Source organism: Thermobia domestica, chromosome 12 (genome assembly GCF_964235325.1).
Source record: "Thermobia domestica chromosome 12, izTheDome1.hap1.1, whole genome shotgun sequence".
Taxonomy (NCBI): Eukaryota; Metazoa; Arthropoda; class Insecta; order Zygentoma; family Lepismatidae; genus Thermobia; species Thermobia domestica.
The window spans coordinates 48,917,140-48,989,228 of record NC_137465.1 but is presented as its reverse complement, the minus strand read 5'-3'; the positions used below and the strand labels follow the sequence as shown (position 1 = coordinate 48,989,228).

The following is a 72,089-nucleotide window of genomic DNA, read 5'->3' as shown; positions in this document are numbered from 1 at the left end:
CAAGTTGACAATCGTCAAGGAGATTCATAGAGGTAATGACGACATCCGGTGTAGTTTGACTGATAGGTCTGGTGTGTGCAGGCAAAATATGAAGATGGAGCTGAATATCGTTACTTAAGTACTCCTGAAAGTCTGATTTTTCGCGATTAGTTCGACTATGGATATTAATGTCCGCCATGATTATAATATTTCGAAAATTCTTGGCTATGTATCGGAAATATTCTAATGGTATAGGTTGACGTGGTCTGACATAGATTGTACTAAAATTGATAATGATTGATGGAAAGTATATGCTGAATAGTAGGTAGTCCGGGAGATGAGCCAAGGCATGTGGAGTATATGCTCGAACTGGATACTTAGGAAAATATCCTAATGCTACTCCTCCTTGAGCCCGTAGAGCTTCATCTTGGAAGTCGCAGCGCTTTAGTTCATACCCAGGAATACGAGCAAACATACTCGGTTTTAAGGCAGTTTCGTTTAAAGCAAAAACATTAATTTGTTCTTCTAGTAATAAAGCTTCTAGTAATAGTTTATGTTGACAAAAAGATCGAATATTAACAAAAAGAAAAGAAATCCCCATTATGAAGAAGACTGTGCAGATGGTTTTAAACAGCGGTTTCCAGGGTTCCAATGTGAAAATGCACATAATTATTAGAGTAAGTTGCATGAAGATTAACGTTAAAAATTGATTTAGCAGCAGAAATGATGTGTTGAATAATAAGAGCTCGCTGGAAAGGAAAGATGTTTTGTAGCACCAGGCTAACTTAGCGTATGAGGTCTTCGACAGTTAGAGGAGGTAATATTGATTGTGTAGGTGGTGTGGTTTTGTCGGCTGTTTTTAATGGGACAGTTAGTTCCGGATGCTCAGGTGTGGGTGCTGGTTTACCCTAACACCGATAACTATATGTAGGATGAAGCCCACTGCCACACGTATTGCATTTTGGTGGTCCTTTTAAGTTGGGGCAGGTTTTAGTGTCATGAAGCCCAGAGCAGTAACCACATTTAGGTTGATTACGACAATTGGCCGTAGTGTGGTCATTGTATAACTGACACTTTTCGCAACGAATTGGTAGTGGACCCTGCGTTCTAGATGGTTCGACGCGATGAATTTTCTTATATATGGGTGCACCAAATCTCAGAAGATAGTCAATAGAATCTTGCCGTTGCGATAGAATTCGTACCATATATGTTGGTCCATTATTATTCCGAATACGAATACACTTATCAACTGAAATCCCCTCTTGTGCTAATTCATCTTGAATTTCTTCATCAGTTAAATCGGGGGAGACACCCTTAATGACAACTGACAGGTAAGGTGGCTTTCTAGGAGGTGGCTGCTGTTTCGGTCGCTTATCGGTGAGTTTGGTAAGCTTAGCGTTCTTGCCAAAAATTTCGTAAGAAGCTTTATTTCGGACTGTGATACCAAAATTCGGATCTTTAGACTTCAATATATAGCCATTTTTGGTTTTGACGATTTGAACTAGGGTGTCACGTACCCGAGGAACATACTTTACGATTTACAGGAAAATCATTTTAGGGTTTGCGTACTTAGCATCAAAATCGGTAAGAATGTAATGAAAGAGAGTGGCGTGAGATGAAATAGTAGGAGATACAGCAGACGATGCACCTGTATGTTGTCGCTGATCGACTTCGATGTCCATTGATGCTACTGGTGATCGAGACCTGATGCGTTTCGCGGATTGCGTAGATTCGTTAGATGGATGCCTATCTCGCGATACACTAATTGGTTCATGACCCCAAGAAAAGTGTCTGGTACGAGTGCGACTGGATTGACCGGTATGTGCAGGTTGTGATAATGAAGTACTGGGAATAGGAGATATAGCTGGTAAGCCCGAGTGTCTGCCAAGATTCGTTTGTCCATTGATATTGCCAGAGTCTGCCATCGTGATAATACAGCCTAGGGCCGTAGCCCAAATGAAGATGAAAATGAAAGAGATGATGAAATGAGGTTCAAAAGACAAGGTGCCCTCCGAAAGTGAAAACTTCCGTCAACCCTCTGAGTGCCATATGTGTGCTGTGCTCACAAATGCGTATTACAACACTTGGTCCTCGCTAGCACATTAACTAACACAGGAGAGGTTAGACTCCTTGATTCAGTATGGAATAGCAACCATATCATCTTCCGAGCATATTAGAAATAACAACTATCTGGCTGTGAGTATTTGCATTGCTTGTAGCCAGTAAGCAGTCATTTCAAAGCTTTTCGCAGTATATTTGGCATTTATGTCAAGCAACATATAACGTTCTATGTTTTCTGTAATAGGTCGGCATAATCATTTTTTAATCTTGTGAATATTCTGACAACAGTTACATCAGTAACAGTTGTGCCATCTGTTCTTCTTATGTGCTACGACATAAGAATAACATAAGGAAAAAAGATGAGAGGACTGCTTGCTATTCATGCATTGTGGCTTCGATGCAATATATTTTTCTTTTCGACTCTTATTTCTTCGTCTGTAGCTTTTCGCTTTGGCCGGAGCTAACATTGCTATAGTAATGGTGCTCTGTCCAGATATAACTCTGAATAAATGGACAGATTTCGACTAAATGGACAGTAAATGAGAAACATGTGTTGTAATTTTTTTTAGTAAGCTTAGGCACACTAAGTTGTCCATGTAAATCAGCTTCCTTTAGACTATACAGTTCACGCATCATGACACGTTCCGTTAATCTAAGTGTTGGTTTAAAATATTCCACAATGACACATAGTCATTTTGTTAACTCAACGGTTAATGCAGTTGGGTTGTAAGTAGCCACCCATCGTTCCCAAACAAACCAATTTGGTTTCAATTTGTAATCACACAGCGTGGGAACGTTTCAACCTTATCATTTTTCTCAGTGTAGGCTATATGAAATCATAATTTAAGGTTGTATCCGCACCAAATTATTGAACTCGGGATCCCGTGCACCAAAGACACATGCATTTGCACTCTTTTTATGGAACTGAGAATTTACTACAAGGTTTTGCAAAGTACCAGGAAAATCTACAATTAAACCAGTTGAAAATGCTCCAAGAGCATTGCCAGAAAGAACTTTAAAAGAATGGAGATATGGAGTGGGAAGGATAACTGTCATTGTTCCTACATGCAAATCTTTTCTCTCCACCTTCTTCTCTTAATCGCAAAAATTATGAGGTATGGCTACATAAATATCTAGCAATTCGAACTTTATTGGCTAATATCTGGAGAACGGTGGCCAGTTGGTCAGTAGACCGTTAATCACTGGCCAACGGTCACTATTTGGTACCAAAATGTTCACCATCCTCTTAGATATTGGTCGACAACAATATGGTATCTGTGTGACTTACGGTTTCTGAGATTTGGCGCCTTAAATCTACCGAAATCGGAACTATCATTTGGCCAATATCACGAAAACGCTAAGTTATAGAGAGACGATATTGGTTTTAATCAATCCCTAATAGAATGTTAAACATTTTCGTACCGATATCAACTGATGGTCACTTGCCATTGGCCAAACCTAAGGCCAGTTGAACAGTGGACACTGGTTACTCTTTGGTGCCATAATATTTATCATCCTCTTAGGTATTGATCAACATCAATATCATCTCTCTACAACTTATGGTTCCCGAGCCATGGCTCCTTAAATATCTAGAAATTTGCCATTTTTGGTGTTTTTGGTCAATATCACGGGAACGGTAAGTCATACAGATATGATATTGGTATTAATCAATACCTAAGAAGATAGTAAACAATTTAGTACAGATAATAATTGGCTGTCACTGACCATTGCCCAAAGCAGTGGCGAGTTGAAGAGTAGCCCCCGGTTACTATTTGGTACCAAAATATTTACCATCCTCTTAGTTATTGATCAACATCAATATCATCTCTCTACCACTTATGTGTCCCGAGATTTGGCTCCTTAAATATCTAGAAATTTGGTAAGCTATAGGGAGATCATATTGGTGTTAATCAATACCTAAGAGGATGGTAAACATTTTGGTGCTATATTAATGGGTGACCACTGATCAACTGGCCTTTGGTCAAATCAGTGGCCAGTTGGGTAGTGGTCACCGGTTACTATTTGGTACCAAAATATTTACCATTCTTGTAGATATTGATCAACATCAATATGATCTTTCTATGACGTACGGTTCCCGAGGTATGGCTCCTTAAATCTCTGGAAATAGGCCATTTTTTCTAATATCTCGAAAACGGTAAAAGTGGCGCGAAAAGTCTAACACTTTCTCTGATAGGTTTTGAATGACAGTGGCCTTGGGTCATCCTGTAAACTTGGGCGACCAGTTCTCCCTTCCAACATTTCACTGTGCAGATTTAGACGAAATGGATCAACTATCGATCAAATATTTACCATTCCACAAATACTCAAAAATAAGTGGGAACACAATACATCGGTACATCAACTATTTATTGATTTTAGAAAGGCTTACGATTTTGCTAGGTGTAATATTACACAACATTTTTACAGTATTTGGATTGCCGAAAAATCTAATTAGATTAAATACGATATGTTTAAACGAATCCCAAAGTAAAGCTCGGTTAGGAAAATTTTTGTCAACGAGCTTTCACGTCGTGAATGGCTTGAAACAAGGATATGCGTTGTTGCCATTATTATTCAACTTTATCCTGGAATACGCTATAAGGAAAATCAAAAATAGCAACCAGGGTGTAGAGTTGAATGGTGTTCACCAGGTTATAGCGTATGCTGATGTAAATTTAATCGGGGATGATAGGAGAACAACTGAAAGCAATGCAGAGCTCTATTAAAAGTTTGCAGGACCATGGGTTTAGAAGTAAATGCAGAGAAAACTAAATGCATGGAAATGCGTCGGGGTCGTAATGCGGCACATTATGGTTGCGTTAAAATATCAAATAATACTTTTGATAAAGTGGATACTTTCAAATATCTAGGGTCAATATTAACAAACCATTATATTCACGAAGAAATTAATAGGCAATTCGAGTCATTATTCAGTTCAAAATCTCTTGTCTTCGCAAATTTTGTCGAGGAATTTGAAGCTTAAAATATATAAAACGATAATCATGCCTGTTGTTCTGTATGGTTGCGAAACATGATCTTTACTGTGAAGGAAGACCGTAGACTGAAAGTATTTGAGAACAAGATCCTGAGACGAAGATTTGGACCCAAGAGGAACGGGAATGGGAAATGGCGGTATCTTCATAATGAGGAACTACATTTTTTATACGCTTTACCAAACATTGTTAGGGTCATCAAGCCTAGGAGGCTCAGATGGGTAGGTTATGTATCCAGAATGGAAGAAAGTAGGAACGCTTTCAAAATCTTAACTGGAAGACCAATCGTAAAACGTCTATTAGGAAGACCTAGGACAATACTAAGATGGATCTCGCAGAAATAGGAATACAAAGTAGGAACTGGATCCAGTTGGCTGTGGATAGAAGTCAGTGGAGAGCTTTTGTGAACGCGGCATTGAACCTCCGGATTTCATAGCCTATTGAGTTGGTTGGTAAATATTTCACTTTATCATAAGGTAATCATTCCTCTCCATACACAAATGACATGTCTTGATGTCTTGTTTGTACCGATCTTTCCTAGAAGATGGAAGAACCTGATCACAGCCTGATTTTCAATTTGTTTTTATAACGCTACTCCAGCCTATGTTTCTGGTTGAAACATTTATACATTAGCACTTGAGCGTGAGAACAGAAATTAGCACACGTTTGGCGCATTCAGTTCATTTCGTCTCAATTATGATCTATTTCAGCTTTAAGGTCTGCATCTCACGCTCCTTTTATAGCTTAAGTTTCATGTTCGGATATTGTAAATAATTCCCATAAATTTTATACAAAATAACATCAACTTAATGTTAACGTATCCATCAACTTAACGTCAAGCATATCGTACAAACTTTATGACTCTCTTGTTCACAACTTTGGTAATTGATTTGATTCCCAAATGTTCTGAACGCCCTATATTACTGAGTTAACATCCTATAATTGAGTATTTTTTGTATTACTAACACATCTACATCACGGTAAAGGTATGAACTTCCTAGATTCCCCTCGCTTGATAAATATTGTTAAACAAAGTTAAGAACATTCTCTTTTAAGTCATGATATTTACTTATTAATAATACAACCTACATCAAATTGAAGAAGTTGCTGGGTATGAGTTAGTTCCAAACATTTACGTAAATGAATAAGAACATTACAGTTTTTTAATTGTTAACTGCAATCAGTCCTTTTTCTCTATTAACGTATACAATGTATCTCTATGTTTGATGAAGCTTAACGTACCACTTCATCATCGAGGGTATACAAGAAGTCAAAATACAATTTAAAGTGGACTTCCTACCACAACAACATATTAAATATTTCACTGGAAATTAAACCCAGAGCTGTGTGTACCAAATATGTGTTAGCTACTAGTCCAATACGAGTGAATGGTAGTTTACCCACTTTTTAGTATAAGGACGATGGTGAGACAATGGACCTGTTTCACTCAAAACTAAGCAAATATACACTTAAGCTCATTACATATGAGAGATGACGTCCCTGGGCTAGCACACTATCTGGAGAAGGAAGGAAGCAGACTGAAACTTGTATGTTAGGCACCATCCTGGCATTTGCCTCGTGTAAATGAAGAAAACCCAGAAGATAATCTCTCTTAGAATGGCTGCCCTGAAATAGCAGTTACACCTTTCCGACCGTCCCACAGTGGGGCGAAAACGCAAAAACTGTCCAAAATATGATAACTATATTCAAATTGAATGAAATTTAGTATTAAGGAGTTATTGAGGTTGCTGATTACGATTCTCTAACTAAAGTTGAAAAAAACAAAATAGCGGATCCAAAATGGCGGAATAAATAGAATGTCAACATACTTCGTAATTTTCACAATGTATCTTTAACAACATTCACTTTTTTCACATATTTTGATGAACAATTACTTGTTACTTACGTTCTTATTTATTAGAAATGTATTATTACTTAATGTAGGTAGAAATGTATTATTACTTAATGTAGGTAGAAATGTATTATTACCTAATGTAGGTATAAATGTAGTATTACTTAATGTAGAAATTTAGGTTTTCTCAGGTTACTCGGGTTTCCTCTCACATTCTCATTCTATCAATTCTTCCATCATTATTCAGTTCCCTTAATTGACCATCTCCCTTAGCCTAAAGGGCATAGCCATGGAACGTTAAAAGAAACAGATTTCAATATAATGAAGTTCAATCTGAATATCTGACCCATGTATGCCTCTCCAGATTTCCTAGGATCTACATGTTACTTAAGCGCCACTGCGTCAGTGCGTTTGTAAAGCGAAACTAACATTTGGTGGATCTAGATACCTTGTTTATCAATTATATGTGTCATCTCTGTAGTGATACATTACATACAGACTCCGTATCGGAAAAGAAAAAGCATATTGCAGATAATCCTAACCACAACATTATCTTTAATATTTCTCGTTATTACGCAGCAGCGGTAGAGCAATCGACAAATTGGAATCTTAGTTTCGCGTGCTCACCAACAGTTTGTTCGAAGTTTTCGACAGTGATTTACAAGTCTACGTGGGAACAGATTTAATTAGCCGAGCAAGCGTGACCATTTTAGAACCTGCTCTACTTTCTAGATTTTCATTCTTTTTTGCTCATTTTTCTTCTTTCTCTTTTCTTCGTCTTCTATTCTTTCTTAGTACCACCGCTGTTACCCGACACCAGAATTTGTTAGAATCACGACAGTCTAAGAGCTGTTCATATTTCTTCTTCCGTCACACCAATGTTGCAAAGGAACAGAGGATTTTTGCATGCACAATTTTTTCTTCATACAAATTATTTAATACGTAACAAGACCAATATATTAAAGTTAATTATAATTCTTAAGCTACATTAACACATAAATGTAGCATAATTTCTCTCTAATCTGCGATCAAAAGATTATAGCTCTTGCCTCCGATGATTGATGCCAACGTTTGATTCCCGGTTAAAGCATTTGTAGTTTGACTTTTACGTTAAACTGTGTGTCATCATTTCCCACAGCCTACAGTATATATACTATTTTATACTATTTAACGAACTGCTTGGAGGTCTTTTCTTAAATGAAGCTTTTGGGGCTGTGGTGATTCAGTGGTAGAGCGCTCACCTTTGGTGCATGGGGTTCTCGATTCGATCCCAGCTCTCGCCAAGTGAGCTTTGTAGTCTACAAACACCGTGTGCGTGAGTTTTCTCGAGGTTCTTCCGTTTTCACTCATTTTCTTCATTCCATCATTTCATTCATTTCTCATCATCATCGTTTCCTTTAGCCTAATCGTCATAATAGTGGGACGTAAAACTTAAAGATTTCATTTTGTTCCATTTTTAAATGAAACGTTTAACTAAATAAGGGATTCATATAAAACGGATGCACATCATTAAAAGATTATCGCCAACATGTGTGAGATTTTAATTTTTAAAAACACATTTTGTGTTTTGAAAACAGGAGATCTGAATAATCTTCATTGGCACTTCTTCTTTTTTTAAAAAAAACTAACATTTAAGTAAAGATTTAAAACATATCCTATTCAACAAGTTGTTAAGTAACGAACCACAAAATTTAAAGCAATGCCTTCAAAACATTGTACCTAGGAACACTACGAGAGAGGCAAAGACAGAAGTGGACAGAGAGAGTAACAAAGATATTCTAAAACAGATAGGAGTGAAGAGGACGCTTTTTTTGCCAACATCCTTCGTAGTAAGGTCAATTGGATTGGACACATCTTGCGAAGAAATTGTCTTCTTCATACCGCCATAGAAGGAAAGATGGAGTTAAGCGATGAAAACGAAGATGAAAATCACAACTGATCAATGATTTGAAGAATATTAGAAAATATTGGAAGTTAATAAAACAATATATTCCGCAATTGCCCTATACAGAAAACTATGGCACAAATGGATCTTTATCACCAGTAGAAAACACACTGCAATACAGTCACGTATGCAATCACTGCTCTGCATCCATACGAACAACTTGAAGACAGAAACACAGTCAAGGTAGGTTTTGCAGAACAACAAAGTTGTACCCACATGTATGCTAGTGTCTCAAATATTATGTGGCAGACTGAAGATAGTTGTAGCGAGTAAAAAGCAGCCGATAAGTGTAGTTTTCTTGTGGAGAACACTTCATTCTTTTCCATGGAAATTTACACTTTTTTCGCATTATAGATCTGTGTCTGGGCAATGGTTTTGTGATAGGACGGGTACGTTACTGTTATAACTAAACATTAGGCACAGCAGTCTACTGAACTCCACAAGCAACGAAATCACATCCAAACAGCGCACTCGTGAAACTCTCAAGATCTGTGCTAAAGGAGATCCGTAATATGGTAGACTGTGAAAGTCAATTTCCATAGCTTGTTATGACGAAGTTATTACATGTAATTCGATCAGCAGTAAATCGTCAAAACATCATCAGTTGAGAATGCAAACTGTTTTAGTGGCTAAAGTGTGTGCGTTAACAGAACGGCATATCGTGGGGTGAGAAATGAAGAGTAGAAGGCTGTACGAGCGCTATCTAGCTCGTAGCCGCTGGAGACAATGAACGAAGCATAGATCTACCTAAATGACAATAGAAATTTTCTTGGAATCTCCTATTGAGATGTTAATAAAAACAACTTCCTCCGTCAATGAAAAGAAGGTTTCTCAAACGATTTTGTAGATTTTACTTTCTGTTGCTAAAGACTGAAGCTCTAGATTCATAAGTCGAAAATAATTGCAAAGTCAGTGGTCCTTATTACCAAGAACATGTCCATTCTGTTTACCCAGACGAAATCTAGCATTATATGCCCACTATGCACATCGAGTGGAACTGCACCAGGACAAAACTTCCAGTCTCAAGATTGAAACATCCTGAGATCCACGTATTGCAGTTGGACCTAGTATCCATACGATTTTGTTCGCAAATATTCGCATTTGAAAGTCCAGCTATTACTTCCAAAGATTAATTGTACGTGTGGACTTCTTTCTTCATGACTTCGGACTGGTAGGGTAAGTGCTATATAAAATAATGCATGGAGAAGTGAAATAATATACGCTGGTACATGTATAACAAAATTTGCTGCAGTGGAAACTGATATCGTGCGATGTCTCATAGCGGTAGCCATCAGATTGAGCACGATCGATCGATAGTATGGGGAGTCGGTGATTGAGTGGTAGATCGTCCACCTCTTGTAAGAAGATTTCCTGGTACAGACCGCAGCAAAAAACCTGCAACATGAGCATGTAAGTTTATTGTGAAACGACGAAGTCTTTCGCTCCAAAGTAAGTGTGCAGAGGAGGACGCCGAGGTTTCTCCTGGCGTGATTAATGCCACTTAGACGTTATGTTGATTCTCTGCACTGTTAAGCGTAGTTTCACAATAAGCGTACATCTACATGTTGCAGTTTTTTTTTTGCTGCGGACTGTACAATTTCAGATCGAATGAGATTGTGGTGGACATCATGTCTCAGAGGCTTCTTCTATTTCCTTCCACATTCCCGTTTTATCAGTTTTGTTAAAACATCATTTAACTTTAATTAACCATCTTTCCTCTTTAGCCTAAAGGACACGATCGCCAGAGGCCGAATAATAAACTTTATTACATTATCCATGTTTTTCGAATACATCAACTTCAGTTTGTTCTGATGAAAACGGACCGATCTCTATATTTAAATATGCTATAGACACTAAACGGAATTTATTTAAATAGCATAATATAATACTGTAAAAAAAATAAATGAAATTGAACATTTGCTGAGTAAAATAATTGTTCTCCTCGGACACTAACAGATAAGCCTCAATGAAAAAAAATTATAAATACCAGAAGCGAGAGGCAATTTATCACTCATTCATAATACAATTCTTTGTCTGTTTTGATAGAACAGCAAACAGGTGACTTTCCAGCTTTCAAAAATGAAAGACTAGAAAATAATATCATATACATAATTAAATAATTAAAAAACAATCAACAAATATCTGAAGCTGACCACCAGTCTCATTATAGCATAAAGTTGTATGAATTAAATAAAAATTGGTCCGAATGTTTTGCTACTTTTCACAAAATAAATGCATAATAGAATAACAACTAAGGAACAAGGAAAAAGTAGATGTGGATTCGTGGAACTATTCTCGCGATAAAATTATTATATATGCTAAGTTTGTATGAAGGAAAATGACATCTATATATTTCAGTGATCTTCCAACTGGAAAGTTACTACTCGGAGTATAATTAGAAACGGACTGACATTTAAAGAAAGATGTGTTATCCTATTGCAACATTGTGGAAACTCTATACCTATCCTTTCTACCGAATGACTTCTAACAGAGGACGCTTCAGTGGGGCATATAATATGACGACGCCTTTTTAATCATCATTTCGTTTCTTATTTTGTTAAGTGTATAATACCATGTTTCGGACACAATGCTTGATGAATATATTGTTTTACGCGCTACCCTAGCTAACTGGTATCAATCTGGTCACAAGGAAGCGGGTGAGGTTAGATTTACGTCGAAGTTGCACCACCCAAGTGTGACGTAATTTCACGTGGTATTGTCATGGGACAAAGGTGGAATAAAATGAGCCCTAGCGGGCTTCTAACCAGCCTTTGCTCGCTAGCGTTCGCTCAGCTATATTTCGTAACGTGAGTAAACCACTATTTCATTAACTAGATCCCAAGGAAAGCAACGAAATATATGAATACCCTTCCGCCTCCTGATGTCTCCGGCACTTCCATTTCCCTAACTCCCCATACCACTACAGCTCCTCGCTTCATGAGGGCCCCAAATCTTACTCTCCTTTAGGTGTATAACGTCATTGTTTATAAGGGCAATCAGAAATACTAGGTAAAAGGTGGTAAAAGCACAATTTGTGCATTATATATTACTTACAAGGGCAATGAGTATTATTTTCATCTTATTTAATGATAAAAGTGTTATGAAAATTTTTAAAAAATCTTCCTTAGGCGGGTTTGAACCCACGTCAAAGCGGTTTTCATTACTAGGCAGCTCGCTAGCATGCTCGACTACTAGGACAGGCAGCAACTGGCTTTTGATTTGTGTTATATATATGTTACGTGGAGAAAAACGGATAACTCCAACCAATCAGGACCATGTATTTAGTTCCTATGGCTAGGACCGAGCGTGATTAAAATATATGGGTGCTTGATGGTGATTTAATATTCTTACAGCAGAGATGGAGATTCAATTCAGAAAGAAAAGGCAGCATTACAAGGGGAGGTTGAAAGTCATGAGTGAAGCAACATGTCGAGTTGTAGATGGCAACCGCCTTCAGGTACATTAATAATATCTATCACTCCTTCCCCCTGATCCTTGTAGAATCAACCCCATAATGTCCCACCAGCTTCGCTATGCCCTAACAAGGAATAGATATAATTCTTGTTTCTAGTGTCCACCTAGCAGATGTTGATATGTGTTTTCACATGAACAATCGTTTAGATATGACATCATATTACATGTATAGATTCAATCTAATATGACATTATTTGGCAACTGTACACGAAAATATGAGTGTAGAATTTATTGGAGAATCGTTTACCATGTATAATCTTTATTACGACACACTAGTTCGCACGCATGCTATTACTCTGTATGTAATTATTTAGGTATGCAATGGGAAAACATGAGTGCAAAATACCTCAGGGAATCGCTTACAATAAGAAAACGAAGAAAAGGATTTTTTAAGTTGACGGCCTATTGTAAAACTGAATAGTTAAGAGTTCAGAAAACAATGATCTACCTGTTGCGAAAAGAGGTCAGTATTTGCAAATTTTTGAGCAATATGGGAAATTTTTGCCATAGCTATATGGCAACAAAGACCCAGGTTTGATTGCCTGTTAGAGTTTATGTGATTTGCTTCCCACTTTAAGGTTTAGGAGCAAGTCTCATACAGCCTGAGGGGTTTTTCTATACCCCACACTCCCTTAACACTCCCGTATTTCGATGGAGATCCCCAAAGAAATTCACTCCACAGCCCCCTAACACCACCTCCAAATTTGAGATTGCAATCATTAGCTTACTAAAAAAATGTTTATCAGGCTCCCTCGCATCTTCGAAAGACTTAAGATTCGTAGCAACTATAGATTACCGAAAAGATCTGTTTTCTTCATTACAACTTTCATTTTTTGAGGATTTGATATATTCCATGCTCATCAGCTAAATTTTTTTAGTTCATGTATCATGTATCAGCTAAAGAAGCAAATATGTACTTCTTTGTAATTCCGAAGCTCAGTGGAATGTTGAAGAAGAAATCTGTAACCCTTCTCGTGGTAGTTTCTCCCCTTTTCAACGATGAAGGAAAACGAGAAAAATACAATATTCCGGTGTAACACATTTTGATTCTGGTTATGAGACTGTGAATATACAAGGGCCTTTTTTAAGGAATGAGGTTTTGTCCTGACGCGACTATACGTCAGAGCGCGCTGGGACTAGTTGGAGTTTGTAGTGGGGTGTTTGCCCTTGATAGCGTTTCAAGTGGCAGTTCCCTGCACGCTTCCGGTAAGGCATGATCACGCATAGCGTGGCGTCTGCAAAGAAGTGTGTGCAAGAGTAAAATGCACCAAAACATTGAACAGCGTTACACAATCGAATATTGTGTTCGCCTTGAAATATCTGGTGAATCTACGCTGGAAATGATTCGGTAAGCGTACGGCAGTGAACGTTTAACACAAGCTCAAGATTATAGCTGGTACAAAATGTTCAAAGAAGGCCGGGAGAGCGTGGAGGACGAACTCCGCGCAGGTTGCCCGTCAACCTCAAGGATCTAAGTCAACCAACAACGTGTGTGAGATTTCCTGGCATGAACTCGGACCAGCGTTTAAGTGTTCGCTTTATCGCGGATACGATAGCAATCGACAAAATGGTCTTTCACAAAGTCATCACCGAGGATCTTAGGATGAGGAAGATTTGCGCGAATTTCGTCTCGAAATTTTGACGAACGAGCAAATGCAAAACCGTGAGGTCATTTAGAAAGATATTTTGGAATGTATTGAAGAAACCCCTCAGTTTTTGGACAATGTCGTTACCGAAGATGAAAGTTGTATCTTCGAGTACGATCCCGAAACAAAACGACAGAGCACAGAATGGCATACTCCGCAGTCGCCTCGAAAAAAACCCTCTCATATGTCCAATTCCAGAATCAAAGCATTGTTTATTGTGTTTTTTGACAAGAAATGTGTGATTCACTGCCTGAAGCACAGACAGTGGAATTCGTTCCTGAAGGACAGGCAGTCAATGGCGCCTTCTACATGAAAGTTAAAAAATTAAAGACGCAAGTCAACTGAGTGCGACCAGAAATTGCTGCAGATTGGAAACTCCATCCTGACACGACAATGCTTCGTGGTTACGGAGTACCAAACAAAAACTAGCATCGCAACGAATCCTCAGCCTCCCTACAGCCCCGACAGACCTTTTCCTCCTTCCCAGAGAAAAATAAGCCTTCTAAGGACAACACCACGGAACCCTGAATGTTGTCAAAGAGGCTTGCAAGCGTGCTCTGAAGGATGTTTCAGTTATGACTTCCAGGAAGTGTACGAAGCGTGGAAAACTCGCATGCAGAAGTGAGTTGACGCTCAAGGAGCATACTTTGAAGACTACTAAAGGTTTGTAGTGATATCTGTAAAGATTTATTTTCAGGATTTATTCTGATTACTTAAAATACAGATACTGTATTTTGGAGTGCGATCGTGTACGACTGTTTGCCGTAGTTTTCGGGATTATGAAGAGTGCAGAAAATATTTTAGAAAACTATTTTTCAAGAAGAAAGTAAGGGTATGTTAATATATCTGACACACATTAAATATTATGTGAAAATTATATGAATATTTAAAGAGATGATGTGGAATTTAATCTTCCATTAGATTGCTAATTGCCAATTAAGGCACAATATTTCGATTTTATCAAGTGAAGAATGGAAAAGATAGGCAAACATTGGAGAACGTCTGTAACAAAAATAATAATTTTTATGGTCTTTAGGCACTTATTAGTAAGAGCAGACTGTAATAGGTTGTGGGAGTAGTCGGCCATGGTCTTTGCAATGGTGCCATCCAAGCATTCACCTGGTGGAACTGAGATACCATAGTAAATCTCACTTTGGATGGTCGCCGTTGAGTTCGAACCCACGTTTCTCCGCAGTCCGCATTGCAAATCCGAACTTCCGTACTCGATCCATTGGGTGATATCAATAAAAATAAGTAACTACTCCTGAGAAGTCCTGCTCGAGAATCGGAGTAACTACACCTGGAGTAATCTCCTCCCTCAATTTCGTATCAATTAAACAAGCCACTACTCAGGTCTAGTCTGCTCCAGATTTATGAACGTTTACTCGCGCTTCCTCTGCACGTAGCACTGAGTCGTATCAATAAAAGAAGTAGTTACTCATTTCTCCCATCCGTCGCGCGGTCATTTCGTTGTTTTTAGCCTATGGCGTAGTATCCTAAATACCACGGAAGATGCAGTTGCAACGACAGTTTCAATCAAAGTGCACTTGTGGATATTATAAAAGAGTTTCCAGTGGAACTCTCGAAGTCACAGTTACCAGAAAGTAAACGAAGGAAAGCCGAAGCTTTGAAGGCAAGTACAGTGAAATGCAACGAAATATCAAATACATCTTCAAATGAGAAACAAATCCAAAAGAGAATCCGAGCGAGCATTAAAAAACAATGAAAAAGAAAACGGGAAACAAGAAAGTAATACTGAAACCACGGGAACGAACCTCTTGGAACTGATGGATCTTGATTGGAATCCAGCAATATCAAGATTAGCACGACAAGTGCATATCACGTGTCGTCCAAGGTCTCGTCCAAGATTGTTTGGCTTTAAGAACGAAATCAGACACTTGGTCCCTTTGTTACCTTTTTTAAATAGTTCAGCCAGTCACGTCATAAAGCACGTCCATTTGATTGCGTTTTTCACACCATACGTGTCCCCTTTCACCTTGGCATAAAAAATATACATTCTCATGTATACACCCTTCCTATCAGCGTTGAGTTGAGTTGAATTTTGAGTTTAATGTCCTTTTCAGTAGCGAGGCTATATGAGACGGGACCCACTGATTAACTTGAAATCCGAACCATATGAGCTCCCGCCGGGAATCGAACGCAGGTCTGTCATGCCAAAGGCATGTACGCTATCCGCTTAGCCACGAAGGAGCTCTTCCTATTAGCGTATTCCTCTCCAAAATACTAGGTTTCTTTATTGCCACGTGTGTATAGTCAAGTGCTCCGATAGCACCCGGAAATGTTCTTGCCACTCTGCCTTTGCTGTTTGAAAATTACACACACCTCCGGAAACAATCAATTTTCAGATTTCGCAATAATCGCATCCATTACACTTGTAGTAGTCGTAGACACAGTACTTTCAGCCACAACAGAATCCCCTGACATTCAGACCTGGAATCCCGGATCACTCACGTAAAGCAAGAAAACCCGCATCTTTTCGTCATTACGTAGTGCACCACACCAAATTTCCGTTGATTCTCCTAAAAAATGTTGTGCTAACTACTCTACATTTTCTTTCATGAACCTATGTTTTGTGTAATCTCCATTTGCAACATTTCTATGCAATTTATAAGTTTTGCTACATAGCAAAACAATCATATACTCTGTCATATTTCGCACGGAGTCACCTATTTAGCTTGCTCCACAAATTTGAAGAAGTTACTAGCATCACAGAGGAGTCTTTGATTTTTATTGATATCAAACGCGGAGTAGTTACTAGGCTCGAGAATAGAGGTGTGGTTACTTCAAAAGGGCGGGGCTTCTCCGAGGTCAGCCGAGACGACTAGTGCTCTGTTCTCTTTTTATTGATACCAATGCGAGTAACTACTTCAAAATTGGGCGTAATGAGTAACTTCTCCGTTTTATTGATATCACCCATTGGATCATAGGGATGAGTACTTTGGCATACTGGGTGATGTCAAAGACAAAATCAACCTTGACTATATCGAAGTAATCGAATTACTGTTGTATATATTAACTCAATAGTTTCATAATTGAGAAGTCCGGCATTTTTCCTTGGACACGAGACTGTCCTCTTTATTCAGATTTACCTTGGTTCACGAAGCATATTCTGAGATGGTGTCTAAAATGAAACGCAGAGTTACATACTTCCTCTTGTTACAGTGGTATAGCCAGACCAACTTAGCCAAACATTAGCGTGGGGGGAACTATAGAAATACAAATATCTGACCCCCAAAGAAATCTTTCCCTTCAATTGTGCTTATTAGAAGGAGAAAGAACAATGTCTGGTTTGCAACTAACCTGCTACTTCCCTTCGTACATTAGATAGTATAGAAGATTAGTGAACATCTACTTTCCTTGACTAATACAAATATGTCAATTGTGTCTAGATGTAATAATCGATAGTCTAAAGATTACATGTACACAGTAAGTAGACTATTTTTTAGCGTAGACATGTAAACAACAACGTAAATTATAATGGCTGCCTAAACTGTGACTTGTGAAGCTTTGAAAATTAAAATTGATTAGTAAACATGCCTCGAGAAGTAAACGAAATGTTCAGAAACCTTAACTTTAAGTTAATAAAAGAAATCGGAAAATATTTTCCATTTAGCAATTACTGCAAAGAGAAATTAACCAGCACAACCGCTTCTAAATTTAAGGCATAAAAGTAAGAACCTTTGTTATATTTATTAAACTTACTAAAATTGTATTTTGTGACAAGTGAAATGTGACATCTCAAAATGCCAAGAATGTTATGTAGATAACTAGTCTACTATACGTGTAACATTATGAATCCTAGTATTTCTTAAGTACAAGGACCAAAGTGGTGCGAAATGCAATTGCTCACATATAATTTTAATATACCATTTCTAAAGCAAGTTACCTTTACCTCACCTGAATAGAAAGCCGTATAATAGAATTTGCCTCGTTACTCTTGTCAAAGAATAAATAAGTACAAGTGAATACATTACGGGTGAATAATCTAGAACATGGGGGTACTAGAAGAGCAAGGCAAGGGGTAGACGAGTGGCCTATCTCATGGATAGCATTGAGAAAAATAATAGTAGGCCTACTAATGAATAAATAGTGATTCCTCACTACATCACCATTTATTTATTATATTTATTTTAAAAATATTATATGTATTTATTTCATTATTTATACGTCACTGCTACATCAATGTTATTGGCTGTTCCATTCTAGGCACTGCGCTGTTCCCGGACTGTTCCAGCTTCAAATATGGGGGGCATTCGCACTTATTACTTGATGCCTATAGATTTATAATACAAAAAAAAAAAAAAGAAAAAAAGAAAGAAACACGAAATCCCAAATAATAATATGAAGTGAGTCCCTACTTAATTCTTAAATCTCTTAAAACTCGTTAAACTTAAATCCTTTAAACTTTCAACAAAGAGATCAAATCAATACTTTAATCGAGATTTCTTTACTTTCACTCAAAATATATTTTCTCAATAATTTGAGCAAAAATTGTGTATTAATTACAACATTCAAGATGTTATACACCAAAGAGGTACTTTTTTCATCTCCATACAAATATCGTGAAACATGGCATTTGTTGATAAATAGGCATTTAAAAGTTTTCAAACCAGAATTTTATGTTTGAGAGGGTCTTGTCACCTGTACCCTCTGTAGCTACACCCTGTCCCATGATCTGAAACTCAATGAAATTAAAGTGACCACTTATAAAGTAGCTGAACATTAAGATGAATAGTTACTGTATTTGTCATTATAGGACGTTAATATTTAAAAGTTTACATTTGAATTTCTGATGTTTGTCATATTTTGGGTTGATATTCAAATGTAATATCCTTTGTGATGGAGGTTACGTTTCTATTTTTTTTGTAGGAAGATGAGGTGTTCAGTGACAATGAAGTTAACTATCAAACTGGAACTAAATTTGTAAAGTCACTGCAGCAAAAAATAACAGTAAGCCCACTATCTGTAATTGACTCACAATCTGCAAGCTCAAAAGCCACAACTAGTTCTATTTATACCAATAACATAATAAATTTTCCTTACTCAAAACAAATGATTTAAAGGAACACCTACAGGATATGCTTGCTCTATGTGTATTAACTACGGTCCGAAAAATGAGATCTCGTGGGTAACAGAACTAATTAATTTGCTTGAACTAAGAAACTGGGAGAAAAAGCTAATAAGCATACTGATAGTCTCATCGAATTGCTTGTAAATTTCTGTGTTTCTCAAAAAGAAACAACTGTGGAGGAACTAATAAACTTACAAGCTAATACTCAAAGTAAGAAGAATGAGGCAATGAAGATCTATATCGACTTCCTTGTTTATTCAGAAATATCCATATTATGTCTGTTGCAGCACAGATTCAAAACACCACTAGTTTTCTATTGGGTCCATAGTGTCTTCTCCACAGAACGCTTACCATTTGTCTAAAAAATCAATCAAATACTTCTTAAATATTTTGGAGATAACTTACTGTCATTTCCATTTAGAGAGAAATCTTCAAAAATTCCTGGGAATTTCCACTGATGGCAGACAAATGTACTGACGTTGATAAGAGAATAATTTTAAGTTTATGTGCTCACCATATTGTGGGTCCTTCTATTGTACCCTTATGCTGTGCTAAGGCCGAAGATATAACGGAAGTTATTGTAAAGGAAATCCAAGGTATTGGGTTTTCACTAAAAGTTGGTTACAGACTCCTTCAATGGCACTTCTAACTTCAGTGGCAAACATAAAACTGTGCAAGATCTCTTGCAACGCGAATCCCCCAAAATGATATTCGTTCACTACAGAGCTCACTTGTTATAACTTAGAGCTTGTGAATCTTCCCCCGGCAATAAAGAAAATAATCCGAATTATGTAGGGTCGTTTTGACGTATAATTAGCGTCATACTAAAGGCCTGCATATTGCAGGAAACATATGTTAGTGGTACACTTTAGTATGACACTAATCACGCTTCAGAACGACTCTGCATAAGGCCCATTAAGTTTAATTGATTACCTATTTTCGTTGTTTCAATCCAATAATAAAAAGAGTATATTACAGGAAATTGAAACGGATCTTGATAAATTGCCACGTAAACGTGCTCAGCTAAAAAAGACATGTCAATTGTCTTATAATAGTGGCGTGGCCGTTATTTGCAAACACATTATCGCTATATGCAAATCCCTCTAACGGATTTTTAGCAATGATGCTGAATACTCTAGTTTGACTGGAGGATTGCTTCTACTATTCAAGAAGCCTTCTAAGGTGTTGGTTTTAATTCTGTTGTCAAAGTGTTTGAAGTCACTAGCAAGACAGAGAAGGGTTCTTTAAAGTACCTCGAATAAAATTTGTGAAGCCATGTCGCTCGTAAATGCAGTTGTGTCGCAAGTTTCTTCCTACAGTATGGAAGAAATTCTTGATATATCAAAAGCAATGATGGTCTCTATAAGTAAGGCATATGTTAATTTTTATGATGATACCTCCAAAAAAGAAATTATAAGGTTGGAAAACGTTACACAGAGACAATAGTGCCAAATGTTACCGGCAGGTTTAATGAGGACGTTCGCGCTCTGGTGTCATTTCAGAGACACTTAAAGAGAAGGACGGAAAGCCAGACTTTTAATATTGGGCATATCTCTAGTAGAAATTTCTTTTAAGTACACGATTCTATGACGATTTTCAGATCTTTCGTGTATATAATTTCTCTGTAGGCTTGTTTCTGATTATTATCATAAGAAAGTGATGCTTCCGTTGTTTTCCTCCGTAGTAAAATTATGCTACTTTTACTTGTTGGTACAGCTTCTGTGGAGAGGTCATTTTCCATGACAAACCAAATTTTGTGTTCCAAGCGGGCTCGATGTTAACCTTATCATGTGAACGTACAAACGAAAGTTTCGAGCAACGGTTCGAAGATACCCGACGTAAGGGAACGGCGAGGATGATCTATAAATCTACAACTTCATATCAGAGTCATATGGGGAGTGGTTAAAGAAACCAAGAAGAAACATTTCCTAGTCATGAATCCATTATGTAAGCTCGCTACATTGTGGTAGATCTGGTTCTTGAAATTAACATTGAAGAAGGGGTCATATAAAAAATAATCATCAACACGCCGAGCGTGGTATCTCCTGGGTGGTGTAGGAAACTCAAGTTGAAACCGCAAAGTACCTAACCACTGATAGACGGAAGATTTTGACGGATTAGCCTTTCCTATTCCGTACTTTGTTTTTCTATTTTTCAGCTATTTCACGTGATCATATCTTGCAGCGAAACCTTGCAACGTTTTTGTTACTGATGTTTGTGTATTCTCTAAAAAGCTTGTTATGGGTATCTTTTCGGTGTTATTTTATCACTTATATCATTTTATTTATATTATGTTGTTATCAATGTATCAATACCAAAACACAATAACGAAAAATGCAAATTCCCAGGCGAAATATTCTGGAAAAACCCCTGAATAGCCTTGGTGTTGAAATGAATGCTAAACTCTAATCCATCTATTTTGAACAATGGGAAGTGAATGACATTACTTTTTTGTACTAAATTTACGTAACTTCCCCAACCATAATGCCTGTACATACATAAATGTTTCTTTTCAATCTAATTGCCCACTCTTTAGCCTATATTACCAAAACATTTTTTGCTACCAGGGATAAACTATGCTTTCATATTTAGGAATGTAAAGTACAGAACTCCTCTTCCTATTTGATTAATTTCGAACTGATTTTAATTGGTGACCCCTCTTTGGAACTATAGGCTAATCACTGAAATGTTTGCTAGTATACAAAAATTGCAACTATTGACCTCTTCAGTGTTTTTCCATTTCACATTTTTCTTTTTCTCTTTTTATCAGTTTCTGCTTCAGGGTGGAAGCATTAGATAACTGAGCTACTAATATTTTTCAAACTCCTTTATTTACTAAAAAATAAGGGTTAAGTTCCGAAGCTGGGAGTTCGTTTCCAGCAAAATTTTTAAAATTTACAGGAAAGATCTGGATAATTTGATCGTTTGTGTGCTTGATAATATATAAAGGTCTCGAAAAATCTGTTTATTTGTTATATATAAGCAGTTATAAACATGGGACTGTACGCCGAGCGGAGAGAATTACTTGGCGCAAGGTAACCGAACAGTTGCATTGTGGGAAAGTAACGAGCATTTATGTTACCAACATGGCGAATGTACAAGGGCAATGAACTAACAGTTTTAACATTTGTGAAGCAATACGTTGATAACGAGCAAAATCTTTTAAAAGTTTGTGAAAAGCACGGATTAATGAACCTAATAACAAATTGCAGAAAGTGTGGAAAGGAGATAACAGCGAAAAAACGTGGCGAAAGCGGACGTCCAACTTCGGAATAAATGACATTTGTAGTTATTAAATTTACGTTTACACAAGTAAGTTCCTCCTTACGAATAATATATTTTGTATTCTTTTATGTTATTATATTGCTTTTTCTCTCAATCTCCACATAACAGTGTTGAAAACTGGTATTAACATAATATGACTATAGAAAATAAACAGGCAATTTCCCCAAATAAACTATAAATTTACACTCTTTAACTGACAGCATTTATAATACTCAAAATGAAAAGGAATCAATATGAACTTTTACCTTTCCAGTTTGATTTCCGTAAATATTTACTGTTGAATTATGATGATCTTTCATCGATGTTTGGGTCTAGGAAAATTCAGTGTAGGAAATTTCGGTGTAGGAAGATAAAGTGTATGAAAACTCAGTGTAAGAAAATACGCTCCAGAGAAAATTCGGTGTACGGAAAACTCGGTGTGAATAAAGTTAGGTGTAAAGTGGATTCAGTGTAATACATACTGCATATTACCGCTCACGATAACTTATAAAACTTCACATTGTAAAAAAAGAAAATGCCAGAAAATGCACCGACTAAAATGTTATTACCCATTTCAAAAAAAGAAAATTTATTTTTTCATTGGGTCCGTAATATCCTATATTTTATATAATTACTTTTCATCACACAATCAATCTGACACTTTTAGTCAGAAATAAAACAATGAGAACTACAAGTTGACAGAATAGTTATAGAAATAGAATTCAGAGAATAAAATGAATAAAAAGAAAAAATAACAAGTTATGTAAAACAAAGTATTAGTCCTAAAAACACCTACTACATAGTACGCCATAGAAATATAGGTATACTTATGTAAGATGTAAAAATATATTGATCAGAAATGTCATAGAGGAATGGGCCATATAAAGTGGAATGGTTTTATCAGATAATATGTGTAGAGATAGTATTCAAATAATAATATTAACAAATGCTAAAGTAGTAAATAAAAGCAAGTTTAGTAAAATATTTACTACATCTTAAAACACCTCCACTCCACACTATGGATAATATATACACAACAAATGTGAGATTCAGAATTATCTGTGAGAATGACAATTGTAGGCCACTTCTCTCAAATACTGAACATTGTTCCCATTTTCAAAAGTGGTTGCAAGGAACTGAAATCTGGAACTGATACATTTGTATTTCTCCTTACTATTCTGGGAGTGACTTGCATGTAACCATTCAATTTGGAAGGTCGCTAATGCCTGCTTCCATTACAGGACATCCAGCAATTTCCAGGCTGCCATAAATGTGAGTGTCGAAATCCCGCTGCCAAACCTCAACAGCATTTTTGGAAGACCTTTAGTCGCAGAAGAAAGTTGGAACTTTTAAAACTAATACGCTTCTTTATAATCAAAGTAAAGTTTCTAATGAATCTTACGGAGCACTATAACGAATTTTTCTTTACACCTAACATTTTCCACAACGAGTTTTCCGTACACCGAATTTTCCATGCACTGAATTCTCTTACACCAAGTTTTCCTACACCAAATTTTAGTACACCGAGATTTCCAACCCTGAATCTTCCTGCTCCCTCAATTTTAAAATCACGATTTCTCCTCAATATGCCGCGTCTCACGTAGATACAATAGTAGCACAAGTTTCTCTTAATTTGCCCTCATTTCCCTACTATCTTCTAGAAGCCTCTGCTCATAATATTTTGTTTACTTCAGTTCAGTGGTTAATGATGGGGGCCGGGAAGCAAATGAAGTATGATGTCAACTTGAATTAAATAAAATAAACGATCGTAATTTATTCACAATCTGCTACAGAATGAAAGAGAAATCATCAGGTACGTTTAAAACTATTTACAGAATATTACTGAAATATAGAAATTTCCAAATCAACAATCAAATTATGCAATAGATAATAATTTAACTATTATTATTTTTCACCAATATAGTTATTTTGCATTCATGTTAGCGATTCAGAGATTTCTAATTTAGTGGATTTTTACTAAATGTAAGTTAAAAGTGTTGTCATGAAATGAAAAAAAAAAGAATATTAAAACTAGGTGCACTTGGGCACTTCTGTACTAATTATAAGATAATCCGTCTGTATGGCAGAAGATACATTTCATTAAGGGTCAGATTTCGCTTGCAGATTAAGAACATTGGTACCTCATTTGAAACATTTTTAAATATCTATTTGTAGCCTAAATAACCTGAGGTACTCTAGACTCAATTGCATACGGATTTATAACATGTCTGCAAACTAAAATACCATTAAAACAATTAAGCATGCCACAAACTATCTGTGTTAAGTGCTCACTACAAGCAAGAATTAGGTTAGGTTAATTTTTGGTTGATTAGAAATTACCATTTCGCTTAGCAGCGAGGCTGTATGAGACGTGGACCTACAGTTTAATAACGGATTAAAAGTACATGAATATTCACCGGGAATCGAGCCTACGTCTCCTGAGAAACACTACATTGATTATTAGGTTATGTTAGAAGAGGAGGTTAGATTAGTTTAATACAGTAGGATAGGTTTGGTTAGGTTATGTTAGTGCTAGTAAAAGGCCCAGAGTGACAAAGATGGCTAAGTCGCGATCGCTGCTCAAACAAGAGCCACATCGAAAGGGGTGGAGGGCAAAAGAAAATTTTAATGAAGAGAGATCAGGATGAAAAGAGATAAATGTGGAAAACGTGTGAGATAACTAACATTATTGTAAACAGTCACGGCGGCAATCTGTATACATCAAGCTATCTGAGCGTGATTGTATATTACCCTGATTTTATATTATGATCTTTATGGTATAATGTACGGTGTGGCTACTAAAGAATAGTGTGCTTTATTTAAGATAATAGTCCGTAGCGTAAGTAGGCCAGGGTCGCCCCCCTCAGTTTTTTCAGTGACAAAATAATTTAAGTTATCATTTATATATTTTTGAAAGTTTATATATACCTATCACAGTCTGGGTACTAGCTGGCCCTCCAGGTTTTACATTCTAGATCCGCCATTGACAATAATGTGGTTCTATTGTGGAAAAACAGTTAAACAGTCGGGGTAATGGTGGTTGCGGGTGGATTAAGAATTCGGGGGGAACACAATATTTCAGCCGCCGGGGCCAACTAGTAGCCAGTCCGACTCTGGCTAGTATGTTGAATTTACAAGAACTTTCATGTGGGTCTCGTAATTATACAAGTTTGAATAACACTGGTAATGTATTTTAATCCAATGACTCTATTCTTGTAAACATAAAACACACCTTTGATAAACTGTGGAGAAACACTTCACAGGAGAAATTAATATCTAATATCGAGGGGCGTCCTGACGGGCTGGAATTGTGAGTGGAATTCCCCCCTGAGTGGATATCTGCTGTTTCAGTTTTTCAAGGAATATAAAATTGAATTTATAAGTGAGGATTCACAGTAACATAGCTCTTAGTTCTGAAAATATAAGACAACTTCCAAAGTATGTTGTCTAAGATCTCATAAGCGGAATTGCGTTTGATATAATGGTTTGATTTTGACCTATCACACTCTTTTCAATGCTTCTCGGTGAGATTTAAAAAAAATAGAACATTGTCACTTGACTTTGTCAGTCACCGAATTGATCGGGTTCATCTTTGTGTGCGCTGCGAGATGGAACTACAGAACAAGAATTCGAATAACGTAACTTTTTAAAACAAGAAAAAAATCATTAGGACATATTTTACTTTTTTCCTGTATTGCGTCTTTGTTGTGGGAGACCCGGGTTCGATTCCCGGTGGGAGCTCATGTGGTTCGAATTCGACATTAATCAGTAAGTCCACGTCTCATATAGCCTCGCCGCTAAACGGGACGTTAAACTCAATATCAATTCAACTCAATTCTCCGATATTGTTCTCGAATAGTAAAAGCAAAAGTAAAAACAGAAAGTTGATGTAAGGAAAATTCAAACCTTAACCTTCAGCGTGGAACTTTGGTGCTGTAACTACCAGACCAAGTCAAGAACTGGCAACACAATTCCTTTTTGCATCAAAAGATTCGATACATTTCAGCCAAAAAATTTTGTTTTACGCCTTATATTTGAAGAACTGCATATAGTGTAGCCAAACCCAAACTATCACTTAATTCAGTACGATGTGCTTATTCCACACACACACACACACACACACATATATATATATATATATATATATATATATATATATATATATATATATATATATAACGAAAATTTGATTAATGGACCGTTCAAAAATTTTGTGTTTCACAGAATCAATTTCTGATGGAATCCACAAAACGCCGTATCCCTCCAGTCCTAACAGCTTCACTATCCAGTACCCCGACATCCAGATCTCATGCACAGCCTGCACTTTGAAGAAAGTGGGTACTTCATCGAACTTTCGTTTTATACCAGGTTTCCCTATTAAATGAAAAACGTCCTTCCACTTCCGAGGAAAACTTCCCACCTCCAGTTGGACTTCTGGTACTACTCGTCCCAGGAAAATAAGTGTAAATGAACCTAATTGTCAGCACGATATTCCCCTCACTATCGCAATCTCAGAATGACTCATCAAATTTCATTTCCATATCATCGACTTCTTAGAGCCTTCCACAATAGGGTCTTCCTGTTCCAGCATCTCAAAAGTCGCAGGCAAATAAGTAAGTTGTCTGCAATCACTGTCAGCACTCTATCGTTAGCGGTCTGCGATGACTCCTACCAGGAAGCGAGTGTTTCTCTCGGTATGGATTCTCCACCTACAGATGCATCCCAATCTACTTCTCTACCCGAAAAGAGGTATCGCAAAAGCCTATCGCAGACTTCGCCTCGAGCGAATAAATTTCAGAAAATTAGAAGTGCTTCCCAATGAACAATAATTGTGTGTCTGGTTCCACAAGGTCACGGGAAGATCCTCATTCAGTTAAAACAAGTGCTAGGGCAAGTGATCTTGCGTCCCCCAAAACAATTGATCGTATCAATTCCCACTGTGGGATGGCAATATGTGCGAGAGTTACAACAATTCCTTGTTTTTGCTAGTGCATTGTGCCATTTCTTTGCGTAGTGTCTTTGTGTCTTTTTTCTCTTCCTTTGGCCCTTAACTATTGATGCAATGCATATAGCCATTATTGTCAGTGGCATTTCTAGTCTTACGAAGCAATAAGCAGTAGCCAGTTACACCAACAAATCAGATCTGGATATAATGTTTCTGTAAGAATGTAATGCTGATAATATATCCTTTCTCTTTAGTCATTCGTGGAAAGTCAATTCTTTCAAAATTGGTTTTGTATCAACTATTTTATGTTGTAAAGATATCGTCTTAAACGACTTCCTTAAATTTCCTTCAGGTAGCATTATCACAGCCAATTATGAAAACACATCTTTATAATTTATATTCGCCCACCGGAAATAATAAACGTGCTGAATGCAACTCCGTCTATGTTACCGATGTTCCAATGAGTTGCATTGTGGTGCCCGATTTGTGATATGGGTGGGAGATAATAACGCAGTTTAAAAGTCTATTGATTCAAGTTTTGAACACGGCACTTCTCCCACTTTCCGCAGTTTTGTTCAACATTTTAATTTAGTTGACCATCAGTGCCATTATAAAGGTACCATCCCAAGACACTCGTATTTTCGGTGCGACAGATCTTCACGCTTCAATTGAATCTAATGTTAGTTTTATTTTAATTAATTTTGTGCACTCTATGGACATTCTCCTTGTATGTTTATATGATCCCATTGCTGTAGTTTGTACTATTCATTTGCCCATCCATAAATACTTAAAGTCATCCTTTGTTTGGCCACTCAATAACAACATTTTATCCGAGGGAGGTTTTCTGTTACTCATTACCAATAGATGGAACTATTGAATGCACTTTAAATATCAAAAGACAAGTTTATTTTCCTGATGATTATGTCGCATTAAACCGTCTTTCCGATCCATCTGTAAGCAGCATAGCAAAGAGACGTCCTGTCTTCTTAATAAGAAATTACTATAACTTATTATGTGCCAGCTACAAAGAAGTTGCTCAAGAGATATATCCGGACCCTAAAGGCAGAGGGGAGTAAGTCATTTGTTTTCTGAAAATGAGTTATTGTCAGATTTGAAACGCGTGTTTTGATATCTCTTATTCTTAGAAAGCTTGTAGTTGTATTATGAATATTTAATCAAATAGCAACAATAAAATTGGATATAAGTCCGAAGGCACTTAAAGGCAAAAAGAAGTAAATCACTGTTTTCTGTCTCTCCTGAAAATTTAATAAAAATGACTCACTCCCCTCTGCCTTTAAGGTCCGGATATGTACTGCCTTCTATAAAGGAAATTGAGGCCCTTCTACGTACTTTGCAGAATAAAAAGTCAAGATTTTTTTTCACGAGTAGTTAGTTAACCGTGAAAGGCAAAAAGGTGAGCAAAACCATATTTCCAAGGTTACCTTTTCTAGTGGTGAAGTACAGAAAATGCTAATGTACTACCAGCTCTATACGCCGCACACCATCACCTATATTCTCCAGCTCTAGAGTACTGGACTCCTGAAATAAATTCAGAATTTTGAACACCAAGATCAGACCGTCTAACCTGACTAAACCAGAACGGAATCAATTAAATTCAAAGAAATGCCATTGTCAACACTATTCTGTCCACTATATTCCCAGTATTATAAACATCTAAAGTTCAAACTGAAAAGGTCTTCAACACCATTGTGATTTCTGCTTTGGATTTTGAAAATTGTTGAAGGTGTTTGCCCTACGAAAAAATGTTGAGATGCTCAGAAAGGTGAGTCAGTTGAAAAGATCTACGAAGCATTCTGAATAGGACGGATTTCACACCTCAGATAACATGATTTCTGTATCGCCACTTATCAATATTACTATTGTATCATGATTGGTCCTTTGCTATTGATCATTACCAGTTATACAGAATACAGTGTTTGGTGCATTTTGTCAATTTCCTACATACATCTCGACCGTGATAGATTACCCTGAGTAATCAGCGATTGATTATTGAAACCACCATGCGATTCACAGTCACCATAAACATTTTTGATACTAATCTTGGATTCGGAATTGTTTCAGCAGCAAAGAATCGATCCATCCATTGATAGAGAATGTCAGATGCCGTACAGGATTTATTTCTCGTTACATTTATAAATGTAGCCAAAGAATTGATCGTTTTTGTAGCACAAAAGCAGCATAAAGCAAAACTCATGACCCCAATTTCCTTGGTATTCTATAAAATCGAGCGGCATGGTTTTGCGTATTCTTTTAATCTTTCCTAGTTTATCCAAATAACGTCACACGATCTAACAATTGATTTGAGCTCGTGCCATTGTCTGCAGTTCTGCCTTCCATTGTTCGTGCCTTGGCAATAGCCGCCTAAACAGAACAATCTATTTAATATTTCTTACATTTCATGATGTAATTTTCGGAACAAACGTTGGATTGAGTATCTTTTTTAACACAACGTTTTTTTCATCTACATTTCATTAATGTTGGGAACTCGTTGTGAACCTCTGCAACCTATCATAAATTCGTTAAAGTAGTTTTTGAAAAAGCGTTATGCCATCATATTTTCTCAGACCTGGTAAAAGACTAAAATATAAAGATCATAAGCGTCCAAGTGATATAGATTACGGCACGGAGACAGCACATTTTATGACATTAGGATCATGTCTAATTGTAAGTACCTGACGCTTTCGTTAATGTTTGAACAATGCAATAGAAATATCCTTTAAGTTACGTAGTTAATCAGAAAAGCATTCAATTGGAATTCTTCGGGGAATGGTCATTTTATTTTATCTCGCACTAGCAGTGCTGGTTTAGTGGCGGTTCAGCACTGCTCACTTTATATAATTGTTTTTATACAATACAAGAAAGTACATTTTCTCGGTTATCCCAACCTAGCATGATTATTATATGAAAACCAAGAGGGTTTCTGTCACTGCAATTTAGTTCAGTATTAAGGGGGCAGACTACTAAATTTTTTTGAAAAACTAATAATTGTTCTTTTGCCCGTTTTTCGTAAGAGGAAAGAGGTAATAAGATGTAACTTACCATAATAGTAGATAATGTTATTCTACACCCGAAAATACGATTCGGAAGAAATTTGAGTGTTGCCCTCCATAGAAATTACAGTGTGACCAGCATTTCAATTACTCAAAAATCTAGGTAAATGCAGCGACTAGAAAAATGAACTCAACGGTAATTGATGACTTCTCATGCTGTCTAAGTTCCTTGTTTACTACTTTTTAAATAATGTTTCTATTTATTTTGTAATGGCTTATTTATTTTGTAATAATTTATGTAAGGTTTATAAAATAAATCGAAATAGAGATTTGCGCTAGTGCATAGAAATTCACTTACAGGAAATCAGTTTTCTGCAATTGAATATTGATTTTCTTCATTTTGTACATATTTTATTTTACACTTTCGGTACTTCCTTTCGTTACTATAGAAAAACGTTACAAACTAAAATATACGTTACAAATTTCAAGATCGGCCATGATCTCGAAAATATCTACATAGAACACATATTTGTTTGAAGTTTCAGTTCGTTATCGTTCTTGTTTCAAAAGATATACAAAATCAAACTTCGGGTTGCGCAAAAAACATTTGGCACCATTTTTGCTAATGTAAATCTTGTGAGAATTCATGTAAACACAACTATTTTTTTGTACCTGAAAATATAATACATTGTTCATTACTTGGTGCAAATGTCAAATATACTGCGTTAAACTTTGTGTAGTGTTCAAAATTCGAACTAATACAAATTTTCTATATCAATGTTTATTATATCCTTGTCAGGCAGTATTTACGGTAGAAGTTATAGTACAGATTACCTGTCTGATACACTTGATTTTATAGCAGCTGGGATACCCTTGAGAAGCCGTTAGTGTCAGCAACTGAAAGGGTTTGCAAATCAGTGACAAATTATGTAATTATGACAATCAATATTTCAAAAGCTTCTCTTAACTACGCGAGCTGGGGAGTAACTAACACAGGTTTATGTATTAAAACAAGCTCATGGCACTTTTCTGTTTCTCCGCATTTTCGTTCACTCACTCAGTACTTTAACACCGCCACTGTGGTATTTTCAAAACACAAAGCTCACACCGGCTTTCAATTTAACAGAATCCAATACCGATTCCGTGTCAAACCGATAACATCGAGCATGTGATGCATTGGTGCCGAACTAACACGCAGTGTTATTCCATGCCTGGACCACTGGGTTAAGTTAAAATTAAAATGGATTAACACTATCATTATTTGCTGTGTAATGTGATCAATTATGTTCTCTTAATCTTATGTTATATTCGTTCACAAAACCATTTTCCTGATAGATTACATAATATAAAATATATTAACCCTTTACCGGCCGAATTATTTACCAGCACACAAAAAATCCTTTGTTGTATTTACAGGATATAATTTTGTCCCTAGAAACTAAACTATAATCATTCTGGAAAAATGAATGCACATTTTACATCAAAAACTATGTATTTTGAAACTCGCACTGGACGGTAAGGTTACATACTGTATATAGATAAATCTACATACACGGACACGTTTCATAAATCTCATTTATGCTTGATAAAGTACTAAGTTTATTTGCTAAAACAACAAAATATAGAAATACAGACACTCAGGACAACACTTCTTTATTCATTTGTAGAAGGAATATATTATTGTAGTTCTACTATTGATGGTTATATATAAAAAAATAAATGTTTTACAATACTTCCTTTTTGCAGTAATGTTCAAAACTTTGTTATAGTCGTTTTGTAAAACGTACACATTTGATTGACTAACAGTACGTTACAAAATTGTTTCAACTAAGAAACATCTGACATATTCTATAAGAAATTGAAACCTAGGTGGTAGATTGCCTAAAAAAAGACGCTTATTCAAAGCTGATTGTTTTCCGAAACTGTTTCACCGAATAGGTCTTGTTGTTGACGCAACACACTAAACTGTTCCATTTCCTGTCTGCTGGGTTGATATTCCAGGCTGCTGGATTCATGTTCATGTTGCTGGGTTGATGTTTCTGCTTGCTGGGTTGATGTTCTTGATTGCTAGAAGGATTGCTCTTTGATAATGGGATGATCTTTCTGTCTTGTGAGTTGATGCTTCAGAAGAATCGAGATCATTACTTACGCTATCGCAATCTGCAATAATAAATGAACAATTGAATAGAGTTTCCATTCGAATACAAAATGTATGAATTTGTTCATAAAACACACACTGGAATTATTTTATTCAGTTTAGTTTTGAGAGAAACGACAGAAAACTACATTACATAAGATTCCTAATTTTCAATTGCTGCTAATTGACAGTCCAATCTATGAGTCTTTATCATATTATGTAAGCAAAAGCAGTCATATATGCTAGACTAGAGTAGATATGTTTATTTGTATGATAAATAAGATATCGGAAGAACAAAAAATTTCTACACAATCAATTTAGGTCTGGTAAGTGTAATAAGAGCGATAAAATAAGAGTAGCTCGAGTACACTGTGATATCGGATGTTTGAATACATTTTAAAACATAAAACAAATAACATAAACATGAACATCTGAAGAGATCTTCACAAAAATATGAGGAGGAAGTAACATCAGAATTTTAAAAAGTTCGAAATAGGAAATTTATATGTCTCTCAAGATAGTAAAAGAGATAAGGGAATTATTGTGAAGAATAGTAAACAGCAAAGAATCGTAACTGGACTCGTATCTTTGGTCGGACTATAATCACGGTCGGCATCACTATTATTTGATGAAAGTAAGGAATTGTCACTTTCTACAGGTAATGGTTTCCCTTTTTCCTTCCCATAGAAATATTTAGGATCCATGTCACAGTTCTGTAAGAAAAGAAGAGAGTTCTGAACGGCACGAAATCAATCGATGTACACAAAAAATATTACGTCTGTATACAGTGTGTTTCAGAAGAAAAAGACACTAAATTTCTACTTTGTCTTCCTGGTCAGTGACCATACATTTTGATTGATTTCTTAAATAAAAAAAATAGTTATTGTATTATTTTTTTTAAAAAAAATATGCTTCAATTTCAATGAAATTAAATCTACGTGATCAATTAATAAGTTGTTAAATGTATTTTTCCAAACGTTTGCACTGCTGTTAGAAAAATTTAGCATAAAGCATTCTGTAAATTATTGATATTATTGAGAATGTTCAAAAACATTGAAACAAGTCACAGACAGTTGATGTTGCTTTCATATCACATACCTAAATTGACTTTTCTTGAACTAAGATCGTTTCTTCATCATCGAGGCTTAGTAACATTCGATTTTGTATTAAAAATGAAGAGAGAAAACGAACTCATCCTGATACAGCGAAAGAAACTATGATCTAACGTTCAGTGTGACTTTTAAATCACAAACCTCATTTCAAACAAATTGTTAAATACTATTTATTTTATCAAAATACAAATCACGAATTCGTGTTCTTTAGTTACATACCTGCAACAGCAAATTTTCTTTCCTTCTGCTATTCGTTTATAACATCATACCAACGCAACTAAAAACCATAATTCTGCAGATCGCTATTCACGTTGTAGGCTGTCTACCAAATTACTCTCCGCATGCGACAATAGTTCATTAAAAGTCCAGGAGTTACGCTGACTTGAAAGCAAGTTCAAGAATGCATGAAGAATCGCAGTAAATCCACCATTAACATCACGACTAGTGTTATGACGTAGTTTGCTACTTCAAATACACTATTATAGTGTAGATGGTATAGGGTTAAAGTGGAAACGATCTAGTGCATTGGGCGAATCACAAGAAACGGTTTAATCACTTGAAATGGATTTTGAATATAGTTGCAACTTATTTCGAACTGGGTTTTTATAGTTTACTGTGATTAAAATTCATAACCTAAGAGGGACGGTGGATTACAATTTATGCAAAAAAAATTAAACATCTCATGAGGCTGTCAAGATAGGAAGATGAAATTCGGTATCTAAACTTCTCATTAGAAATAAACATTTCTAATATCCCAGAGGTTATAAAAATTATCGTTTTAAGAGGACAAGAGGGGGAAATGTTAGATTTCCAAACTATTCTATGCGTAAATAGCAAAATTCTTACACAACAGCCATGTATTTCTCTCCGTCCATCTGTCTGTTGAAAACTGTCAGAGTCCAAGAAAGTTAAGTGCGATCAAATAGTGGTTTTTCATAATCGATATAGAGTGCCAATTGGATTCGGAAAGGATTCTACTTAATCCGTTTGTTCTCTACTCAAATCAAAAGTTGTAAAAAACGACTAATTCTGGTTTCAACATTGACTGTTGTAGAACAAAAATAGTTATAGATAGCGACAAATGATTTTCTTGAATCGATTTAACTTATCAAATAAAGATACTATCTTCTTCAATATTACGCTACAAAACAGGAAATGAAAAAAAATACTAGCTATAAAAAGGGTTCTATATTAATAGCTCATCAGATTAAGCTGAAGAACATTGAATTCCAACGATCTTCTCTACATCATCCATCTACGAGATATTCTGACACTGTATTAACTGTTGGTGATATAACAATGTAAAACCTAACCTACTGTATCGTCACGTGTGTATGGTCCCATCAGGATATTTACACCCTTATGACATTTTGACATATTTATAGTTAAGTCTCAAGAATTGTAGACGATACTCATGGTTAGATCCACAGTGTACTAATCCAGCCTCAATACGACGCAGTACTTAAAACTGAAAATACTTTACAAACAATTTAACCATGAAATTAATAGAGAGTTTTTAATCTATTTCTATGAAGTTTATGTTTAGAAAATTATATGTCTTTCTTTACGGAGACATTAAGTACTAAATTTACTTATTTTTTCTTTAATTTCAGTGTTGTGGAATTTCTAAGCAGGGGAACACAACTGTGGGGGCAAGAGAGTAAACCCATTTAGCATTTAATGCCGAAAATTAAGTTCCCTAGTCCTCTTAATATGAATACACCTAATTTATTCCAATTCTCGCCACCAATTCCGAGTGGTATAGTGCCTTCAAGACAACCACAGACTTGTCCTTTCAACAAATCTGTTCTCTCGAGCAGCTACCGTAATAATCAACCAAATAATTTAACAACATCTCAAAAGAGTGTTGCGAAGGAGCAACTTTCAAGAGAAATCGAGATTTGCAATGAACGTGAAGTACCTGAAGCACCTAAAGATGATAGTACGTCTCATAATTCCATCCAAAGAGAGGAAAATTTGAATTCATTCCAAACGTACTATGAAAATCCTAATTACAGTAGAATGAGTGCTATAGATATTTCCACTAGTGAAGTTTCTACTGAATGTAGCAATCAAAAAGTGCCACATGGGATTAAACGTCTGGCTTCGGAATCATGTGATAACTTTCAACAAAGCAAAAAGATGTCAATTGATGCTTCAGAACGTACTACTGAGTGTATTGATCACTTTGAAACTAGAACCAAATCCCATTTTGACTACTGGGTATGCGTTTATTGTTTGGTAGAAAATAATGTAAATGATGCGCATTGTTGGGTTTGTAACAGAAAAAAAGAAATTCCACCAGTCCTTAAGAAAAACGGGAATATAAATAATAAGGTACTATCAAGCTCACAGAAGAATACAGCGGAGCAGACCTGGCAGTGCCCTGTATGCTATATGAAAAATACTCTATCATATAAAGATTGTGTAAATTGTCAAGCAAAATCTTCGAATAATGCTCTCGCAAAATCAGGCACTAGAAAGAGATTAGAAACAAAAATGTGGAGATGTGAAATATGTTTATTCCAGAATATTCAGGAAGCTAGACAATGTAGCATATGTGAAGTTCCCCGACCACACATAATACCTAAGCAACAAAAGTCCATAATTAGAGCACCATCGGATGAAGACTTGGCTGAAGCACCATCGTCTTCTTTGAAATTAGAAGAGACTTCTTACAAATCTGAACCTCTAAACAGCATATCTGGTCTCTTTTCTACAAATGATGTAAGGAGTGTTGAACTAGAATCAAATCTAAGAACATCAGCTCCTTCAAATACACAAAACAAAAATGGCTTTACTTCTGTTAATACGGCTCAGAGTACAGACAAATTGGTTAATCAGGCGTGTCTCGTTTCTAATATGAACAATATTTCGTCTCCAATAATTAATGCAGAAAATAGCTTATTTAAACAAAATGAAACGACCCAAACCGTTAATAATGTTAAATCTTTTACTATCCTGAACGGCAATAAAGAAAGTGAATATTCAGCAATGAAGAACTTTTCCAATTTTGCATCTACTGCTCCGCAGCCCGACTCTTTGAACCGCCCTTCTACATCACCAGACGAACTTTGTAACTTCAAACCACAATCTGGATATACTCGTTCTATACCTACAACTTATACGGGTGGTATTACTACTTCGTCTTCAAATACATCGACAAGTGTAACGAATGGCTTAAGTCAAAATAGCTGTTCAACAACTTTAGATTCAAACGTAAATGCGATTAGTGGACAAGATTTGCTAAGATCGCCTATGCAACCGATATCAAATAAGACACTTGAGCTATCAGCAACAGGAGAAAATGAAAATTGTTCTATTCATTTTGGAAAGGATGCACCAAATGGTCATCCTTCTTGTAAGGCCCAATCTATGATACATTCTACTCCGGAAGGTCTTACTAATCATACCAACAGTTCTATCAATATGAAAATGTCATGTAGTAATCTCGCACCAGTATCTGAAACGATACATACAGAGAGAGAAGATGAAAAGACTTCTAAAGGAAGTACAAGTATCGATGGATATCCAACAGATATACCAACAACGTTGTCTGACTTTAAAAACAATTTTGCAGCTAAGACAGGTTTTGTAATAGGTGCAGTATCAACACCTTCTATAAATAATGCATCACTATCCTCTACTGAGTCTAGGTCTGAGGTAACACCAAAGTCTACACAAAAATCATCCATTAGAAATGCACAAGACTCAGGACATATTTTTAAACAAGACTCTTCAAATGTCGCTGGTTTAAATAAGAGTGGATCTCTCAAGTCTAGTTTTGGGTCTGTAGCAGATAGTATGACTTCCATATCAGATACTTCACCATTTGGCAATACTGGTGCTTCTGGATTCACCTTTGGCAATCAAACAAAAAGAGATATCTTTTCATCTAGCACTTCACAGTTTAGCTCTGCTAATAGTAGCTTCATTCCATCACTAAATTCAGCAAAAAATACTGACAATCCTATGTTTGGGACGCTTCCTTTCAGGAATTACCCAACTACATCTGGTGCTGTATTCGGGACAAGTATTACAGGACAGAATAATAATACCTTGAGCTCTGGTTTTGGGACGAATGCATCCAGGAATAACCCAACTACATCTAGTGCTGTATTCGGGACAAGTATTACAGGACAGAATAATCCCATCATCGGCTCTGGTTCTAGTGCAACCAACTCTCTTTTCAACTTCCCTTCAACATCCAATGCAACGGTTACAACTAATACTATGGCATTTGGAAATAACAATCCATTTTCAACTGCGCCGTTGGCACCAATCTTTTCAAGAATTGGAACTACGTCATCTCCAGGGATTTCTATGGCGACTCCAAACAGTGGAAGTTCGGCGAATAACATGAGCTTATTTAATTTTGGAAATTACACAGTAAGCATTTATAACCAGAATCTACATAGCATATTGTACCATTTTTTACGTTTTATTAGTTCAAATAATCATTACTTGTTCTCATCTGAATCAAAATTATTCAAAATATTCAGAAATTACCTTAAATTATATATTTCAGTTTTACGTTCCACGGATATTGCTGGTTCCCTGCCTCTTCACGCCATATGGCGTCATTCGTACCTATTGCTGTGCCATTGACGCCATTTGGCGTCAAGAGGTAGTTCTCATTGTAGACACTCTCTATAAAGTGGCACTCAGGTATAGAGCTTTTATAATCTGGTGGCATACAGTGTTGGCTTGGTCATTTTCTGTAGTATGCTTGGTTTCCGCTAGATGTAACTAGTTTGTTGCAAAAGGTTAAATGTTGCAAAAGTGTAGGTGGCGCATTGGGTTGGGGTACTGAAATTAAGGTGGCGGCGAAAAAGTTAATGAAAACAATTGGTTAATGAAAATAAACAATTATGAAAGAATTGGTGAAATGAGAAAGTATAAGGAAGTGGAAGAACTACGACAAAACACACGCACAATGTTGTCCCCACAAACTCACGTTTTCTGGGATCCAACCAAGGACCTCCCTCAACAGAGATGAGTTCTCAATACCGAGCTACAGTACCCATCATCAGAAGGCTTACAAAAAACAGAAAAGAGAGATTCTAAGTATAGGGCATGTTGAGTATTCCGTATTTCATAACCCCAAATACAACAGAAACGCTTATTATGTGTGATAGCAATATTCGTTTGAATATTTTAAGATACACTAGCTGAACCTTCGTTCTCTGCACAGCGCATCATTCACATATGAACATGAATCTCCTTCTCATTTCTCACAACATCTGTATATGTCCCTTTACAGACACAAGTGAAGGACGTCTTGATAAAAGTCATGGAGTATGATCAAGGGGATTTTTTTTTTTATTATTTTGTTCAATATCTCGCACCGTATGCAAGATTTGAGCCTACTTCCGATTGGAGTTTTTAACTCATGTATAATCAGTGTTTTCTTCCTTCTTGCATGCAGTATGTAATAAACAAATACATTACACATACAATTAATTATAATGTCAGTTGTATACGATATTCATTGGGCAAAACACTAAACAACAAAGCTTCATATTAGACTGAAGAAATGATTACACTAGTCAACAAGATTTTGACACAGAAATGAAAATTCCTGATTCTAATAGAACTTTCCACGTAGAATTTGAATCTGTAATCAGTGTTTCTCCATCAGTCTCAGTTTCTCCGTGACAGAGGGATTTTCGGGAAATTTCCCCTCAAATTTCCTTTATATATATATATAATTTTGTACCTGTAACTCTGCTACCCTTAGGTATATAAACACACAAATTGTATTATATGTTAGCTTCATTTATACTTAGTAAGCCCTCTAAGTTTCATAAGAATCGCCCTCTAAGTTTCATTATTCTTTATAGAGAAATAAACATATTTATATAAAAATTTGTTATGTGTACTGCTCATTTTACCATATTCGTTAGCGCAGATAAAATCACATATAACTTCCATGAAAATTACAATATTAGCACGGTTTATACCTCATTGGACTTCCAATAAAACATATTTTCAATGATGTGTACACCATGTTGCCATTTTTGTATGAGGGAATTTCTAGAGGGATTTTATGGGAAATTCCCTCCGGAAAGTAGCTTATAAGATTTTTTGTCTCAACTTGCTATTTGTATAGAGTGGTACAAAAACGGGAACTGCACTAAAACATAGCTTTATGTCTACTTAATAAATAATGTTAATTTCATGTGAATTGCGTTATTCTGTCTAGAGATATAAACTATTGTGTCTATTTATAGATAATAAAAATATACTATGCAAGACTTTTACCAAACACAAAAACTAACGTTGACATATTATTGTCGGCACATAGATGAATACTCAAATACAAGCACAAATACACGCATGCTTTCTGTGGAAAATAAGTCACTTTTTAATATTTTGATCTGTTAACAATGCATAAAAAATTGATGACTCACGTAGCCTGATGACTGTTAGTAGTGTTGAGTGACGGTCCAAGCTGGACGTGTTTTAGATGTGGCCGCGTGCACGTTGAAGTGTTTTTAGCATTCTGGAGTTTGAATAGATTGTGTTGTGTGGCGATACACTGAGTTAGATTACGTTTGTGCTGCTTCATGATTAATGGAGTGTAGATTCGTGTGTGTATGTGTGTGTGATACCTTACAGGATACAAGCTGCCGAGGAAGTGTGTAAATCGCTCGGACAATTTCTGTTATGTATGTGGGGAGCTGACATCTAAATCGCAACGTCAATGTTTTACTCCACTTGTGAAGAAGTGTTATCAGTTATATTTGGTTGCTCTGTAGGAGACCAAGATAAGAATTGGGCTCCTCACTACATTTGTTGTACTTGCGTAAAACGTCTGACTGGGTGGGCAAATGGTGAACGAAACATGAACTTCGCAGTACCGATGATCTGGAGGGAACCAAAACATCATTCTTCAGACTGCTACTTTTGTATAACACAGATAAAAGGACTAACCAGTAAATCTAAGCACACAGTACAGTACCCGAATTTGCCATCAGCAATTAGGCCAGTTCCACACAGTGCAGAATTACCTTTACCAGTATCTCCTGCTCATCTTACGGTAAATGAGGATTACGTACTTGAGGCAACTACTGAAGTTCCAAATGAAGATGATCCTACTTATGTAGAAAGCACATCTACATTGGATTCCCATCTCATAACTCAGGGTGAACTAAATGACCTCGTACGGGATTTAAAACTCACCAAGAAACAGGCAGAACTTCTTGCTTCTAGACTTAAAAGCTGGAATCTGCTCCATCGTGACACTAAACTATTTATCGAAACCGTCATACAGAATTTCAAAACTACTATTCTCAAGAAGATGATTTAGTGTATTGTAATAATGTCTGTGGTGTGATGGATACATTCGGATATGCACATATAAGTACAGAGTGCAGATCGTTTATTGACTCTTCCAAAACTAGTTTGAAGGCTATCCTTTTGCATAATGGCAACAAATTTCATTCAGTGCCTTTGGCTTATGCAACTAATATGAAGGAAACTTATGAAAACATCAAAATAGTGCTAGAAAGAATTCAGTATGAGAAATACAAGTGAACTCTTTGCTGTGATTTAAAAGTTATTCCTTTGTTAATGGGTTTGCAGCTTGGTTATACGAAATATTGTTGTTTCCTCTGCGAATGGGACAGCAGGAACAAAGCGGAATATTACATCAAGAAGGAATGGCCAAAGCGTGTATTAACTCCTGGACAGAAGAATGTTGTTTATTCCTCACTGGTGAGCCCTGATAAGATAATACTCTCTTCAAAAACTTTGTTAAGGCAATAGACAAAAGTAATGCAGGATTTTGTTACCTCAAGGAAAAGTTTCCTCGGGTTAGTGGCGCTAAAATCAAGGAAGGTATTTTTGTAGGCCCCAAATAAGATGTTTGATTCGTGACCAAATATTTGAGGATTTCTTAACTGAGGTTGAGAAAGCAGCTTGGTGCTCATTTAAATGTATAACAGAGAATTTTTTAGGAAACCAGAAAGCCCCAAATTACTGTGAAATTGTGAGTTATTTCCTGCAACCATTCAAAGAAATGGGTTGCCGCATGTCCCTTAAAGTTCACTTTCTAGACTCCCACCTGGATTTCTTCCCTGAAGACCTTGGTGTTGTTAGTGATAAGCATGGGAAACGCTTTCATCAGGACGTTTTCTGCGTGGAGAAGGGATACATGGCACAGTGGAGTTCAAAAATGCTACCTGATTACTGTTGGACACTCAAAAGAGATGTTCCAGAAGCCAACCACAGAAGAAAGTCGACAGCTAAAACATTTTAGTTAAGGTAAGTAAGTGTTCATTTATTAAGAAGATACCACTCACTTCATTTGTATTATTTATTAAGTAGACATAATATTATGTTTTAGTGCAGTTCCTGTTTCTGTATTACTATACACAAATAGCAAGTTAAGACAAAAAAAAATCTTATAAACTACTTTTTGGAGAGAATTTCCCACAAAATCCCTCTAGAAATTCCCTCATACACAAAATGGTGACACGGTGTATACACCATTGCAAAACTGTTTTATTTCAAATCCAATGAGGTATAAACCGTGCTAATATTGTAATTTTCGTGGAAGTTATATGTGATTTTATCTGCATTAATGAATATGGTAAAATGAACAGTGCACATAGCATTTTTTATATAAATATGTTTATTTCTCTAGAAAGAATAATGCTATTCTTATGAAGCTTAGAGGGCTCACTAAGCATAAATCAAGCTAATACAGAATATAATTTGTGTTTATATACCTAAAGGTATCCGAGCTACAGGTATGAATATGATAAAAAGGGAAATTTGAGGGGAAATTTCGCAAAATCCCTCTGTCACGGGAAAACTGAGGATGATGGAGAAAACTGATTAGGGATTCGAACTCTACAGATTCGAAATCGAAAAGTTCAATTAGAACCAGGTATTCCAGGTATTCCAGGTATTCTTCCGTGTGCCAGAGAAAAAGGTATTTTTTTGTCGACTAGTGTTTTCTTTCGTTTTCCATCATCATTTAGCTATGAATCAAACGCCGGAGAGATATGATAACCTCGTATACAAATATGTTGTGTCTGATGTATATCTCATGGGATATGATGTTTCACTTTCTAAAATTTCAAAATTTTGTACTGTGCCTAAAAACGTAATAAGGAACTAAATGGCCATCTTTAAATATTCAGTTAGAATTGAACAATCTACAAAAAATTTGAAATCGAAAATGGCATCTTTCTAGAGTTTGCGGTTTCCTAGATAACATTGTCAAGAGAATTCGCCACAAGCATATAAACGCCCACAAACATATAAACTTTTCTTTATCATAAACATAAAAACTTAGCATTTCAATATATATCTAGGTAAAGAGGCAGAACAATTTTATCCGTAAAACAAAGTAAGATCTATATTCTTTTCCTTTCTGGTTTAGAAGTGAATTATTACCCAAAAGTGAATGAATATTATTGGGTAATAAAGATCATATTGAATAGTAAGAATTAAAATTGCAGATGCATGTGTATAAACACTGACAAGTCAAACTATTATGAAAACGCACACAATTTATTAAACATCCTGTATGTATTCCATGGAACTGGACGACGATCTCTGATCTAATGTGATATGACATCCTAAAGATGTTGAAGTTGGTTAAGACTGGGTAGATTCGAAGGCTATTGCAGCAATTAAAGTACAACATTGTGCTCCTGCAGCCACTGCAGCACAACGTTCGCCTTGTGACAAAGATCATTGTTCTACTGTAAGATACTATTGGCAGTTGGAAATACGGCCTACATGCATGAATATATTACCTTTCTCGAAAGAAAGTGCATGTTTTTCGTGGAATTGCTTCTTTTGATCCTTACTATGAGAATGAAATCGATCAGCGTACTTTTCTATCATATCACGATTCAATTAGAGGTTTTAAACGCCGAAACTTTAACAATATCGCTAAATACATTGCATTTCTCTTTGCAGTTCACACAGAAATATCATAAAACTTATTAGAAAGAGGAAAATAAAACTGTTCTTTTACAGCTTTAAACTTATATATACAGGGTGGGCCATTTTAATCAATCCACGGAAATATCTGAAAAATGATAAAACATAGAAGAAATGTTTGAAGTACACGTTATATATTGCTAAGGGGGAAAACCAATTCCACCAAAAGTACTCCTCCCCACCTGCCGTAAATGGGGTAACGGGGGGTAACTTTGAAATGTCAAATAAGAATATGGGTCGAGTAATACCTCGTTCAAAAAGTCTTGGAAAACTAAGTAACGCTGTACCAACAGATGTTTCATATGGAGCACCAGTTTCAAAATGGCCGCCATGATATAGTTCGGAAACTCCAGTACCCGTAATATGAAAACCATGGAAGGTAAATGAATGGAACAAAATTGAAATACGTAAATATCATAGGGCATATCAAATGATGTGATCCCTGTGATCCCAGAGGCTTCTGTGAAGGGGTCTTGTGGGCTAACTTCAAAATTTCAATGTCCGACCGGACAACAGTTTGGGCGTACGCTTGACCTACCCAATGCTGTTTGGAAGGCAGACTTCATGGATAGAGAATTGGTGCACTGAGTTAATACGGATGGCCACAGTTACATTTTGATTAACTATTAGCACTCATGTCATATTGTGAGCTTGAGGGACGAAACAGTGTGTACGTATATATCCCCGAAATGCTTTCCGAATAACCAGCACGTATTGTATAAAAATTTCTGTGGCGACGGAGATTAGCAAATTCACACGTTTGTAAGTTATAGCAACTGCATTATTCGACAATTTCTTTCGTATTACGTTCCTTCTGTTTTCGCATCAAATCATACTCAGCCATAGAGATATGCGTTACCACTCAAATAAAATTTCGCCTTTATTAGTCACTACAGCGTCATCCTTACAAACAAATGTTTCAAACACACCATACCTATTTGTAGCGTAACCTTAAATTGCGAATTAAAGTAGAGTTCTCATTTGAACTTTCACAGTTACTTTCCACCCCACTCGCATACAGAGCGCAGGAAGAGATTATTTTGCAGGACTTGGATTTCTCTATATACATTATGGCAATTTTACCCTAACATATTGAAGTTCAGGGAGAAGTTCAGGGCCTTCAGGGAGGCCACTGGGATCACATTGATCACACCATTCAATATGCTCTATGATATTTACGTATTTCAATTTTGTTCCATTCATTTACCTTCCATGGTTTTCATACACGGGTGTACTACGGGTACTGGAGTTTCCGAACTATATCATGGCGGCCATTTTGAAACTGGTGCTCCATATGAATTATATTTTGGTAGAGCTTTACTTAGTTTTCCAAGACCTTTCGAACGAGGTATTACTCGACCCATGTACCCATTTGACATTTCAAAGTTACCCCCCGTTGCCCCCATTTACGGGGAGGGATACTTTTGGTGAAATTGGTTTTCCCCCTTAGCAATATATAACGTGTACTTCAAACATTTCTTCTATGTTTTACCATTTTTCAGGTATTTCCGTGGATTGATTAAAATGGCCCACCCTGTATATATATATATATATATATATATATATATATATATATATATATAAACGCAATAACATTTCAAACGCCAGTCGTGTGGCCATACGGATCCAATGACATGTGGCAAAGCTCATGTACTCTGAAAATATTTGGCTAATAGTTATAAGTTTAAAGCTCTGAAAGAAAAGTTTTATTTTCTTCTTTTTATTAAGTTTTATGATAGTTCTGTGTGAACTACAAAGAGAAATGCAATGTATTTATCGATATTGTTAGGGATTCTTTTTACTCTGCAATTCTTTTTTTTTATTATTTATTGTCAAGTGAAGAGGATGAATTAGGATTTCGCAAACGTAAAGACCGTTCTAGATTTCTCTATTAATAAAAACTATGAATGGATTTGCAGTTGAAAACTAAATTCTGTTCTTTTCAATTATAGTCAACAAATAGCTATGACAACAAATAAATATAATTAAAATATTTTTTCTTTAGAAATGAAATACTCATATTTAGCTCAAACTCAGAGAACATAGTTCAAAATATCACTAATCTATTACATTTCGTTACATAAGCAAATGAAAAAATGAATATGTTTATACTTCAAAATGTCGAAGATAATGTGACAAACATTATGAACAATGCTGGACAAAAATTCCTGTCTGAATAGCTACGTTTATATGAGATACCTGGTTTATCCAAGCGAGGACGGGTCTGGAAAGCCATCCCCGTGTATTTTTTGTGATTGGTGCAGTAAATCCACTCCTTATTTTGTACTGACTTTAACTCTATTCAGGAGGAATCATTGAAAACTCCAAGTAAAATATCCGCTATTTTGTTACAAAATTAAATATATAGATATATATTTCATCCGTTATTCACCCTTAAATTCCTGACAGACTTTAATCCCGTACAGTGGGGAGATTGGTAAGCTGAAAAGAAAGTATAGATTACGTCGTATTGTATGAAAATCGAATCATTGTTAGAAAGTTATCAAGCAAAATTACTTTCTTAATATTGTGTTGTTTCAAGAATAAAACTTTACCCACTAATCCTTGATCAGTTTCAACCGCAACTATTATAGATGATTTTGTTACCCTAAATAACGTGTCAATGTTTAATCCAATTCAAATCTTGTTTACATAGTTCCTACCAGAATTTTTTTTTATGTGAAAGATTGTACACCATTTTATTCCCTTATTTTTCATACATTTTGCAATATGAAACTATAAGTTTATTTTTAATGATTGGAGGAAGGGATTTATGAAGTTTCATTAAAATCGAATGAGTTTTTCAAACTCTATGGTGAAACAGATAGATGGACGGACAAAGGCACAAATGCTGGTTGAGCCAATTGATAGGCAGTTGCTACTTTAGTTCCAATTACGTGTATATTTAATTTTGTATGTAAGCTTATTTCTATATCTTATTAATAAAAAAAATCTAAACATCCTTACGTTTGATCAAGAATCATACTTGATGCCTTATATGAATACTTTAGAAGAAAAAGAAAAATCTAACAGAATGGAACCATATCTATATCTCGAATACTGCATTAAATAGATATTCGTTCGACGGAAAAAAGGTGTACTTGATGGAGATTTGAACACGATAAGTTGATTGGTGGGTAACAACGTTATCAACTGCTCCATATATGCATGTTTTGTATTTTCACTATAAACTTTAAACATTCAAGTGATTTTTATGTTTCTGTTGTATGGAACTCATCATATAACAGATTTTCAGTTTTCCCTACATGTTATATTATTTGTGTTATGTAAACTGTATTTGCAAAAGTAATATATTTTGTTATTTTATCAGGAGCCACAGCATTAACAGTTTAAATAAGGTCAACATTATTAAGCGTGTTCATTTTCAGCATATCTTCCTTTGCTTGAAGGGGCAAAATATGCTATCCCGCGAAAACCATGCATTTTCGCTTGTGACAGATAATATATGATCAACAATGGCTTGCCGATATCTACAGGCCCTCATGATCCTCTCCACATGCACTGTCGTTCCGACGGATGACCATGTAATGGTTTTCCAAATCATAATAGAGCCACCACTGGCCTGTTCTGATGCTTTTGTGCACGTCTTGACAAGTTTTCTCCCTGGAAGATGACGGATTCTGAATTAGCCATTGATGTGATGAAGACAGTATTGCGATTCATCGGATCATGAAATGCTATTAATTGGCCATCTATTAACGATTTGCACATGTTCATTGCAGTCGTAATCTACGGTTAACATTGGTATACGTGTTGGACGTCGACTGCGAAGGTCTATATCTTACAGTGTACGGTAAACTGTATGTGTGTTGTCCAGCGTTAAACTCTGGAGTTAATTGTTCCACAATTTTGCCCCTATGCTGTTGTATCAATCTCGACAGTCAAAGACAATTTTATTGAGCGTATGGCCGCCCCACTTGTGGTTCGGTACTAGTTGTCCTAGTTCTTCGCACCTTTGGAACACACTAACCACGTCAGCTTCCGAAAAACTTGACACATCACGCTGTTTCCGAGATGATCGTTCCCAGCCATCTGGGCACGCCAATCTGGCACAAATCAAATTCATATATACCGCTGGTCTTCCTCATTCTACGCACAAATACCACACTGACTGACTGAGTGAGATCTCTGTCACAGTCTGGGAAGCAACTCTTCTGTTTACCATGCCTCTTACGTCACTCGAAAACTTCATTGAATAGTAGTGGATGATTATAATGTCTTGGATGTTAAATGTAAGAAGTTGGTAATAACAGCTACGCTATCTCACAATCAAAAAGTCAATACCACACAGCAGCCGAATAACGTTTGGCGTGAAACTAATGAGCACGGGATGCAATATTGCCACACTTGTTGTGAGCAATTTTCTCTCAGCGATTGACGAAATAGTTGTCTCACTTAGTATATTTACCATGGGTTGAGGTGAATGCAACTTTAACATTATAGCGTGGCGAACGTTTTTGGAAGCAGCTTGTTGACGTAAGAGACAAATTCAAACATCAATTTAACTGTCCCGTTCAACAACAAATATTTATTGATTACTCTAAATTCAAATATAAATTGGTATGGCCTGTCAGATCACGTCTGTAATGTAGTTATATTTGAAAGCAAACTTTAAAAAATTTTTGTTTGCTAAAATTTTAATTAATATTGAAAAGTAAAACACTACTATTTTATTTAGTTGTGATACTATGTACATAATCTTCAAATGATGTTAAAGTAATTATTTGCCCACTAATTTTTAAAACTTTTTCAGCCATATAATGGTCCCCCAGGAAATGGATTTGGATCTTCTAAAGCTGCAGGGACACTGGCTGTTGTTTTCGATCCAAACGTCAAACCATCATTTAACTTCACGGGAGGACTTATTCCGACTTTTACGTAAGTAATGCATATACAAAGTTATTCATTCGTTTCTATACTTTTGTACATGTTATTTTACTCAAAGGAGTTAGTAACGTTGAAAGAAATGATTTCTATACAAATGCGTCGCGTGTCTATATATAAAGGAAGATAGATTTATAAATGAATCATCGGGTTTTTAAAGGGCTGTATTAATATATATATATATATATATATATATATATATATATATATATATATATATATATATATATATATATATACGAGGTGAGGCAATTAAATAGCGAGACTGGTGTCCAAAATGTGATGTATTGCAAACAAAGTTACAATTGATTTACCTTCTTCAATATGTTACCCTCCCCTATCTATACACCACTGCACACGTGCCTTCCATTGTCCAAAGCAATGCTGTAGGTCACGAAATGTCACCCTGTTCAACAACTCTGCCGTTTTTCGTTTCACCTTTTCCACATACTGAAAATGTGTTTCCTTCAATGCACTTTTCACTTTTGGGAATAGATAAAAGTCACAGGGAATACGGAGGATGGTGGAGCACAGGAATGGGCTTGGCTGCTAAAACCTGCTTCACAGAAAGGGCATTATGGGCAGACGCATTGTCTTGGTGGAGGATCCATGCATCGTTCTTCCACAAATCAGGTGTTTTCTTCCTTATTCTTTCCCTCAGATTGATTAGGACTTCTTTGTAGTAGGTCTGATTCACCGTTTGACCCTGAGGCACCCATTCAGACATGATGATACCCCTGATATCGAAAAAACGATGAGCATTGCCTTCCTTCACTTTCGACCCGCTCATTCGTGCTTTTTTCATTCTTGGCGATGTGAAAGTCTTCCAGTGCAGGGATTGACGCTTATTATCGGGGTCATACTGGAAAATCCATGTCTCATCACATGTGATGACACGAGTTAGCAAGTCTGCTTCTGCTTTGAGTCGTTCCATGACATCACAGCAAATGGCCTTCCGAATGTCTTTTTGTTCCTGAGAGAGGTTTTCCGGGACAATTTTTGCACAAACTTTTGTCATGTTTAATTGTCATGCAAAATTTGTCTTACTGTCTATTTGTTAATGTTCGTCATGTCTGCGATCATCCGAATTCTCAGACATCTGTCTTTCTGCACAAGTTCATTATTATTATGATTATTATTATTATTATTTACATTTTCGTCCGTTCTCGAACTCAAAGGCTGGCCGGGTCGTTCATCATCTTCAACCTCTTCCCTATCTTCTGAAAATCGTTTGTGCCATTTGAAAACTCGCGCATGTGACATAGTATTATCACCATACACTTCTTTTATGATTGCACAGCGTTCCGTGGGTGTTTTTTTTTTTTTTTTTTTTTTTAATTTCACCAGAAATTTGATGTTAATGCGCTACTCAACTTTACTGTTCACCATGATTCCAGCACTACTACAGAACACTGTCCTCTTCATGCAAGCCCGCAAAGAAAAGAAAAGCGTTCAGAAACAGGAAACAAACAGCTGCTGCTCATGAAGGTTCAAGATCAACAACACATTATTAGCTACCTCTCCTCCAGGATCCTGCGCGACAGGAGGTGGGAAGTCTCGTTATTTAATTGCTACACGTCGTATATAACATATACAACAATCGATGATGCATGAAAATATTCAGAAACTTCTCAAGCTTTATACATACTGTTACAAAGTTTAGATGTGGTTTTCTTTAGTCTCACGACACACATCCATTTGGTAGTTCAGTTCGACTTATATGCGCTATAGCAGATCCCTGCTAATCCCTAACTGCAACTGTAACGTAATTCAATAGCTCAATCAAAGTTGTTAGTCATAGAAGCACATGCACTGTATCTTTCACACGCTCTCAGAGGAAAAATCACGAACTCTCAAATCGGTAGTTCTATGAGCCCATAATAAAGGTAATATGCTATCTTCAACACATCGCCCAATCCAACTGTGTGGAAGTTTTCGTTCAAATAACAAAGCACTTCAATGTGTCAATAGGGTGGTGAGTCATGAAGTTGAAATGTTAAGTTTTTGGAATCCTATTTCACATGGAGAAACAATCACAACTCTTGCATATCGAGTAATGACATAGCTCTCGCAGGTCTCCACAAATAGGAAAAGGACATATTTCTTTGATTTATACACTGCAGCAAACACATTCGCTTTTCAGAAATCTAGTTCATAATACACTGTAGCATATGGTTGTTCAGTATCCCACATATAAGCATTATGTCGATTAAACATACAACAAATGAAATTCTGCATCGTCACTAAACAACAGAAGCTCAAGAAAACCACCGTTACATATGGTATTCTGCATAGAACTATAAAATTCAGATCATTTGACAAAGACGTCCAGTTATATAATTTGTAATACCTATATGTGTTACGGTTTGTCACAATCGCATTCGTAAACTCCTCCAGCATTTGCTTGCGCAATATCAAGTTCCCAACTATTGCACCGTATTGACTCCTGTAGCCTATGAACGAAATATCCCTTAAATTACTCCATTGTTTTATCAGAAATGCTTAGACATCCTGCGCTTTTACGTTTATACCAGGCAGTCAGTGACTTTAAACTGTTGATACAACCTTAGAATACTTTAGTGGCGTGGAAATACAATTACAAACATTCTTCGAAATACAAACTGTACTGCAACAACAGAAAAACACTTCGAATATTCCAAAGCACAGAATACTTTTTGCTGCGTAGAAGCCATTTTGGATATTACTTTCGTGCTGTAAACTTTCATAATTTACGGGCTTAAGTCTTTTGTGCTGAACAAAAATCTACTTGAACTACAATGGAGTCAATTAGATGAAAAGTACCGATAACGATATTCCATTTTATTTTCAGCATGTGAATTGGAACTGAAGGTCGAGAAGCAAAATGTACGTACAAGGTGGTTACAATTGAAGTGCCACTATTCACAGCAATCCACAGCGCGGGTTGTAATCAACATATTACATTGAAATTTGGTAAATATGCTAACGAGACCATGCGGAAGCGAGTTACACTGGGAAAATATTAGTTCCAATTTCCACCACCAGGGGAAAGGGTAGCACTGTACAGGTAATAACGTACGTGGAAATGGTCCTGAATGTATGGGTAAGACGATTATATATGTCTAAAATGTCAAGCATGTGAGAAATGAAATGCAAACAAGGCGAAGGGCAGGTAATTGTAACAAATGTTGCAAAGGGAACTTTTGGAACAATGTGAGGATAACAGAAGGTGAAAATTTATTTCTATTTAATGGTAAAAACAGGTGCAATGACAAAAACTTCATCGGTTAGAGTGGCCAATTTACATAAACCATGTGCCCACCAGCTACGTCAACGTCATGTTGCATCCTCAAAATGGCGTGCTCAAAAGTTGCTCGCTGCAGTTCCAACATGTCACCTGCAACAACACAGTAATTGTTGCAAAATGTCACCTTATGGTGTCCTTGAGATCCGGCAGCTACTGGACATTTGCCTGGTGAACCCGAGCTTTCAGATATCCCTACAACCAAAAGTCACACGGATTTAGATCGGGGACCTTTCTGGGCACGCATCTGGAAAATCTAGGAGATGCAATCAGCAGTGGAGGTTTTACGATACAGATCTTTCAAGTGGCGACCGATGTGCGGTGTTGCCCGTCTTACATGAAAACAGTCATCTCCAAACAGTTTCGTGCTGTAACGCAGGAATCACATGTCGCACTAAAAGGTCCCTATAATGTGCTGACGTCATCCCCTCAAAGCAAAACAAGCCAATAATGAACCTTCCTGTGAATTCAAACCGCACAGTCACGTGTGCAGAGTATAATGGCTATTCGTGCACAATATTCCTTGCAGACAGCCATATTCTCTCAATGCTGCATTGTAATTGCTCCCGTTCTGATAGACCAATTTCCTCAATAGTGTACGGTATTTCTTATGGATAACCATGCTTCTCCTCGCGCGATCGTGTGTGAGCTCGCGTATTACAGACTGTACAGCGCCACATTTTCACCTGGTGGCGGAAAATGGAACTAATATGTTTTCCAGTGTAACTCGCTTCCGCATTGTCTCATTACCATATTTACCAAACTTCAATGTAATACGTTGATTACAGCCCTCATTGGGCCAATGGGAATAGCGGCACTTTAATTATAACCACCCTGTATCTGCATATTTAGAAACTAAGGTCTATATTATCACAATCAATAAATAAATATATGATAAGAAATTTATATTTTTATATATTTATAAATATATGATAATGTATAAAATATAGTATATATTGACATTAAAACCTACTTCTTAGTATGTTTCAAGAACGATGTATAGGCTCCAAAACAAGCATACCTAAGGAGTTTATTAGATATTATGAGAAAAATAAAGTAAAATATTAAGAATAAATTCCCTGAAACACTGTATTACCTATCACAAAATTTTATCTATAACCTTCCATGTTCCTGTGAATAGTTGGCCCAGTAGAAAGGTATTAATAAGCAAAATTACTCTAAGTATACAATTTGAAAACAAATGAATGTTTTCAAAATTAATTAAAAATTAATATTGAATTCAGGAAGAATTAAAGTGATTGATATGAATTGCGTAATTTGCATACATTGATCTACCTTATACTCTAATGATCGAAGATCTTTCTGCACAGACACAGTCGGAGTGTTTTATTAATTTGCGAGATGGCCACTATAGCTATTCCTTCCCGCTTGTCTTTCGAACAGAACCTCGCACGAATCATCACTGTCTGATGCACTAGCCATTTTCTATCTCACAATGTACATTTTTCTTTCATTTTGAGGGAGTTTCAGGTGATGATCCATTTGAGTCTCCAGACTGACTTTGAGGCTAGAACATAACTAATATTTCATTCACTCTATACGAGTGCATATCTCATGGCAAAGTTTTGTTATGCCGTTTTGCAGATCAGTAGAGACAGGGATGTTGGTTTACAGAACATGCTAACCTTATATTCGACACGTTTCTCCAGCAAAAACCACAATTTGAAAATCAATAACATTAATTTCTGCTCTTCAAACATTAAACTGAGCTCCCTCGTGGCTAAAGGTTAGCGTATGCGCCTTTGGTGTGGAAAACCCGGATTCGATTCTCGGCGGGATATCATGTGGTTAGAATTTCACGTTAATCAATAGTTCCACGTCTCATATAGCCTCGCTGCTGAAAGAAACGCTAAACAAAAAATCAATAAATCAAACATTAATCTATGTGTGGTATTGGGTAAGTAATAACTTACCTCTAGTTATTTTCACTGCTGTTCTCGTGAAGGTAACTCAATAGAAACTTCTGCACAAAGCAAACACACACACACACACTAATCCTCGCAGAAGTGTAGCGAATACTAATTGATTTCGACCACTTCAACTATATTTAACAACCATAGTAGAAGATTTATGTTCAAACATATGTTCTAAACTTAAGAGAATGTTAATTTCGGGAAATGATACCTACGTCGTGTTCAATCTGTGAATGCTAGACATCGAGCTGACATTCCTGCTGAAATGAAGTAGGTACTAGCCCGTTCGGCGACACATATGTTCCCTGTGACTACAATAACACGAAGGACGACTTTAACGGAAGTAGTACATAATCAGTGAGTGTTCAGTAGAAATTGACCATAGTAAACTTGTCCTAGGAACACACGACGAACCAAAGATCAACAAGACTGGGGTAATGAGACGTTTTCGATCATTTGTAGATTGGAAAAAGAGAAAAATCAACAAGATGTATTTAGGGACTTGAATATTCCTCACAGTGTTCTATCGCTACTCTGGAATTGTTTCCTGGCTGATGTATCATTGAAAAGCAGCATGGTGGAGAACGTAGAGGCGTAATAAAGATCGTAAAGATCGTTATATCCTGCTAATTGTCCAGCAAATACTAACAAGCGCAGTAGGTACACTAGTTTGAGGCCTTGCATTTACCTTTGGGATGAATGTATCACTTCAACTGTATACCAGTGGTTACTGGAACATAAAGAATGTTTGACGAATATCTAATTATGGTAATGCTATGACTAGAAAACATTGATAATATTTCACTATTGTTTAGTACGTGATTTCTCTTAGTGATCTAGATAAGAATTAATTATATTTCTGTACAACACGCGGTAGCTGTAACCAGTGCTGGACCGTAGTTTCGCCGTATAACCAACTGAAAACATTGAAAACACAGAGAAAACGTTCAAAAACGTGATTTCTTGGCGTAACCATTGCGGCTTAAGGGCACTTTATTATGAGATGTTGGTGGAAAGCTTTAAGACTGGGTTTAAAATTTAGAAATGACACTACTTACAGGGTATTGCGATAGTTTCTTGCGTACTAAATGGCGAAATTCTACAATGTTTTCCTTGGTTTTTGACGTGGAGGTCCGACCGGACCGGTAGTCGACTTTGACTGTGTCGCGCCTAACCTTAAGTCTATTAAACCAAATAAACACGTTTGACTGGCTCAAACATTTATCTCTAAAAGCTGTTCTTAACAGTTCATAAGTCTCCGAAGCAAATTTCTCTAATTTAACACGAAAGTTTGACACAAACGCACTGCTGCAGTGTTTCATTCATTTTGCGCAATTAATAATTCCCACAACACACATATACGCCCGCATTCAATAGGTTGCTACGCTGTACCGAACAAAGATATCGCAGTAATTCTTGCAGCACATATAGAGGTTACACCAAGCCACCGCTTGTACGCTAATGGGTAATTATATCTACTCCTCTTTAGCAGTGGCGTCACATGTCTTAAAACGTTCCTATAATAGTACGTAAATTGTGTTTCGTGTATTGAAAACAGTCTGTCAGATTGATGTATTACCAATCTCTATAAAACGTTGCTTATAAGACAACACCTTCTCTGCTGTGTTAATCTTATTATGTAATTTGTAAGTTAACCCTTTCTGGATCCTGGCTTTTTGGGCTATTTTTTAGACTTTCAGTCAAGCAGCTACTGTATCGTCACTATTTATCCTAGGATCATGATTCATACCTCATTCTCTTCCGAATAGAGCTGGCTTTCAAATGGTACCACTTGCGTGCTCATACCATATACCAGAAGCGGGAAAAAATGTCAAAGTGAAAATTTCGGAGGGAAATTTTTTCTCGAACTTTGGCCCCCCCTGGACCCCCCCTGTGTGATTGTAGCCATCTAAAAAAATCTGAAAAATAGTACTTGGTATACTGAATGCGTGTGCCAAATTTCAAGTTTCTATCTTGAATAATAAGGGCGGGAGAATGTTTATCAAAAATTCCCACAATGCCCCAAAGTACCATAAAACACTATGATCTCAGGGAAAAAAATCCTGAGACATCCCTAATTACTCTAGGGTCATGTGTCGCCGATATTCTCTTCAGAATATTACTGTCTTTCAGGCGGTACCATTCACATTTCTCCATCATGTATCTAAGGCGGGAAATTCCTGAAAAAAAGGTATTTTTGGGGCAAAATTTCCCTTTTTTCAACTTTTGCCCCTCTGGACCCCCCTGTTTTTACGCAGAAATCGAAAAAAAAACTTCTGGTAAATACTACTCGGTGGACTGAATGTTTGTCCAAAACTTCAATCTTCTACGTGAAAAAATAGGCCCGCCAGAAAAAATTACCCTACCATGCCCCACTTTTACCCTATACAGAAGTATATTTGGATAAAAATTCACTGAAACGGCCCTAATTACCCTAGAATAATAATTCGGCCGTCGTTCTCTTCAGAATGGAACGGCCTTTCATACGGTATGACTCACGTGGTCCTATCATGTATGTGAGGCGGGAAAATGGCGAGAAACGGGATTTTGGGAGTAAAAAATCCCTATTTTTTTTACCCCTTTTCCCCTCTGGTTCCCCCCTGTTTTAGCACTGACATCGGAACAAAAAATCTGGTAAAAACTACTCGGTAGACTAAATGTTTGTGCAAAATTTCAATCTTCTACGTAGAAAAATAAGCCCGCCAAAAAATATTGAACATAGGCTTAGAAAATGAGAAGAGAAATTTTTGACTTATGACGTCATCACCTCCTATGTCTGGACGCAGGACGGTCTGAAACCATACGTAATGTCTTCTACAAGGCCTCTGGACTTGGAAAACAAAAAACCGGACGAAAAAGCTCAAATAGAAGAGAAATAACGCAATGTACCTTGAAAAGTGCATATGGTACAAATTGTACCATAGGATTCCCAAGGGAGGGCTTATTTTGACTTTAAAGTTCCTGATGACTTTTTTTTACATACCCATGCAACGTGTCTCAATGTCTCAATATTGATCCTATGTTCAGGTGACCAATATTTCGTATTAATTGAATATAGAAAGAACTTCTAAGAGGGTGTTAAAATTAAAACTCGCAAACTCTGGTAATCATAAAGCTAAATAAAATCATTTAACTACAGTTTCTTACAGCAGAAATTCAAATTTAAATTAAACTAATTCATAACAGCGTTTAAATGTTGTTCATTGCATTGATAATTAATTGAAGTTTAAAATAGATTTCTTGTAAGGAGAAATATTAAGAAAACTATTTTATTACTGTTAAACATTTTATTACCTGATTACTGAACTCTATGTGAATGCAATGGCCCTTAGATTTGTTGTAGAAACTGAGATGTATCAGAAATGGCTTAAGTTGGAAGAAAAATTAACATTTAAAGATAAGTATTATTGATATAGTTTTTCCTTCCCCTGTATGTATCAATGAGTAGAGAATTCTCATTCCAATTGTCTTTTAAATGATTATACAAATGGATTGGTGCGATTGAAATATCCTATTTTATTTATTTTGGGAAACCATGTTTCGTAGTACAATCAATAGGACGACCAAGGTTGCACATAATATGGCAAACTTCCTATATATTCAGAAAATATGTTTGGGTGTTCAGTCTGCCAGAGAGCATTGTTTTGTTGAACAAAGTCTGAAGAAAATATATTATGAGAACACATAATTGCGAATGATTTTACTTCACCAGTCTTAATAGGGTTATCTAGGTGCAGAAACAGTAATAAGATATTGGGAATAGGCATGATAAACGGTTAGTTTGTAAACTTTCGTGCCAAGTGGACAGTAGTGAAATGTGTGACACTTGGCCCCGACCAATAGTATTAAGTTCTTAGGAACATCGTGGAAACAGATAATCGCAATGTTGTTTGTGCATTTCCAAAATAGTTATGCATAAACCATTTCACAATCATTCAATACCTTCCACGTGGCGTAATCGTTAAGGTACTGAGGTTGAACTCATACAATCTGACATAAAGTTGATACGCCAGAAGCTGATGGTAAGTGTTAATGGTAGTTACATGTTGCCAGTGCTCAACATGTTACACAGGTTATGAAACTCATGCAAAAATCATTTCCATATCACTTTTAGCTATCTCCAATGGCTCGTGTAGAAGCTGGTCACACATATACTGAAGTCTGTTTGTTGTATGGTGCAGCATACTCGCTGCAGACTTTTGATATATCTGATAGTCGTTGTAAGAGTGCAGCTGGAAGTCATGTTCCTTTCAATCTTGTTGAATAATTGTTCGGTATTGCTTAGGTGAATAGACTTAGCAGACCAAGTAAAAGCTGTATACCGAGTAAAACAAGCTAGATTGAGGTGGTAAAATGGGAATATACGTTATCCCGATTGAATATTAGATCCTGTAAAGTGCAAAAGTAACACAAGAGAACAGGATTGACACCGTCTCTCATGGCTAAAAATTCCAAGATCTAAAATACTCTCATTGGTAAATTCCAACCATGCATACCAACAAAGACTGGTCGGTAAGGCAAATCCCATGGGTGATCGCACAAAAGGCATGCTAAAACTTAGACCAGCCTCCAACAATCGATTGATTAGTCATGAAGGCCTATGCTTGCTCTGATTCCACTGATGGTGGCTGTTCTGTCAGACAGTCAGAAACAATTCTCCTATCCAAGCGGTTCACTGTGCTTCATGGATGAACTGAGCAATTCATGCTCCTGCTGTATGATTCAAGTTCCTCCACCACTGATTTACCTCTGACACGTCACTACCAATGCAACTGTTTCAATTCAGTATAATAACAACTTGATTCCTTGTAGCCTAAATATAAGATATGATCAAATTCGTTTAATTGCACACCAGGTGTTTGGTGGTATTGTGCTGCAATTATAGGCACAGATACAGTATATGATCCACCCGAACTACAATCATAGTGGGTTCTACGACTGTCATCTACTATCATATGTTACCATACGACAGGAAGCTTCTCAATTGCGGGAACTGACCTGCCAATAATGGCAGAATATCTATGATAATGATGATTATCATCTTTTCTTCTGAAGTCGTATCACAAATATACTAACCATGATTAGTATATCTGTAATATGATTTCAAAACAAATTATAGGTCCACAGCACAAATAATGTGTGTGTGGAGCGCATGGCATATTACAAAATGTTATTGTCTAAAGACAAATGTCTTTTTCGTAAGCATTATTTCACTGTCTGGGGATGGTGTCCAGAGTTGCTGACTAAAGATCGGGATAGGAAAATACCTCAGACGTGGTTACCAACCCATGTGAGAAAGCGAGAAACTAAAGTAACATGCTGGATGAACTGTGAGACCCAATCAACCACCTATCAGCTCAGATGAAACATGAGTTGAGTTGAGTTGACTTTAGTTTAGCGTCCCTTTCAGCAGCGAGGCTATATGAGACGTGGACCTACTGATTAACGTGGAATCCGAACCACATGAGCTCCCGCCGGGAATCGAACCCGGGTCTCCCACGCCAAAAGCGCGTACGCTAACCGCTTAGCCACGGAGGAGCTCAGATGAAACATGACTTTAGCGAAAACAACCAAAGGAGAGAGTGAAAAGTATGAGCGTAAACTGCTAGAGATGCAAGTGGATAGCGCACTGGGAGTTCAGCAGTGTCGCCAGACTAAAGAATCCATCATCTCCATTGTGGATCTCTCCCTTGAGTGGAGAGATTGAAAGGTTAGCATGGAAATTTTTTATGCATGAGAGGACATTGATGTGGCCATGCTACGTCTTCCTATAGGGAGTCTGTACGGAAGAGCACAGGCTCACCTGTAACTCTCCGTAATTCCAATATGTCAGTTCGGGTACACCATCAGCACGGAAACCCAGGAATAACTGTGGAAGGTAAATAGTACAATGTTGCAGCTAGAGTATTGCAGACGCACTGAAATACGAAGCTCTTTCGGATAACTTCATTGGGGAAGTTCTTAAAACGATCCTACCGAGAAAGTGGAAACCTTTGAGCTACCTCCTAAATAGGCTAGTCAGGAGTGTCCTTGTGTCCGGGAGGCGGATTTTGAATGCTCATGCAATACCTCGTGGCATAGTTGAACAACGGTCTCTCGATCCCCTCTTAAGGAAGCCTGATAAGGGTTATTCCGAGTAAGAATTGCTCTCTGATGGATTGTAGCCATACTGCGGCATTGATAACTTAGGAATTCGTTTTTCAAGGGTTAAATGATCTTGCTTTTTAATACTTGATATGCCACCAGCTGCATATGATGGTAGCCTTCTACTTACCAGAGGAGCTGCATTAGTACGGAAGAGCATAGAACAGAGGAACTTCAGCTCTGTTAAAATAGTCTGATAACGTAGTGCATTTTACTGACTGACCATGCTAATAAGGGCGTGTAAGACGTAGATGAAACCCGTTGATGACCACAAAAACAAGTGTGCATAAAAACTCATTTATCTATGCCAGATGAGCTGAGTGCAAAGACAAAAATGTCTCAAGTTAACAGTTACGTGTATATAAGCCCTTGAAATAATTCAAAAGAAACAGTATCGTAGAATTTTGAGGAAGATATCCAAACTCTATGCTATGCATTGCTGATACATAGTAATGTTCTTATGATGCACTTGAACACGATCTGTATTTGTTTACTAAGAATAATCTCAACTCCAAGCGTTCTATGGTGTGTATGCTCTCTACTTCGCCTCACGTCAACCTCCTCACTACTATCAAATTGACCTTCAGTAGCCTAAAGCATGGTTCACTCGAAGGATTATGGCAATTAGGCACGAAAAACTTCTCTGTGTTGTTATCAATGATGAACCAAGAGTTAGAGGAGAAGCTGGTAGAAACTGTAACCAATTTCTATTTTCCATCTCAATACAGATCCAAGAAAATGATTAATTTTTAAATCACTTTCACAAACACTTCACTGTGTTCCCAAACTCTTATCTCACTGATTTTAATCTCTCAGAAATGACCAAAAGGTTAGATTTTGAATCAGTATGTCGGATTGCGAAATTATCTACATTACAAACTCCAAAACTTGAAGTCAAGGAGTCATGATCCCTAATCTAATAATTACAATTTCTTTACCCAGAGTGTAGGAAAGAATATCGAACACAATTTATAAGCTTTATACATAATAAAGTGACTTCATGTGTTCACAATGTATACATCTCTTTTCCATATTTGTTAATACGTAAATGTAAATTAGTTCGATTATGTCTGAAGAAATATTACATTTTGATTCTTACTTTTTCAGGGCAACGCCGAATCCTGCTACTCCAGCTACCCGTCCAATTAAGAAAGCTGTGCGAAGATTACTGCCACCAGCTAAAAGATTCAAATGAAATATCATTTACTTTATGTAATAATGAAATAAACATTTTATATTGTCACCTGCCAAAAGATCCAGATAAACAAGTAACGTCTACATCGTTGAAATAACACAATACAATTTTTTATGTTTGTAAGTTTTATTTAGAAGGTTTATTTAGATCTCTTTTTACCTTAAACTCATCTCTGCTCTAATTTTTGTATAGTACTGTTCAGAAGATAAATTCTATTACACTTCAAAATGTTTTTTGTTTCCTATTTCTTATATAGGTTTTCCTTAACTGAAATTAAATTTCAATGTATGTTTGTGTACACAAAGCTTCAGTGATGGTGCTTAATTGCATTCTCCTTTATAGTTTATGAAAATTTCTAATGAATTTCTGGATTATAAGTTTAGATAGGTATTGTTTATGAAACCAGTGGTTTGTTATAATAATGTGGTTTAATGTTTAAGTTCTTTCAATCGTTTCTGTAATATTTCTTCATGGAGAATATTCTAATCAGCTAATAGCATTATTCAATTTTACTTATAATACTAGACTAGAAACAAAAAACTATATACTATACATGAATAGAAAAAATCATTTTAGAACACGCAATTATAAATGCTAATCTATATTATAAAATTAAAGGTGACTACGTTTGTGACTCTTAATATCTTGAATCACCCGAACAATCTCGATCAAATTTTCAACATAGATGAGGTTTGGGTCTGGGAGGGTTTTTCTTTATTCACTTTGACAGTAGAACATAAAGGAGTGGAAGGTCGTGAATTGTAAAAAATAAATAAACTTAACTCTTAACCACTCAGCCGGTCTCGATCAAATTTTCAACATAGATAAGGTTAGACCCTGAGATGGTTCTCATCATTTCATTTTAACAGTGCAAGGGGATATATATATATACATATATATATATATATATATATATATATATATATATATATATATATATATATATATATATATATATATATAAGTGTGTGTGTGTGTGTGTTTGAAATAAATGTAAATGAAATGAAGGTGGTATAAATATAAATGCAGTCTGAATCAAATTTTAGGTGAGGTTTAGACCTGGCATTGTTTTTATCGTATCACTTTGACGGTGAAACTTTGGGGCGGGGAGGAGAGAGAGATTTAAAAATGATCGAAAATGACCGATATTAGTGTCGAATCCCTAGTTTACGGGGTTGTTGAAATGAACATTGACACTTCAGATCCCGTTTAAATCCAACCTCAGATCCGCAACTTAGGAGGGAAGAGGGTAGATATAGAAAAGTGATCAAAATTGATTGATATTAGTGTCAAATCCATAGTTTTCGGGGTCGCTGAAATGAAGAGATACTTCGGTGCCGTTTAAATCCATGCCACTAAAAACAAAGGCATCATATTTCATGGATACCAAACACATGAGATAAGGAGTTGTGCATTTAATTTTTTTATTTTAATGCAGCGAAGAAGGTAATCTTTGCTAGCAGTTAATAAAAGATAAATATAATACGAAACCACGAAACCAAAACATAGCAGACTTTAAATGATATACGTACAGAAGACGAATGTTTTAGTCCTTACTTCTCTGAAGTAGCTAAAAGACTAAGAATGGTATGTTTTACTATGTTTGAACTGTACAGAACTAACGGACTTTTTTTTTTTACCACTTTACTGTACCTATACTAATAATTATTCTTTATTCAGCTGGCAGAAACAGTTAGATTAACTATACCGTAAATTGGGGTTACTTCGAAACTATGGGAACTTCTGATACATTTGCATGTTTCAAAGGGAGTGGAACATCCTTTTTCACCAAAAGAAAAATTCAGTGCAACCATTAAAAAGGAAACTTTCTGCTGCTCTGTAATGATATGAAATATTTAGAAAGCGACTTGTTGGAAGCACAGAAGTCTGCATTGTGTTATGCATATAAATATGGGAGGAACTATATGAAACTTTTATCTCACGTGCAGAGTGTAGAGCTCTTGTTATGGAAAAGTACCTACAATAAATATTGGATACATTGACTATTACATATCGATTATGCAGTTATGTGCCAAAAATAGTATTGTAACGGTGAACATTATTACAATTCAATCATTTCAGAGTAATATTTGTGATATTTTGTACTCGTGTTAGAAAAGCTGTAGTTGTCCGTGCTGGTGAGACAAGATGAGTGATTGCAAGAGAAGAAGAACTGTCTGCTGTTATGGAAGAAACTTCCTGAGAACAGTCTTCTAGAGAACAACAGCAATGGCTCAACCTTAATGAACTATCCTGAGGATGAGGTTAAACTTTCCGCGGAGGAAGCATCCTTACTGAGGACATGAGGACATACTAAGCGCCGAAGAGTCTACCAGTAGTAGAATCACATCGGTACAGTCCAGTTTTATTTCGTGGCAAGACTCGTCTCAGAGAAAGAGGAAGCAGAGGTAAAACCCCTGAAATTGAAATCAGTGATTAAAAGTTCGTATAAGCAGTTATTTCCGCAATCTCATGATAGTCCTTCGAATATCTAGGAAACAAGGAAATTGATTCTAATGAAAACACTGTACCATCTACAAAGTACGCTTTAATGAAAATCAAGGAACACAACCAAGGCCTAGAGATGAATGGTATTATGGGGTATACTGATGATGTAAATATAGAATTGAGTTGATTTTGAGTTTAACGTCCCTTCCAGTATATAGGCTATATGAGACGGAAAATACTGATTCTGCCATGCCAAAGGCGCGTACGCTAACCGTTTAGCCACGTAAGAGCTTATAAACATATTAGAGGATGATAGAAGAACAGCAGAGAAAATGAAGAAATCTTGTTAAACTCTTGCTAGGACATGGGTTTGGAAGTGAATGCAAAGAAAACTAACTACATGAAAGCTCGTCAGGATTGTAATACTAAAAAGTATGGATGTTTCAAAATATCGCATAACACTTTCGGCAAAGTAGATGCTTTAAAATATCTAGGGTGAATGTCTACAGACCAAAGCCATATCCATGAAGAAATTAAATGTCAACTGAAAGTAGGAAATTTGTGTTAATATTCAGCTCAAAATATTTTGTTATCGTTAATCCTGTCGAGAAATTTGAATTTTAAAATATATGAAACGGTAATCATACCTGTTGTGCTGTATGATTGGGAAACATAGTCTTTTACTCTGAGGGAAGTGCACTGAAAGTATTTGAGAATAAATTACTGAGGCGAATATTCGGATCCAAGGAGAACAGGAATGAGAAATGGCGGAAACTCCATAATGAGGAACGGCATAACTTACACCATTTACCAAACATTGTTAGTATTAACATGTCTCTGAGGCTTATGTGGGCTGGTATGTAGCCAGAATGGAAGAAAGTACGAACTCATTCAAATTTTTTACTGGAAATCCAAACCAGAAACGACTTAGGACGACCTAGGAACAGATGGGAAGGCAATATTATGATGGATCTTGCAGAACTAGAAGTACAAAGTAAAAATTGGATTCAGTTGGCTAAGGCAATGGAGAGCTTTAGTAAAAGCGACACTGAACCTCCGGGTTCTATAGACCATAGAGTTAGTCAGTATCTCCTGCAACTTCAGACTACTCTAGCAAAAATACCTCAAATATTTTCCACATTATCCTCATGGGAAACGGCTTCGGTTATTTTGTTTCTAAAATTGGTATATTTCGTTTCTCCACATCTGACTGCAAATTCGTAATGAACCCTCTTAGCAGGCTGAAAGCCCTGCTAACACTCTAACATAGCCTTCAATTACTTAGATCACATGCTTATGTACTTACGTGAAATTGTTCAATTAGTGCAGTGCTAAAAGGACTAATTATGCTCTCTTTCCAAAAATTCAATACCTTTATTAATATTTTCATTACATCAAGCAGAATTACAAAAGATGTGTGAATATCGAACATACATAGGTGAGGTTCGAGATGTTTAGTAGAATTCTATAGATATACACGTAGTAAAGCAGTGGCTGTTCATGACCGGTTTCTTAAATTCATGGTGAAATGATACATGATCAAGGGCCTCAAAGTCAATTCATGTCTGGAAAGAAATTACTACTATAAATAACTCAGATATCAATTTAGAAGTATCAAATTTCATAGCAAAAAATTGAATAACAGGAACTAGATAGAACAGAAATTCCCCTTCTGTCTAAAAATAAGATTAGATCAAGAAATATATTACAGAGGGTTATTTGGCAGATAAAGAAGACACATATCAAATCTATTTAGTTGAAGTTGAAACTTACTAATACTTGATTATTAATATAATAATAATAATAATAATAATAATAATAATAATAATAATAATAATAATAATAATAATAATAATAATAATAATAATAATAATAATAATAATAATGTGGTATAAGGAGCTAGAACACCGTGGAAGCAAATGAAAGTCAGTGAGTGCTATCGTGTGTTTATTTTCTCAGATCTTGACATTTGTTTCTAGCAAATTGTTAGATGTTCTCTACTTATTAAAACGCCTTCTGCTATGAGCCTTCAAAGGAACAATCGACTTATCCTGTTAACACTGATTATGAAAATCACTTAGCGTACCATATACCAGAAGCGGGAAAAATGATGTCAAAGGAACAATTACGGAGGAAATTTTTTTCTCGCACTTTGGGCCCCTCTGGAGCGGCCCTGTGTGAACGTACTCATCTAAAAAATCTGATAAATAGTACTTGGTATACTAAATGTGTGTGCCAAATTTCAAGTTTCTATCTTGAATAGTAAGGGCGGAAGAAATTTTATCAGGAATTCCCACCATGCCCCAAATTACAGTAACACACCATGATCTCAGGTAAAAAATTTCCTGAGACATCCCTAATTACCCTTGGGTCATGTTTCGCCCATCATTCTCTTCAGCTTAGAACTGCCTTTCAGGCGGTATGACTCACATGTCTCCATCATGTATCTAAGGCGGAAAAATTCCCAAAAAAAAGATTTTTGGGTCTAAATATCCTTTTTTTCAACTTTTAGCCCCTTTGGACCCCCCTGTTTTAACGCAGAGATATGCACAATTCCAATTTTCCAGGTGCAAAAGTAAGCCCGCCAATATATATATATATACCGACAATGTCCCATATTCCCGTATACAGAGAGAAATTTTTAAACATTCCCTGAGACATCCCTAATTACCCTAGGATCATTGTTTGCACATCATTCTCTTCAGAATAGAACTGCCTTTCAGGCGGTACCATTCACTTGTCTCCATCATGTATCTAAGGCGAGAAAATCCTGTGAAAGGGATTTTTTGGTAAAAATTTCTCTTTTCAACGTTTAGCCCCTTTGTACCCCCATGTTTTAACACAGAAGTACGAAAAGAAATCTCGTAAATACTCCTCGGTGGACTGAATGTTTGTGCACAATTTCAATCTTCTAGGTGCAAAAATAAGCCCGCAAAAAATAATACCGAAAATGTCCAAAATTCCCTTATACAGAAGTATATTTTCATAAAAATTCCCTGACACTTCCGTAATTACCCTAGGGTCATGTGTCGCACATCATTCTCCTCAGAATAGAACTGCCTTTCAGGCGGTACCATTCACTTGTCTCCATCATGTATCTAAGGTGGGAAAATCGCGAAGAAATTGATTTTTTGGTAAAATATCCCTTTTTTCAACTTTTCGCCCCTTTGGATCCCCCCCTGTTTTAACGCAGAAATCTGAAAAAATAATCTGGTAAATACTACTCGGTGGACTGAATGTTTGTGCAAAATTTCAATCTTGTAAAAATAAGCCCGCCAAAAAATAATGAACATAGACCGGCCCCGCAATATTAAAAGAAAATATATATTTTAGAATTATGACGTCATCACCTCCTATGTCTCGACGCAGGAAGGTGTGAAACCATAGTAAGGTCTTCTAGAATGCCTCTGGACATGAAAAAAAAAAACGGACGAGAAAGCTCAAATAGGAGAGTTATAACGCAATGTACCATGAAACATCCCGTATGGTACAGATTGTACCATGGGATCCCCAAAGGGTTAATAGCATAATTTACACCAAAACCAGCATAAATTGTTGCTGGATCCAACATTGTTTTCCAGCTTAGTGGTCTCCAGCAATATTTGGCTCTTCTAAAATATCGTCGCCACTATCAACATTTACACGTTTTGGTCGTTTCCTTGAAGGGTGCTTTTCCATTATAAAGATGTTTTTATACCGCCAAAAGCGCTTGTAGACAACAAAAGAACTCCTCACAACACAATACGACCCAATTCTTTTGGTTCGTTCGCGCTTGTAGCAATGTTGCATTATCGCATTTTATCAACTTTCGCTTTCAACTTATATAGTGTTGCCAGATCTAGAAAATAAAATTACTGACAGATATAGGGCCATTCCTACCATCTCGCATCAAACCTATAGGGCCATCCTACCAAACCAGTGTTTGAATTAAACTTCCAAACTAGAGGGGATGTTTTTGATAAATATATAGATAGAAAATACTTATTCCATGTAAAAAATATCATGTTATTTCTGCGAGACGGACTCGGGATAAACTTTGACGAGAGGGGATTTCCCCACCATCCCCCAACATAAATCGCTAGTAGTAATGTGAAAAAGACAGAAACAACAGAAATATCACATTTTGCAGCAATAGGGAGTCTTATTCGCTTTCCAGACCAAAAAACAGAAGTTCAGGTATTCGTGCGCGCCCGCGTGTATGTGTTTGTGTCGCAAAATAAAGTCCTAAATCGATGTTGTAATAAATTTCCAATTTACAAAGCTTTTCTTTTTTAATGATGTTTAGAAACTAAAGAAGGCTTTAATTCTGAAAATCAACCTTGAATAATAATAAATCTCATAAAATGTCTGTTGCCCCAATCACTTTTTTGTTCCTGGAGGCATTAACACTCAACTTAGAAAATTCAATAAATGTAAAATCACTAAATATATAATTACATGTAATTCATAAATGTTGCGAGACTGCGAGAAGTCTCGCGAGACTTCTCGTGCGAGACTTAACTGAGTCTCGTCTCGCGTCTCGTCTCGCATGGTTTAGTCTCGTCTCGCGTCTCGCATAAAATTTTCAGTCTCGTCTCGTGTCTCGTCTCGCAAATGCGAGACGAGACACGAGACGAGACGAGACTTCTCGCGTCTCGCGTGCATCCCTATTAGTGTCCATGTCCCCTAAGAGCTTGGGTGGAACACCACAAAATTACCATTATCTTCTCCAAATTTACAATTCTTTAAGCACTGTTTGTGTTAGTTAAATACAAGGCAGAATCAAATGAAAACACAAGAAAATTTTTCCATTATTTTAGTGCAGGGTGAATATTTTTGAGTATACATTATTTTTGTACTAGTCCCCTCGCAGTTCAATGTACTTACGCTATCGGATAGGAAGTCCTTTAGTACCACTTAAGAAAAATTCTTTTGATCGACGCTATAGAAACTCATGCACTGCCAACTAGACCTATTCATAAGACTTGAACTTCTGCCCTCTGAGATGCTCTTTTAATGGACCAAAGATGTGGAACTCTGATAGTACCAAATCTGTGGGAGGCACTTGAAGCATATGTCAATCGTTTCATGGTTGCAGGAGCGGAGTGAGGATGGGCGTTATCATATTGAAGCAAAATACCTGTACTCAACAATCACCTTTGCTTTATGTGTATAATTTGCTTTAAATAGCTCTTGACATGGTCAGTGGAGGTGGCACCGGTATTTGTGGTACGTAAGAGAATGTGGTGTTGTAGAATAGGACCATTCTTATCCCAGAATAAAGTCAACATGCCTTTCAATGCACAAGGCTTGTTGCGAAACCTCTTTGGTTTCAACGAAGACGAATGTCGCCGTTTTCGCTTGCACGTTTCGTCTGTGGTTGTAAATAGCTCGCCCAACTTTCATCCCTGGTAACAATGGGAGCTAGAAAATACTCACCCTTTTCTTCATAACGCCTCAGCATCTCTTGACATGTGTGAACCCGATTATCTTTCCGTTCCTGCGTCAGCTGTCGAAGAAGTACATTGGTGGAGACTATTCTCCAGCGGAATTCGTACTATGTATGCAGTATGTTTTGTACTAAACGGAAACTCATATTCAGCAGTGAAATCATTTCAGCCAGGGTCACATGCCCGTTTTCTTCAATGAGAAGTTTTGCTGCTGCTATGGCCTTCTGTGTCACAACTTGCTGTGCCTGATCCGGACAAGGAACATCAGTTAACGAAATCGTGCCTTCCGTGAATATCTTGCTCCACTCGTGGACTTGCTGCTGTGACAGATAAGCGTCCCCATACTTCGTCTTCATTGTCCGATAAAATATTAACAGCTTTTATATCTTCGCTCCATTAAAATCGAGTAACTCCAAGCTATTCTTCCTTGGTGTAACTGCCTAATGGTGTCGCCATATTAAGTCAGCTGTTACTCAGCTGCAAACCTATCTACCGGTACTGATTCCTAGTACCAACTCGAAAAGATGTCAAGGACTTTGTGTAAATATCCCAACGCCTAGATAATAAAACAGATTTTTAATGACATTTATGTTGTTTTCATTCTATTGTCCAGTAATTAGAAAATACGGACTGGAAAGTAACCTCTTTCCGTAGCTTTATATTTATTCAATGAGGTATATATTCACTGCCTTTACTCTAATATGAATGTATTATTTATTGTTAAATATAGTGTATAATTATGCTCAATGTCAGCTTTATGTTTTCAATACATTAACAATACATTTTCAATATAAATCAGTAGTTTATAAAGCACGAAATAAACAGTATTTAAATGATTACCGCTTAAGTTTCATTTCTTTTATGGGAAAATATTAAGTATATCTACGTTCTGCACATAGACATATATAAGAACGTAATAATAGGTATTTCTTTTTGCACAAGGATGTGAAAAAACAACGCTTTCTAGGTATATATCACTCCATGTGTTCTCGTAAAAGTAATTCAAATTGGACTGTAAACCTAACCAATGTAGCTATTCATTTGTCTTCTTTGTAAAGGACGCCTGCATATTGTCAACTGTAATATTTATTCTTCAAGAACGTCCTCCGTTACTTGCTCCTAAAAAATAACAGACGATTAAGTCAACTGGTACCAAGTGGCGGGATATGTAGCTGTTACACACGTTAACTGATGACTAGCAAGCAAATGAAAACAATTGTCGACGATACGACGAGATAGAAGCGAAGGTAATATAAATGTATAGAAAAACCGACTTCTGTCATATGCTACCAACAGTAGTAGGTCCAATTGTAACGTTAATACATCCGTAGAACTCCTTCTGATCTCTTCCTTTTAGATTTTACATAGGTTTTCTTTAAAGAATCGTCAAGTTTGTCTTGAGCTGAAAATAAATACTATTTTTCCTTAAACACGTCTTTCATGCTTCGAAAGTACATTTGGCGTCTCAAAATAGGTAGCTGCATAACCTTATAATCAAAGGCAGCGGCACCAGACGTAAGTACACATTTTTAATACCCGTGACCTCTGGTGCTGCACAAATACATTATAAGAGGCAATACTATGGTCTTATTATTTTCTTTCTTTTGTTTTTTAGCATTAAAAAAAGTTCATGGGAAAGAATCTCATATCACAATCATCCACTTTCTGCGCAGTGCGCCAACTCTAAAAGATGTTGATCATTCTTACTTTATCATTTTTTTCACGATATTGCACAGAGAAAAATCCGTTCTCCGGGCAGCGGTATATTGTACAAATATATGGTATCCTCTTGCTTACTATAGAAATCAGTATGGAGTATGCGTTATTCGTATGCTACATAGGCACTGCCTTTAGATGTTAGATCATGCCGTTGCAGGATGTCTGACATCTAATAGTTTTCCGTATATCACATGCATATACTTATGTTACATTCCTCAGCTATATGTTATACACGTCCATTTGTATGTGAGATCCTGCCCGCTTACATTGTTTCATACCGAAAGTACGTATAGATGGAACACTTATACAGAAAATATTATAAAACATGCGTTTTCAGTTATACGGCTGCTGTACATTAAGTCCAAAAACTACAGGAATTACGCATGTAACCTAGCTTTTTAAGTACGCCACCTTAATTTTTTTCTCCATGTGCAGTAATCAAATATGACATTACATTTTTCGGAGTATTTTTCCACCAAAATAAATCCTGTCTACGTTGAGTATCATCGGATTCATTTATACAGTTGTTACTTCTACGATACAAATATATTCTACGTTCTACGATGTATGTAGTATGTATTGAAGATGGCTATTTGGACACTGCGACTTAACTGTAATTCTAATATTCTGCTTACCTTCAAAATGGTGGGATACGTTATTGATAGCTTCTTTTATGTCTTTCGTCTATGAAGATAGAGTCAGGTAAGATCCTTAGTCTAAGGAAATACTCGAAGACATTGGTGTCTTCTTAAGTAGTGAAATATCAACACCGTTTTATGTATAGACGTACACAGTGCTTCCTACATTCATCCTGTTACGCATAATGAGTTTTGACCAGCGAGGACTTCTGCTATCTTCTTCTTTCTTTCCTTGCAAGATGAACCAGTTTCATATTAGTTGTAAATTTCCTGTAAATTCTTAAGGTTTAAACGGGCCAATAATATGTAAACAGTCTAAACTAGACTAACAAATGCCTGATAATGTAGGAAGAATATAAATTGAAAACTATATCTTTATACACTCATCAAAAAAAATAAAGAATATCTTCACCTTTTGTATTTATGAAGAACTTTCTTCAATGGACCAAAATTTCCTTCTTTGTTCCTCGGGATCATTGACTTTAAAAAACAGGAAAAATGTTCTCCAATAATTTGTAAAAAATAAAGATGATCACGAGAACTGTTGGATGATTAAGTACCCAGCATATAGTGGTAAATTTAACAAAATAGGAATAACGTTGCGTCAACGTGCTCAACTTCCTGATCAACAGTTAATTTTCTGTTGATCCAGCTTGATTGAATATTTACTATATATATGAGTTGACAAGGGGTATTTCAGAGTAAAGGGAGATATTACAACATGTTACAGCACAAGGATAACCGACGCTACCTTCAACCTATGAAAAGCCACTAATTTCATAGATCAAATGTCTACTCAATTCTAACTTAATTACTAGTATAGGACCTTAAGGAAACCTTTCAAAAGGAGAGAAAATTTTGTATGAACATCCAACCAACTACACTAGAGCCTGGGACCGTTTGGTAGCTTCATCATAACA

The 72,089-nt window shown here is 36.4% G+C and overlaps 1 protein-coding gene across 1 annotated transcript; it reads left to right on the top strand.

Annotated features, from left to right (window-relative positions):
• Positions 1-23,951: 23,951 nt before the first annotated feature.
• Positions 23,952-61,157, top strand: LOC145666449 (uncharacterized). Its single transcript, XM_081733681.1, has 4 exons — positions 23,952-24,119; positions 35,125-37,900; positions 48,249-48,373; positions 60,848-61,157. Exons 2-4 carry the CDS (start codon positions 35,192-35,194, stop codon positions 60,933-60,935), a joined length of 2,922 nt encoding a protein of 973 aa, XP_081589807.1. The 5' UTR covers positions 23,952-24,119; positions 35,125-35,191; the 3' UTR covers positions 60,936-61,157.
• The last annotated feature ends 10,932 nt before the right edge of the window (positions 61,158-72,089 follow it).

Coding starts and splice junctions, on each gene's coding strand:
- LOC145666449 (XM_081733681.1), top strand. CDS start 35,192: ATGCCGAAAATTAAGTTCCCTAGTCCTCTTAATATGAATACACCTAAT. Junction 37,901..48,248: donor TTAATTTTGGAAATTACACA/GTAAGCATTTAT, acceptor AAACTTTTTCAG/CCATATAATGGTCCCCCAGG. Junction 48,374..60,847: donor GGACTTATTCCGACTTTTAC/GTAAGTAATGCA, acceptor TTACTTTTTCAG/GGCAACGCCGAATCCTGCTA.